Raw genomic sequence first — 72,089 nt, 5'->3', positions numbered from 1 at the left:
CTATTACCAGCGGGAGAGCGGGGAGGGGGGAAACATTTTGTAGTGATAATCAAGGTGGGCCATTTCCAGCCGTTGACAAGAACATTTGAGGAACAGAGGGGACTGGAGGGGGGGAATAAACATGGGGAAAGAGTTTTACTTTGTGTAATGATATATCCACTCCCAGTCTCTATTCAAGCCTAAGCCCTGGTCTACACTAGGACTTTAGGTCGAATTTAGCAGCATTAAATCGATTTAAACCTGCACCCGTCCACACAGTGAAGCCCTTTATTTCGACTTAAAGGGCTCTTAAAATCGATTTCCTTACTCCACCCCTGACAAGTGGATTAGCGCTTAAATCAACGTTCCCGGCTCAAATTTGGGGTACTGTGGACACAATTTGATGGTATTGGCCTCCGGGAGCTATCCCAGAGTGCTCCATTCTGACCGCTCTGGACAGCACTCTCAACTCAGATGCACTGGCCAGGTAGACAGGAAAAGGCCCGCGAACTTCTGAATCTCATTTCCTGTTTGGCCAGTGTGGCAAGCTGCAGGTGACTATGCAGAGCTCATCAGCACAGGTGACCATGATGGAGTCCCAGAATCGCAAAAGAGCTCCAGCATGGACCGAACGGGAGGTACGGGATCTGACCGCTGTTTGGGGAGAGGAATCCGTGCTATCAGAACTCCGTTCCAGTTTTCAAAATGCCAAAACCTTTGTGAAAATCTCCCAGGGCATGAAGGACAGAGGCCATAACAGGGACCCGAAGCAGTGCCGCGTGAAACTGAAGGAGCTGAGGCAAGCCTACCAGAAAACCAGAGAGGCGAACGGCCGCGCCGGGTCAGAGCCCCAAACATGCCACTTCTATGATGAGCTGCATGCCATTTTAGGGGGTTCAGCCACCACTACCCCAGCCGTGTTGTTTGACTCCTTCAATGGAGATGGAGGCAATACAGAAGTAGGTTTTGGGGACGAAGAAGATGATGATGAGGAGGAGGTTGTAGATAGCTCACAGCAAGCAAGCGGAGAAACCGGTTTTCCCGACAGCCAGGAACTGTTTCTCACCCTAGACCTGGAGCCAGTACCCCCCGAACCCACCCAAGGCTGCCTCCTGGACCCAGCAGGCGGAGAAGGGACCTCTGGTGAGTGTACCTTTTAAAATGCTATACATGGTTTAAAAGCAAGCATGTGAAAGGATTACTTTGCCCTGGCATTTGCGGTTCTCCTAGATGTAGTCCTAAAGCCTTTGCAAAAGGTTTCTGGGGAGGGCAGCCTTATTTCGTCCTTCATGGTAGGACACTTTTATCACTCCAGGCCAGTAACACGTACTCGGGAATCACTGTAGAACAAAGCATTGCAGTGTATGTTTGCTGGCATTCAACCAAAATCCGTTCTTTATCTCTCTGTGTTATCCTCAGGAGAGTGAGATATAATTCATGGTCACCTGGTTGAAATGGAGTGCTTTTCTTCAGGGGACACTCAGAGGAGCCCATTCCTGCTGGGCTGTTTGCCTGTGGCTAAACAGAAATGTTCCCCGCTGTTAGCCACAGGGAGGGGGGAAGGTTGAGGGGGTAGTCACGCGGTGGGAGGAGGCAAAATGCGACCTTGTAACGAAAGCATATGTGCTATGTATGTAATGTTAACAGCAAGGTTTACCCTGAAAGAGTGTAGCGACTGTTTTATAAAATGTGTCTTTTTAAATACCGCTGTCCCTTTTTTTTTCTCCACCAGCTGCATGTGTTTCAATGATCACAGGATCTTCTCCTTCCCAGAGGCTAGTGAAGCTTAGAAAGAAAAAAAAACGCACTCGCGATGAAATGTTCTCCGAGCTCATGCTGTCCTCCCACACTGACAGAGCACAGACGAATGCGTGGAGGCAAATAATGTCAGAGTGCAGGAAAGCACAAAATGACCGGGAGGAGAGGTGGAGGGCTGAAGACAGGGCAGAAGCTCAAATGTGGTGGCAGCGTGATGAGAGGAGGCAGGATTCAATGCTGAGGCTGCTGCAGGACCAAAACCAGTATGCTCCAGTGTATGGTTGAGCTGCAGCAAAGGCAGCTGGAGCACAGACTGCCACTGCTGCCCCTCTGTAACCAACCGCCCTCCTCCCCAAGTTCCATAGCCTCCACACCCAGACGCCCAAGAACGCGGTGGGGGGGCCTCCGGCCAACCAGCCACTCCACCACAGAGGATTGCCCCAAAAAAAGAAGGCTGTCATTCAATAAATTTTAAAGTTGTAAACTTTTAAAGTGCTGTGCTTAAAGTGCTGTGTGGCATTTTCCTTCCCTCCTCCACCACCCCTCCTGGGATACCTTGGTAGTCATCTCCCTATTTGTGTGATGAATGAATAACGAATGCATGACTGTGAAGCAGCAATGACTTTATTGCCTCTGCAAGCAATGATTAAAGGGAGGAGGGGAGGGTGGTTAGCTTACAGGGAAGTAGAGTGAACCAAGGGGTGGGGGGTTTCATCAAGGAGAGAGAAACAGAACTTTCACACCATAGCCTGGCCAGTCATGAAACTGGTTTTCAAAGCTTCTCTGATGCGTACCGCGCCCTCCTGTGCTCTTCTAACCGCCCTGGTGTCTGGCTGCGCGTAACCAGCAGCTAGGCGATTTGCCTCAGCCTCCCACCCCGCCATAAACATCTCCCCCTTACTCTCACAGATATTGTGGAGCACACAGCAAGCAGTAATAACAGTGGGAATATTGGTTTCGCTGAGGTCTAAGCGAGTCAGTAAACTGCACCAGCGCACCTTTAAACGTCCAAATGCACATTCTACCACCATTCTGCACTTGCTCAGCCTGTAGTTGAACAGCTCCTGACTACTGTGCAGGCTGCCTGTGTACGGCTTCATGAGCCATGGCATTAAGGGGTAGGTCCCCAAGGATACATATAGGCATTTCAACATCCCCAACAGTTATTTTCTGGTCTGGGAATAAAGTCCCTTCCTGCAGCTTTTGAAACAGACCAGAGTTCCTGAAGATGGGAGCATCATGCACCTTTCCCGGCCATCCCACGTTGATGTTGGTGAAACGTCCCTTGTGATCCACCAGAGCTTGCAGCACTATCGAAAAGTACCCCTTGCGGTTTATGTACTCGCCGGCTTGGTGCTCCGGTGCCAAGATAGGGATATGGGTTCCGTCTATAGCCCCACCACAGTTAGGGAATCCCATTGCAGCAAAGCCATCCACTATGACCTGCACATTTCCCAGGGTCACTACCCTTGATATCAGCAGATCTTTGATTGCGTGAGCTACTTGCATCACAGCAGCCCCCACAGTAGATTTGCCCACTCCAAATTGATTCCCAACTGACCGGTAGCTGTCTGGCGTTGCAAGCTTCCACAGGGCTATCGCCACTCGCTTCTCAACTGTGAGGGCTGCTCTCATCTTGGTATTCATGCTCTTCAGGGTAGGGGAAAGCAAGTCACAAAGTTCCATGAAAGTGCTCTTACGCATGCGAAAGTTTCGCAGCCACTGGGAATCGTCCCAGACCTGCAACACTATGCGGTCCCACCAGTCTGTGCTTGTTTCCCGAGCCCAGAATAGGCGTTCCACAGCATGAACCTGCCCCATTAGCACCATGATGCATGCATTGTCAGGGCCCATGCTTTCAGAGAAATCTGTGTCCATGTCCTGATCACTCACGGGACCGCGCTGACGTCGCCTCCTCGCCCGGTATCGCGTTGCCATATTCTGGTGCTGCATATACTGCTGGATAATGTGTGTGGTGTTTAATGTGCTCCTAATTGCCAAAATGAGCTCAGCGGCCTCCATGCTTGCCTTGGTATAGCGTCCGCACAGAAAAAAGGCGCTGAACGATTGTCTGCCGTTGCTCTGACGGAGGGAGGGGCGACTGACGACACGGCTTACAGGGTTGGCTTCAGGGAGCTAAAATCAACAAAGGGTGTGCCTGTACATCAAGGAGTATTTCAGGCAGGACTGCACGGAGGGTTCCAATAAGAAATGGTGCACCTAAGTTATCGTTGTTATTGGAACAAGGAGGTTAGCCTGGCCTCTGATTGATACATGGCTAGATTTACCTCGCTGCACCTTCTCTGTAAGTGACTGCAATGTGATCTAGAAGAATGAGTCCCCTAGACAGCGGAGGGGGAGAAGCAAATGAGTACAAAACAAATCTGGTCTATTTCTTGTTTTGATCCACTCCATCTATCTTTTACATCTTTGGCTGGCAGCAGACGGTGCAGAAGGACTGCATGCCATCCACATCTCATGGCTGCTCGGCAGAAGATGGTACAGTACGACTGCTAGCAGTCCATATCGCCTGCCCGCTCACCATAAGACGGTTCAATAGGACTGACTGCAGGACTAAAGAGAATGACCTGCTCAAGTCACTCCAAATTTAGTCCCTGCGCCCATGTCTGCCCAGGCGCTCCCAGCCGACGTGGCCAGGAGCACCTCGGACACGACGAGGACGACTACCAATCGTATTGCACCGTCTGCTGCCAGAAGGCAATGGGTTGCTGCTACTGTGCAGCAAAGCCGTACCGCGTCTGCCAGCACCCAGGAGACATAGGGTGACGGTTACCTGAGCTGGCTCCATGCTTGCCGTGGTATGGTGTCTGCACAGGTAACTCATGAAAAAAGGCGCGAAACGATTGTCTGCCCTTGCTTTCACGGAGGGAGGGAGGGAATGGGGGCCTGACGACACGTACCCAGAACCACCCGCGACAATGTTTTAGCCCCATCAGAGTGCTCCATTGTGAGTGCTCTGGACAGCACTCTCAGATGCCCGATTGTTTGCCATTGCTCTGACGCTGGGAGGGGCGCTTACAGGGTTGGCTTCAGGGAGCTAAAATCAACAAAGGGGGTGGCTTTACATCAAGGAGTATTTCAGGCAGGACTTCACGGAGGGTTCCAATAAGAAATGGTGCACCTAAGTTATTGTCCTTATTGGAACAAGAAGGTTAGCCTGGCCTCTGATTGATACATGGCTAGATTTACCTCGCTGCACCTTCTCTGTAAGTGACTGCAGTGTGATCTAGAAGAATGAGTCCCCTAGACAGCGGAGGGGGAGAAGCAAATGAGTACAAAACAAATCTGGTCTATTTCTTGTTTTGATCCACTCCATCTATCTTTTACATCTTTGGCTGGCAGCAGACGGTGCAGAAGGACTGCATGCCATCCACATCTCATGGCTGCTCGGCAGAAGATGGTACAGTACGACTGCTAGCAGTCCATATCGCCTGCCCGCTCACCATAAGACGGTTCAATAGGACTGACTGCAGGACTAAAGAGAATGACCTGCTCAAGTCACTCCAAATTTAGTCCCTGCGCCCATGTCTGCCCAGGCGCTCCTGATCGACCTCACAGAGGCGACCAGGAGCACCTCAGACATGACGATGACGGCTACCAGTCGTACTGTACCGTCTGCTGCCACAAGGCAAGGGGTTGCTGCTACTGTGTAGCAATGCCGTACCGCATTTGCCAGCACCCAGGAGACATAGGGTGACGGTTACCTGAGCGGGCTCCATGCTTGCCGTGGTATGGCGTCTGCACAGGTAACTCAGGAAAAAAGGCGCGAAATGATTGTCTGCCCTTGCTTTCACGGGGGGAGGGAGGGAACAGGGGCCTGACGATATGTACCCAGAACCACCCGCGACAATGTTTTAGCCCCATCAGGCATTGGGATATCAACCCAGAATTCCAATGGGCAGTGGAGACTGCGGGAACTGTGGGATAGCTACCCACAGTGCAACGCTCCGGAAGTCGACGCTTGCCTCGGTACTGTGGAAGCACTCCGCCGAGTTAATGCACTTAATGCACATAGAGCATTTTCTGTGGGGACACACACACTCGAATATATAAAACCAATTTCTAAAAAAACGACTTCTATAAATTCGACCTAATTTCGTAGTGTAGACATACCCTAAGTTAATTGTATCCAGTTTGCAAATTAATTCCAATTCAACAGTCTCTTGTTGGAGTCTGTTTTTGAAGTTTTTTTGTTGACAAATTGCAACTTTTAGGTCTGTAATCGAGTGACCAAAGAGATTGAAGTGTTCTCCGACTGGTTTTGGAATGTTATAATTCTTGACGTCTGATTTATGTCCATTTATTCTTTTACGTAGAGACTGTCCAGTTTGACCAATGTACATGATGGCATATATCACACTGGTAGATGTGCAGGTGAACAGGCCTCTGATAGTGTGGCTGATGTGATTAGGTCCTATGATGGCATCCCCTGAATAGATATGTGGACACAGTTGGCAATGGGCTTTATTGCAAGGATAGGTTCCTGGGTTAGTGGTTCTGTTGTATGGTTGCTGGTGAGTATTTGCTTCAGGTTGGGGGGCTGTCTGTAGGCAAGGACTGGCCTTTCTCCCAAGATCTATGAGAGTGATGGATCGTCCTTCAGGATAGGTTGTAGATCCTTGATGATGCGTTGGAGAGGTTTTAGTTGGGGGCTGAAGGTGATGGCTAGTGGCGTTCTGTTATTTTCTTTGTTGGGCCTGTCCTGTAGTAGGTGACTTCTGGGTACTCTTCTGGCTCTGTCAATCTGTTTCTTCACTTCAGCAGGTGGGTATTATAGTTGTAAGAATGCTTGACAGAGATCTTATAGGTGTTTGTCTGCTCAATCAGAGCTGAACTCAGTTGTGGTGGGACTGTGTTTCTGTCCTACCTTCTAAGAGCTAAAAATCACCGAGAGATGAAGTCACTTGAGATGAGGCTGTGTTACTGCCCAGCCCACAAAGAGCTGAAAATTACTAAGAGGCTGATGTGCAGAGGTCACAGCAGAGAGGCAGGTGACAGCAGAAGGTGACTGACAGTTGGCTGCTAATGAGTGGCTGGTGAGGCGGAGCGGGGCAGCAAGCGGCCAGCAGGGCAGCTGGCAGAGAGGGCCAGAGCAGGGCTCTGCAGAGAGGCGCGGCAATCAGGAAGCAGGGCGGCTGGCAGAGAAGCATGGTGAGAGCGGTGAGCAGGTGGCCGACAGGAATGGCCAGGCAGAGAGTGACAGCGAGAGAGTGCCCGAGCAGTGGAATGAGTAAGATGCCTCTTTACCCTCTCCCCTCCACCCAGGGTGGGAGGTGAACTCTGCAGATGCACCTCTGAACTCTGGGTCTGCACTGACCAAGAACAGCAACTGCTAGTGTGGTGCAGAGAAGGGTCGGGCACATGAAAGGGACTTTGGGGTTACTGGACTTAAGGACCTGAGGGGAAAAGGACACTGCCCAGCTTATATAGGGTTGGGTCTTTTGTTCATGGTTTATGTTTATGAACTCTGTTTGTGGTATTTTCCAAAATTAACGCCAAGTTTCTTCCCTCCTTTTATTAAAAAGTTTCTTTTCTATGACTGTGAGTGGGGAAGTATTGCCTCTCAGAGGCACCCAGGGGTGGTGTGTAATTTTCCCAGGTTTCTGAGTGGGGGCTAGAGCCGGTTCTGTGGGTATCAATGGAAAGAAACCCCTAGATATTGAACCCGGCCCTGATTGCTGCTGGCTTCACATGGCAGAAGGGTTACATTTATTTAACCATAGGAACAATGCACGATATAAGCAAAAAAAGGATTTTAAAACAACAAAAAGTCTACACACATGTCTGTTTTACCGAGGATCTCACCCTCTTCCTGATGGAGACCCCGCAGGTCTATCTTCCCCCAAACACACACACTGTAGGATCTGGGGTCTTAGCTCAAAACCTGTGTCCCCACTGCGATGGAGGGAATGTGTCTCTTTAAACCCTCCTGCAATCCACAGGATCTGAGTTATTTCTGAGGAAATCTGTCTGAGAGGCCCACCAGAGGACTGGGCCCAGGTATCAAAGTGAATGGCACTTGCATTGTCTCTCAAGTGGTTGCTGAGGTGTAGATCATCTCCCACCTTCCTGAGTGCATTTCCTGATGATTCTGCTATTGAATTCACTCAATATATGCATACCGAAAACATCACAATATCTTGGTCAAGCTACAGTATTCATAAATCACACAGGCAGCTCCAATGAGCTCAGAAGGCTATTGCCAGCCAAAATACAGGAGCATGTTAATCTTGATTTTCCTTTGGAAAAAATGGTTACTAATTCTTTGTAACTGTTGTTCTTCAAGATGTGTTGCACATGTCCGTTCCATTCTTGATGTGTGTGCCCTGCACACAGTTGTTGGAAATTCTTCCTGCAGTGGTACCCATCAGGACAGCTTGAGTGCCCATCAGGACAGCTTGTGCACCACTACGTGCCGGTATAAAGGGCCAATTTGCCCCTCAGTTCTTTCTTGCTGGACAATTCCAATGTAGAGAGGTAAGAGGACGGATCATGGAATGGACATGTGCAACACCTCTCAAAGACCAACATTGTTACAAAAGGTTAAGAACAGTTTATTCTTCTTTGAGTGATTGCACTTGTGCGATCCACTCTCGGTGAGTCACAAACTGTAAAGTCAAAGAAGCTATCAGAGTTCATGTACATATAGACTGGAGTACAACTTGTCCAAATGCAGCATTGTCTCTGGAATACTGAGTAATGGCATAATGGGATGCAAAGGTGTGAACCGAAGATCAGTCTGCTACTCTACAAATCTCCTGGAGAGGGACACACGGAGGCCACTTGTGATCTTGTGGAACGTGCCTCACTGCTTGTCTGGAAACTGTCTGCCAGATCATATCAAACATGAATCCAGGAAGTTATCCAAGACCAAATTCTTTGCAAAAAGACCAGGAAACCCTTCATTCCATCTGCTATGGCTACAAATAGTTGGGTTGACAAACAAAACTGTTAAACCTGTCTATGTAGAATGCCTATGCCCTTCTAAGATGTGCAGATGTTGCTCCTCTCTTTTGGCCTGTAGTGTTGGGTGAAATGTAGTTAAGTAAATTGACTTGTTAACATGAAAAGTACATACTACTTTAGAGAGAAATCTTGGATGAGGATGCAAGTACATTTCATCCTTAAAAGGATTGTATACAGTGGTTTGGGTGTCAGAGAACGCAGCTCAGCCACACTCCCAGCCAGTGATAGGTATCAGGAAAGCCACCTTCAGAGATAGGTGCACTAGAGAGCATGTTGTCAGAGGCTTAAGCGGTGGCCCCATGAGCTTTGACAAAACTAGGTTCAAGCCCCAGGGCTGGATAGGTTTCCTTATTTGAGGGTACAACCATTCCAGGCTCTTCACAAATCTCATTGTCATATCACTAGATAATATAGAACAGTAACCCACATGAAGTTAGGAAATGTGATATTGCTACTAGGTGGACCTTGATAGAAGAAATTGCTAAACCTTGCCATTTTAGGTGCAATAGATAATCCAGGATATGCTGGATAAGAGGACTGCATTGGCGAGACACTGGATTGTCGAGACCAAATGGAAAAATGCCTCCATTTTGACATATATGCAGCTCTGGTAGAGGGCTTTCTACTATTTTACAAGACATGGAAAACTTGCTCCAAGCAAGACTCCTCTTCAGCCATGGAACCTCCAGGCCATTAAAAGAAAGGCCTGCAGCTTTGGTTGGAGCAATCATGATCTTGGGAGATCAATTTCACTCCCATTGCACCTGGACTTGGAGACTCCACTGACAGATCCAGTAGAGTGGAGAACCATTGCTGTTGCGGTCACGCTGGTGCTATTAATATAACTGAGGCCTGATCCCGCTTGATCTTTAGCAGCATTCAGTGTCAGAATGGGATTAAGAGAAAAGCATAGTATAGCTTGTTTGTCAGGATAGCAGGAAAGTGTCTGTGATTGAACTGGGACTGTGACTTTGTAGAGACAAAATTATAAGTATTTTCTGTCTGGCCTTGGTTGTCAAAAGGTCTACCTGGGGAGTCTTCCACTGCTGGAAAATGCATCTGGCTACATTCAGGAGGAGAGACCACTGGTATATGACCTGCTTAAGCAGCCTGCCAGTTTATTCCACACTCCTGGAAGGTAAGAGGCTTTGAGATTGATTGAACTGGCAATGCAAAAATTCCATAGGTGAATTGCTTCCTGACAAAAGCAGAGAAGAGCAAGCTCCTCCCTGCCTGCTGAGGCAAAACATCTCCACACTGTCATCTGTGAGAACAAACAGGGTTTTCCCCTTGACATGAGGTAGCAATGCCTGACAGGTGAGGTGGACAGCCCTTAGCTCTCTGATGTTGACATGAAGAGACAAATCCCTTGAGGATCACAGACCTTGAGTTCCGAGGGGGCCCAGATGAACTCCCCTCCCCCGCCAATCCCATGGCAAACTTGTCCATCACCACTGTCAGCAAAGGCTGAGGATGGGCAAAAGGAAAGCCCCTCCCCAAAATTGAGTGGCTCTGTCCACCAATCTCGTGAAGTCAGATCCCAGGAGGGCACAGTGTTCAGACAGTGATGGCTTGGCAAATAACGGAGGCCAGCCAACTTTGAAGAGGCCTGAGGCACAGCCTGACATGCTGGACTATATACATGTGCAAGACAATATGCTTGAGGAGCCTTGTACAATTTTGAGCTGTTGTGATTGGGTGAACCTTGAGATCCGGCACAAAAGATTGAATTGTTTAGAATCTTGTGTCTGGAAGGAAAGCTTTGGCCTGCGTAGAGTCCAGCACTGATCCTATAAACTCTATCTGTTGAAGTGGACAAAGGGCATAGTTATCTGAGCTGATCAGTAGACCTAGAGCTTTGAAGGTTGACTGGATGAGTTGAACATTGGAGAGAACCTGAGCCAGGGACCTGCTCTTGACTAGCCAGTTATCCAGGCAAGGGTAGACCTGTACTCCTCAATTCCTCAGGAAAGCAGCTACCATAGACATACATTTTCTGAAAACCCAAGGAGCTGCTGACAGGACGAAAGGCAGCTTGGTGAACTGATAATGAGAGTGCTTTACTATGAACCTGAGAAACTTTCCATGACTATGATAAATTGCCATATGAAAGTAGATCTCTCTTAAATCGAAGGCAGCATACCAGTCTCCAGGAAGGGAGCAATGTAAGACAGGGTGACCATGCAAAACTTTATCTTTTTGAGATACTCGTTGAGCTGACACAGGTCTAAAGTTGGTCTGAGACCTCTGTTCACTTTTGGGATTAGGAGATAACAAGAATAGAACCCCTTCTCTCTGTGACACTGCAGAATTTCCTCTGTGGCTCCTACCTGAAGGAGAGACTGAACCTCCTGGATTAGGAGCTCCTTGTGAGAGTGGCCCCAGAAAAGGGATGGGGAGGTGTCAAGGTTCCTTCCCCACTCTGAACTCTAGGGTACAGATGTGGGGACCTGCATGAAAACCTCCTAAACTTATTTTTACCAGCTTAGGTTAAACTTTCCTAAGGTACAAACTATTTTCCTTTTTCCCTTGGACTTTATTGCTGCCACCACCAAGCGTCTAACAGATATATAACCGGGAAAGAGCCTGCTTGGAAACGTCTTTCCCCGCAAAATCCTCCCCAAACCCTACACCCCCTTTCCTGGGGAAGGCTTGATAAAAATCCTCACCAATTTGCATAGGTGAACACAGACCCAAACACTTGGATCTTAAGAACAATGAAAAAGCAATCAGGTTCTTAAAAGAAGAATTGTAATAGAAGAAAAAGTAAAAGAATCACCTCTGTAAAATCAGGATGGTAAATACCTTACAGGGTAATTAGATTCGAAACATAGAGAATCGTTCTAGGCAAAACCTTAAGTTACAAAAAGACACAAAACCAGGAATCTACATTCCATTCAGCACAGCTTATTTTCTCAGCCATTTAAAGGAATCAGAATCTAACGCATTTCTAGCTAGATTACTTACTAAGTTCTAAGACTCCATTCCTGTTCTGTCCCCGGCAAAAGCATCAAACAGACAGACAGAGAGAGTTTTTTTCTCTCTCCCTCCCTCCCTCTAGCTTTTGAAAGTATCTTGTCTCCTCATTGGTCATTTTGGTCAGGTGCCAGTGAGGTTATCCTAGATTCTTAACCCTTTACAGGTGAAAGGGTTTTTCCTCTGGCCAGGGGAGATTTTAAAGGGGTTTACCCTTCCCTTTATACTTATGACAGGAGGGAAGGGTAGAATCAAATTGGAGGGTATATCCCATTTCTGCAGTGTCCTGTCAAAATGCCAGTTTAGCACCCCTGGCTGTGTAGATGGAGCAGGCATTGATGCAGAGACAGGAGGAGGAGGTTCTTTATGTCTATAACCCCTACTCTTCTTTCTCTGCAGAGTAAAGTTGGGTCTGCTGTGTGCGGAAGTGCTTTCTGGATGGGGCTGAAGTGTACAATCCAAAGACTTTAAAGTTGCCTGAGAGTCCTTCAAGCCATGGAGTTTAGACAGTTTGCTCTGAGAACAGCGAAGACCCTTCGAAGGGCAGGTTGTGTAAAGTTTGTTGGACCTCTTATGGAAGTCCCAAGGATTGTAGTCAGGAGCTCCTGTGCATGGCCACTGCAGAAGCCATGAACCTAGCCATCAAGTATACTGCATCCAGTGCACCTTGCAGCTAAGGTCTTGCTACAGATTTACCCTCATCAGCTAATAACGTGAACTTCTGCCTACCATTCTGTGGCAGCATGTCTCTAAACTTTAAAATGGAGTCCCACCCATTAAAATCAGACTGACCCAAAATCACTTACTGGTTGGCAATCCTGCATTGCAACCCCCTACTAGAATAAACTTTTCTACCAAACAGCTCTAGGTTATTTTGCGCCTTTCAATTTGGGGGGTCTCCCCTTGTTGCCCTTGTCATTCCCTTTCATTGGCTGCTGACACCACCAGAGAGCCTAGGGGCAGGGGTGATGAGAATATAAGTATTCAAACCCCTGGGATGGAACACAATATTTACATTTGGCCCTTCTTGAGAAAGGAGGAAGGGATAAAGGGGTCTACCAGAGACCCTTAATTAGGATTCTTTAACTTGCTCCACCTGGATCCCCAGGCTAAAGGCCACTAACAGCTGCTAAGGCTGTGGCCTTATAGTCATCCGAGGGAGGCTAAATGCAGAAGGAGACTCCCTCATCAGGAGAGAAAGAAGAGGCCAGCACAGGCTGAGGCTACTACTCTCTCCTCCACTAGCTGTCCAGCAGGGTCCTCCCGAACCAATGACCATCATAGGCAGTAAAAAGGAATTGAGGAGGTTCGAGCTCCTTTGTACTAGCCTGCAGGGCATGCAGCAGCAGAGAATTCTTGAGCTGCTCCTATGGTACCTATGAGGGAAAAGTTTCTGATGAGCGTGCATGGGGTACACATACACCAAGAGTGGAATGGCCATGTGCAGTCACTCGAAGAACTTAAACTGCCTGTCTAGAGTCGGAGGAACAAAAATAAACAATTTTAGTCTCATTTGTGCATTTGCATATAAATCTGAAAATAAGTATCAGCCTCCATACCTACAAATAGAGCTGCAATGGGGAGATCCAGCGAGTAAATCAGAAAACCTTTATTATGTGCACCATGCATTGTCAATGAAGTTCAGGCTCCAGAGTATATCGTGTGTTAAAATATGCTTTGTCACTGTAGAGTAAGGCAGAGTGCACCATTTGCTAAATTTTGTCTTCATGAAAGAACCTTATTGGCAATCCATAAACACTGCGTAAAATTTACTCGGCTCTGATAACTGTTATCACTTTCAACGAACAATTAATAAAAATGAGCTAACTTCAGCACTGATTGGCTGTTTTTAATGACTAATATTTGCAGAGGTGACTAGGTTGAGAATTCTTTGTATAGCCAATTTGCATGCAGGTACATTTATGTTGGATTATTTTTATTTTTTTTAAAACACACCCCCTTCAAAGGCATTAAGATTGTCTGTGCAATTACACAGATGTCAGTGGTCAGAGACTGACAGACAGCTCCCAATATCTGTGTCCTGCTCCAATTCACACCAGAGAGCAGACTGTCACACTTAAACTGGGACTGTTTCTGACAGATGTGGAGATATAATTTAGCAAAAAGAGCACTTGAGACCTTCTGCACTTATTTCAGGCTTGATAAACCATCAAGAAAACCTGCAGATTCTCTCATTAAATAGTTTCCACCAGAAGCAAGTCTTAGACTTTTCTAGTTGAAAACACTTCGAAACCTCATTGCTGCCTCCCTCAGCTTCCTCATAAGCCAGCTGTAAGTTTACATTTCCAAGTCACTTATAAAAAATTTGTATTTTTTATTTGTAGGGTCATTCTCAGCTAGTTAACCAGACAGGATGGCATTCTATGTGGAAATGTTGATACATTTGATTGTCTATGAATCTGAACATTGCATATTTATCATAACCCACGCACATTCTTTGCATATCTTTCTCTGGACTGTTACGCTTTCACAAAATATAATGGCTACTTGTGTCTTGGAGATTAGAATCTTAGAAGGCACAGAGTTGAGAAGCAGTTTGAGATTGTGGAGTAAGAGTTGGCTGGACCCTTCTGTTAAAATGGTCCGCAGTGCAATAGGAGAGAGTGCCGAAAACCCCCCCACAAAAAATGATGAGAGGATTGGAGACACTGAAAGAGCTCAATTTATTGATCAAAAAGTAGGCCGAGAGGTGATTTGATTACAGTATATTAGTACCTTCACAGAGAGAATACAGGATACTAACGGGCTTTTTAGTTGAGAATGAACCAATGACTGGAAGCAGAAGCCAAACAAATTCAAACTATAAAATAAGACAACTTTAACAGCAAGTGATTAACCACTGGAACAAGTTTTCACGCAAAGTGGATTCTCCATTTATTGCTACCTTCAAATGAAGAATGCATGACATTCTGGAAGAATGCTTTAGTCCAGCGGTTCTCAAACCCTGGGTCAGAACCCCAAAAGTGGGTCACGACCCTGTTTTAATGGGGTCGCCAGTGCTGGCATTAACTTGCTGGGGTTTGGGCTGAAGCCTGAGCCCCCACCACGCAGGGCTGAAATCCAAGAACTTCAGCCCTGGGCGGCATGGCTCAGGCTTTGGCTTCAGCTCTGGCCCCCCCTGCCCGGGGCGGCAGGGCTCAAGCTTAGACTCCCCCCTCGAGCTGGCTTAGGCTTCGCCACCCCACTCCCCTTTTGGGGTCATGTAGTAATTTTTGATGTCAAAAGGGGTGCAATGAAGTTTGAGACTCCCTGCTTTAGTCAAATACAATTTATTCACTCTGGGTAACTGACTGAATTGTGCATGTACTTCGTAACGGATTAGATTATCTAGCCAACCTCCACAAGAGTCGTTTAAGAGAGATCTCATGTTTTCTTTGCAGGAGCAAAATACTGATACCAAGGTCAAATTCTACCTTTGGATATGCATGTACATCTCCAGTTGAAGTCAGTGGCAGCAGCATGTACATATTAAGAGGGCTGAAGAGTTGTCTTACCGCAGTGAAGGGTTAAGTTTAAAATAAGCAAAAGCATTGGTATAAGGCAGGCTAAGTTTAGAGTTGGTTTTGGGAATCCAACCAGTATACAGTAAATGATTATCAGCTGTCGTATCTCGCTTACCACCATAGGACTTTGGAAATAAAATATTTCAGTGGTAGAATAAAGTTTCCACAACAAATGTCAAAAGCCAGTAGTATTGTGGTTCCAGACCATGCCGCTCACTTTTACTAGAAGCCACTACTTGATGATTGACTTCTTAGTGGATGTCCCCAAGAGCACATCTGACATGCTCAGTAGCATGAACGTCAGAAGCAGTTGTCACACTCAACTGAGACAGACTAAAGAGGGACAGGATAGAAGGCACAAAAAATTGGCAATGGACCCTACATGATCAACAATAAGCACAGTGAAAGAGACTGGATTGTAACATGCCTTAAAAGCAGCCACTGAGGGACACCGGCAGAAGTACTCTAAGACAGAATCCTGCCCCTGACCAGAAGCAGACGAGGAGGAAGAACATGGAAAGCAAAAGGTGACCTCTTAAGTGTGGAGGGATGTAAGATGTAATGAAAGAATTACGGTCATAAAATCTATTTTGTTTTTAAATGCCTTCATTCAATTGGTTTAATTCATTCTTTGCTTTGGAATTCTCCAAATCCCTCATCCCACCCTAGGAGATGGAGACAAAACCAATACATACAGTATTTATTTTTAGTCAGCCTGCACTCCACCAAAGTGTTCATTTCTTAGGCTGGTAAATAGCAATTCAATTTTTCTATTGTGTTCTGCAACATCATTTGTCACATAGCAAGTAGTTCACATGCCCCTGAGGTGAATGGAGGGAAGAATTCAGAGTTTGGCTACTGCACTACCCTGAAACATCTTAGCAGTGGGCATAGCATAGGTGTATCAGAAGAAAGAGAAAATAATGCTGGCGTGCGTTAACAGCCTATCCCATTGCATCTCCACATCTCTCAGATGATCGCACGCAGTTAATGAGCAGAAAGGCATGATAAATCCCGACTGTGAAATTGAAGGACTTTGGGACAAACAGCATTTGCTCATTCCACTTGCTGGACACTATCCCTTGTGGTCGACAGTCAAAACATTGACTTGGGACATATTTACTGCCATTAAGACACTATCCAAGCTGCGTTTGTGCCTGAAGTCAAGTTTTCAAGCACCTAGGGCGCTAAAAGAGGATTATGAAGGTCGGTTGTCATTACTTTCTCAGTGATTTTGCCTAAAATGGAAATTTGGAGCCAGGACAGCATTTAGAGGTTTTCTGCATCCATTGTTAGCTCTTTGAATGTCAGGGGACTACTACGTTTTTCAGAACAGAAAGGAAAGGAAAGGTTGATGATTTGTTAGCTGTGGACATTCAGTTTCACCAGGGAAGATGGCATGGATTCCACTTCCTGTTTGCTAGGAACCACTTCCTTCCAGAAATAGTCTAACTGCAGTGGTCCATGTTTTCTGATCAGCAACTGGTGGCTCAAGTGCTCCCAAGGCCTGCTAGATTTTCCATCTTGTGTAGTACAGACCCATCACCACTGACAGAATTGAGGCTTCTGGCTATGCAATAGTGCAAGATGCAGAAAAATAAGTTATACTGTAAACTCAAGAATGCTGCTCAAGAAGATTAAATTGTTCAGGTACAGAGTTAAGTCCCTCCATTGCACAGCTAATTACAGAAATGAAGTAAATGAGATGAATGGAGCTGTAATGTTCTTCACAGGCTCGGATCAAAGTGTTCAGACCTGCCAGGGGCATTCATACTACCCCAGTAATACCAGAATATTCACGTTCAGAAGCAATTTTTGAAGCAAAGTAAGTTGCAGTGCTAAAAAAAGGAATATGAATTTGTTTTTGGGGTAGGGAGGGATGGGAACCAAGACAAAATGCATTTTACAGACAGCCTCCTTGTTTAATTTCCTAATTCTGGACTATACACAGGCAGCCATTCTTAGCATGAGCACTTAAATGAGAGAGTAATACAGCATCATTAACACAATCTAAAGTGTTCCTTCCTAATGGCAAAAAGTATTTACATGTTTGAGGGAGTTTTTAAGAACCTTTTTAAAGAACTAACGTCTCCTCCTAATACCAAAATAAGCAACATGTCACTGAAAGGTATTCAAACAAGAAACAGCTTATAACAATTTTTATTAGAAAAGTTATACATACAGCATCACCTATTTTCAAGAATATCAACCTTGAAAAGCAACAAAAAACAGACTAACAAAATGTGTAACAAGAAACTAAATGACCTTTCTATAATTAAACACTCAAGTTATCTACAATGTCTTTTTACAAAGGGGAAAATCATGGTTTTACAGGCACATTATGTTGAAAATAAAGCTGCAGTAACTATTTTATACAATTAACTTTTTCAACAATTATTAAAACACGGTCATTATGTAGTCTCAAATTTTTAAAACATTCACATAATTTTACACTTGAGTATACACTGAAATTTCAGAGTCCCAAAAGAGAATCATTTCACAAAAGTGCCAACATTAAAACCAGAACTTTCAGTGTGAATAATTTTGCCCTAAAAAAGTTAAGACGTTTCCATAATCAACATATTCACATAATTTCTGATACTATCTGGTCCTAACAGTAAAGCTTTTATTCTTTATAGTAAAACCAATAGGACTTATTTTGCAAAGCTGTTAAAATGTTCTGAACAAAGGAGTGTGCATTATTGGAAAATAGATACTAAAACTATAAATATATCTGAAGAGCCATTAATACACTTTACACAGCAACATTTGCTTTAAGTGTAACTATGTCTGCTTGTACTATATATTTAGTTTGCTGTCCTTTCAGTACAGGTTGTGTCTTGATTTAATTCAATATTTTACAAATGCAATCTGTTCAACTTCTCTTAAGCTCATCTTCATTGGCCTGCTTAATGTCAGAAAATATACAATCCAGAAGTCTGTTCTTTAAAAAAGTTTGGGGTTTATGTACAGCTCTATCAAACCTAAAGCATATTGATATTTTAAGCTTTATTTGCTGAAATTACTAGAATTTTTATTTGCTGTCTATTAACAGTAGCTAGCCATCATCAGTAGTGGACTGCAATGAGGTGATAAATGAAAAGGAATGTTTTATCTAAGATGTTTTACACATGCTCTGTCCTCCTGCACAAGTAGGATCAGTTATAGGAAGTGCTTTCCATAGAAATCTATTTTCCTTTAGCATCAAGGGCTACAAAATCCTACTGCAAAAATGACAAAGCAAAGTTCACATGCCGGGCACTACCATTCACAATGGCAGCTGCAAGAGACCCATGGTACCCAGGAAGAAAACAGACACAGAAATCTAGGGAAGGAAAAATTCATTACTATGAGAAGCAGACAGAACATATTAGAAAAGTTTGGCAAAGTTTTTAATCAGACAATAGGTTGGCCTTTCAGGTTTACTTGTGTAGATTAAAAATATCATCACTGAGTTAAGCTAATCCAATTATAGTAAGACATTTTCATTGTCACTCAACATTACATGCACCAATATTGCACACAACTGCTCTGAATAAAACAATCTTTATCTGGGTCCTTGAATTGCTTGTCTTGTTTTTGCAGTTGGAACTCAAGCCATCCACCCCAGCAGTGTCACTAAAAATGAAAGTGGTAAATTTAAAATACAAGAACCAAAACCAAAAGAAAACCAAGGACTTTGTACAGACAATTAAAATCTAAATTTTCTTCAATGGTCTTGTGGGCCCTACACATGGGGCAATACATATGCACTAGTGAAATTAACACTAGCCATGATGTATCTAACCATTCAAATAATATGGAATCTGGGACCAGGTGTTGCAATGATGTCGCTGTATGGCTCTTCTTGTGTCAGCTCGATAGCTTGCTGCTTTTTGAGTACCAAGAAACTGTAGAATTTTGCTGCCGCTTGTTTTCTGTTTGTGTTTCTGCACAGCTCAAGCAAACTGATAGATTCTGCTCCAGTCTTAGCAAGAGCCCTCTGGAAAAAAACACACACACGCACACACATAAAAGTTGGTTGATACCATAAATAAGCCCCCCCAAAATTCTACATACCCAATTATGATCAACACTGTAAGTACAAAAGTCAAGTATTTTGGCAGCTGTGGGTTTGGAGCCAAGGCAATCACCACTAATGGGTGCAGGATGTTTTAATCAACAGGGAGGGGCAACTGTATTCAGGATTTGAGGTTCCACTTAATGTCATCCACAGCTGCTGGCGCAGGTGACTATTACCTCTCCCCCAACTCAAGATACACTGGCTGTCAAAGTAATCCCCATTTGAGCTGGGAGCACACCTGTGATAGATACGCCACTTGTTCTCCCAGAAACAACAACTAGAGACAGATATAAACAATACACGTGAGATCAAGTAATTTCAATCCCTTGGTAGATCCCAAACCACCTAAAGCCGTATGCTTGCCTGTGATTGGGTAAGTATTTTGGAGAAGACACACATTACAGTAATCAAGTAAAGGACAAGATTTCCAAAAATGACTAGAGATTATGGGTGCCTGTATTTTTGAATGCTCAATTTGAGATTTTTTTTTAAAGGGGGCTTGATTTTCCAACAGTGGGTACTTTTGAAAAATCAGATGTTAGGATATAGATATTCAGGCCTGTCTGTAAAGGCCTATACTCTAAGAATTTAGGTGTATTCTTATCACTTAGCTAGTTATAGAGGTATAAAAGAAAGAATTAAAATCACTGTCTGCCAGTGTAAGGGCCTTCTCTTACTGTGACAGTCTGAAGCCCTGTTCTTAGGCTAAGGCCTCTGGCTAAGCAGCAGAGGCAGCCTTAAGCTGGGAAGCGAATGGTCACATCTTTATATTCCAAACTAGTGTCACTGAAAGAAGGTGCTATTGCACTGTTAGGAATACAATCGTGTCCTGATAATGCCCATCACCTCCAGAGAAAGGGAAGTGCCTAGAAAATGTAAAAGGAAACTTAGTTTGATAGCATCCTGCCTGGCAAGAACTCACTTATCAATAGACACAACTGGGAAACACTTATGTCTTTATAGACGTAGTTGTGAAATCCTCATTTCTGTGTTGTTCTATCACTGTAGTCCCCATTTCCCTGTTTGTCTGTATAATCTGTCTGGTTCTGTGATTGTTTCTGTCTGCTGTATAATTAATTTTGCTGGGTGTAAACTAATTAAGGTGGTGGGATATAACTGGAATCATGTTTTGCTAAGGGGGGGAATGGGAACAGGGACACAGATAAGGCTCTGTGGTGTCAGAGCTGGGAAGGGGGACACTAAGGAAGGAAACTGGAATCATGCTTGTTGGAAGTTCACCCCAATAAACATCGAATTGTTTGCACCTTTGGACTTCAGGTATTGTTGCTCTCTGTTCATGTGAGAAGCACCAGGGAAGTAAGTGGGTGAAGGAATAAGCCCCTAACATCAGACACCTTTCAGGTGAGAGCATCCCAAATCACTCCTTTTTTCAAAATTGCTAGGGTTCCGGAGAATTGAGATTCTCCTAGCCAACAATGCTTTTGTAATGACAGACCAAAGTGACAGCTTCTAGCTGAACATAAATTACAGTCAGTAGATGTAAGTGTAGAGAACGGTCTGTCTTTCAAAGTCTATTGGTTGGGAAAAGATCCATGGATAGTCAAACCAAAACACAAATATCCACAAAGGGGTTTGCAGGAGTTTAACTAAATTAATTTTATTCCTTCAGTTAAACTTATTCAACTTATAACAGATAAGGCCTAAGGTGGAACTCTGACACTGTATTCAGAAAGAAGTTGGGATGCTTCTGAGCACCAGCTTCATCTGTGAAGAATTTAGTCAGGACAGATCACTGACGTTCAATTTGCAGAATGAGAAATCAGTGATTTCAACTACAACTTCCATGTATGAAGTGAGCTCATATGTTCAATGTGACACTAAAAGGAGCTTTTATCAGCAGCTAAAGCCACATTACTATTGCACAGGACAGGCAGGCTTTTAAATGGGGTATTATAAATGCTCCAGTCCCCTCTCCCTAAACCAGATATTGAGAAAGTGGGTTATCTTCAGTGTCTGTAGAAATTAAAGAGCTGTCACATGAATTGAGGGAAAAAGGAATCCAGATTGACAGGTCAAGGAGATCAAGTAATGTGTGTGGGGGGCCTTTTTTGCACCAGATCACAACAATTTTCTGCTCAAATTTGTGCACTTTTATGCCCAAATGCAAACTAGTGCTCATTAACACAAACTAGTACCAAAAGCAGCTGGGGTTCAGACAACTGATCAGAAAAAATATTTCTTCAAGAATTATGCCTACAAAGAGATGGCTTCTAGACTGAGATGTAGCAAGGTGATTGGATTCCTGGAATTCAGTTCAAACTTATCTGCTGACCTCCCCCAACAATGTTGGGGATCCTATTTATTTCAAGCAGGACTGAGAATGTATGCTTCTCATGAACTTGCTCAGCGAGATTTTCCTATGAGAAAGTAGCAAAGTCATATGTGAATTTCTTCCATAGCTTTTACGAGACTCTTCAGCAGAGTCTTTTCATGGTGCCTTGTATGGAACCAGTATTTTGCTGTTCACAGACAGGAACAGAACTCTTAGTCCTACTCAACATCAATCTGATCCATGTGCTCCAGATTCAGCTAGAACTCATACAAATTAACTGTCAACTATAACACAACACCTGGAGATATGGCTTTATCCTACACTTGTAGGGTTTCCTGAGACAGTAGGAATGATTTTGTTGGTCTGCAAACTGATATAGTATACAGTGACGTGACTCTCTAAATTAAGACCAACTTCAGGGATACAAGTTCTTCGAAAGGTTCCCTCAGACAGTTGCTCAAGCTCCTGCTCAACAGCAGGATGAAGGTCAGGATCTCAGCCATGTGTGTGTCTGAAGTATGTGATAATGGTAGGAAGTACAGCTGTTTCTAGTACATATGATTGGAAAGACCATTCACACCCAATGCTGAGCTGCGTTCATATGGTTCTTGGCCAATTTTACCGAGTACTGCTTCTCTTTGTGGAAGTGGTCAAGAGTGGTTCCATAACTTGAGATATCTGCTAATGAAGGTTAGGAGTTCCAAATGCAGTCTGCAGGCAGCTGAAAGAACTGGAGGTGCCTAGGTTCCATTGCAGGAGCTGGTGAGGTGCCTAGATTTCACTGCAGGAGCTGGTATGTGTTACTTGGAAAACAATTAGGAATTTGAGTTTTTGGAGTTCCTGCCTTTGCTGCAAGCCAAAGTACAGACCCAAAAGTAGGACCTGTCATTAGAGTTCTACAAGTATCTGGCTCAACTGTCCCTCTATTGCACAATGTATGAATACAGAGGTTTACTTTTAGAGAGTGCTTTCAATGATTTACCTAATCACAACCTACACTTTTTCCATGCTCATTTCAAAAATCAAACCTTTAAAGTATCAGTCAGGTATGTGGTGTCCACTGTCAGCCTAGCTTTTAGATGACCTCTTCATTGGTCAAAACACACTAAACTGGTTCAAGAAGTAATTGTAAAGACAAGTGCTATATGTACCTGAAGGCCATGAAGCATCTGCTGAGTTCTCTTATTCCATCTTCTTTCTTCTTGATCCTGATCACCCCCGGTACCATCTTCTTCCTGCAACCAACAATAAATTCACACTTAAAGAACACTTGTAGGCTTAGGTTAATATTCACACACTTAAATTGTGAAATGAAATCTATGCTTCTAGATCTGTTTTCAGCACTCTTCTCCTCAAGCCAATCAAGAATTAGCTGGAAGGTCAAGATGGCCTGACTTACAAGGGATGAAGAAGAATGGCAACAAAAAGGAAACTGGATATCCTGGTGGGACTAAAAGTAATTGACAAAAGGCTACTTGCCTGTCCTTATAATTGTATGTTAAAGGTACGTTTACACAGCAATTAAAACACCTGAGGCAGACCTGTGTCCAGTGATGTGGGCTTTGGCTGCAGAACTGTCATGCAGATGTTCGGATTCTTCGAGTCCCATGAAACAGGCACAGAAAAGTGATTTGCTCAAAGCTACAGAGGAAATCTGTGGCACCGAGACTAGAACTTATGTCTCTCAATGCCCATTCCTGCACTTCATCTACAAGAGCATCCTGCCTCTCCTTATGGAGAGTAAACTCAACTTTTAAAGGAAATGCTCTACATTCCAAAAAGAAGCACTTTCTGAAACACTGAAAATGCTAGGTAAGATTGCAAGCCAAATCTCATCTCATCTGCTTCAGTAATCTTCAAATATTTAATTTCCTTTTGCTTCAATTAATACTGTTCAAAGCAGTATGAAAACTAATTTACAGGTTGATTTGTGGCTTTCCTACTGTCCCACCATCACTGTGTTTAAGCAAAAAAAGCCACTGCCAACTGGCAAACTCAGGAATTGCAAGCTTAAGGAGACATCCTTATTTCTAGAACTCTGATGCGATAGTTGTGGGTTTTGAAAACTATGTTTTGGTGCCTGTCTGATCCTTTGCATGGTACCGCACTAAGTTATATGTACATTATTCTTTTGTGTATGCACGCGGCTTTTTACATGACCACAGTGCTACGTACACAACATTGTCAGTTTAAAATCTAAACTGCAAAGTGTCTTCACCTAGGCCATTCATGCCTTATTTTTTAAAATCCATATTACGTTAACACTCAAGAGACCACATCAAGATCAGGGCTCCTTTTCAACACATAAGAAGTTACTATCTTTGTTCCAAAGAATGTACAGTTTAAATGAATTTAATTGGTCACTTATACTCTGTTTACTTTTAAATTTCTCTCAGCTTGTGCAGTGGAAATCATTTAAGTCAGCCTCATGATCATAATTCTGTAATGTTTATGTTTCAAACTCAACAGAATGCTTAAAGTTCTAGAGAAAAATTTTAGATTTGTGAAAACATTTCATTTGACCTTAAACTTTTTTCATAAAACTTGTTTTTTACAAAATTGATCAACATTTAAAATCTGATAACAGTTCAAAATGTAACATGTATAGCTGTTAACTGTATGTAAAGTATGGTCAATACCTCTCCAATCAGTTGAGCAGCTCATCAAGTCAAGCATGCAATCAAGAGTGTTCTCCATATCTCAAAGTTCTACCCTTTATCTGTCTCACTCCCCACGTAACCAGAAAATGCTTCCTTAGCTGAAACACTTAGTTTAAGGGATGTCACAAGTAAAGAGATGGCAGTAAAAATATATCTTCAGGAACCCCACCGAGTCCTTCCTGTGTCAAATCTATAGACTGATCCTTAAGAGCTCATGCCTACCTCCTCCTCTTCTTCCTCTTCCTTCTCTTTTTCCTTCTCCTTCTCTTTTTCTGGCAAAAGTTCCAGCTCTGGTATTAGTTGGCAGATATTTTGAGGCTCTTCTGGAGGCATTTCTACAGGTGGCATTTCCAACTGTTGTAATGGCTGAGGCTTTGAGAACACACGAGACAGTAATGTTACATGGGAGTTAACTTGAAGATTGCAGCTATTGGAACTTTTAGGTCTGAACATCTTAAATATACAATTTGGCATCTTTATAATACCACAAAACTGAATTTAATCCAAGTTTCTAATTTTCAAGGCACTTGCTACAAATAATCTGTGTTCTTTGCAAAGAAATACAACAACATATTTATTTCCCTTAGATTCCATTAAACCTAGAAATTCTAATAAAATATTAGTAACACAAGTCTGTTTCCCAAGAAGTTGGTTTAGGACATCACCCTGGGAACTGATCTTATTATAGAGTAATTATTATTATTTTATTATTATTATAGAGTAATATGATGTACTTTGGGTGAGACATAGTAGCTTTAAGACCTCCAGATAGCCAGATGTATTGCTGTATAAACCCCATTACCAACTGACTGGGGAAATGACTCTTCAATGCATTAAAAACCACGGTGGCATCCTCTGTGGAACAAGAGTGAGGACATTGGAATGAAGGTACTAGCTAATATTTTCAGAAGTGACTTACAAATAGGGTACTGAAGACACCATTCCCCACAGATCGTGGAGAACTGGAAATACACTGCTTGCTAAACACTGAAGCAGAGGTACCCAAGTGGCTAACTGTTCCTCATTTTATAAATGAAGGGTGAAGACAGGTAACTGAGGTTTTTCTTGCCAAAACAGACAGTCAACAAGCAATTCTTTACACCAAGATAGACAGGACCACAAACAATACTATAACTGTGTGTTGCATTGAATTATATCTTGGTGAAACTCGCATTAAATTACATCATATATTGAGTGGTTATAGAAGCAACTCTCATTGTAAGAGGTATTCCAAACATGTTAACAAATGCATTGGGACTCTTTCCTTTAAATGTAAGGGCTTAGCATAGCACTGCTTTTCCCTTATAGACCTTTTTACAATGACCTTACTGTGTGGGGGCTGGTTTTATTTTTACTCAAATTCTGTAGGACACCGTCCCACCTTGATATGATTCTGCAGGGTGGGGGTGGGGAGAATTACTTTCAGGATTTGTAGCAGAGACTAATACCACTTCCTTCCCACCACAGAATGTTATCTGTTTCTAGATAAGGGATGCTCTAGGCTTTCTTTGCAGAGCATATAGTCACCACTCCTGTGTAACTCACATCTTCACTGTAATCTTACTCACAGGTAATACAGGCTCTGGTTCCACTTGCTGAGCCTTGCGCTTTACGCCTGTTTGAGGTGGTGGGGGTGGCATGACAGATTCATCCAAATTGGTTCTGCTGCCTTCCATCATTGATTCCTGTAGACGGCTTGGCTCTTCCAAGATAGGTTCATCTATATTTTGTAATATTCAATATATTTTATAAATAGGTATTTTGATTTCATTGTATATAAAGCAGTTTATAAATCATGTCACTTTTTAAACTCACATCAATCAATTCACAGCACCTCCAGAGTTTACAACAGTTAGGTCCCTATTTTCACACTCACACAGTTTCTGCACGGATTTAATTAAATTGATGCAAAAGTCAATTTAGTTAAATCAGTGCAAGTGTGTGCACAGACCAGCCCTTAGTGCCCATTTAATCCACTGAACACAGCTGTCTCATGTAAATCTGCTATATTTAGAAAAGAGATCTACCAACAAAGGAGTTACTGACTATAACAAGCTATATACAATGAGCAATTACAAAGCCCTGTGCTTTATAACCTAGGTAAATATTTCCCCTCTAGTAATTTAATACAAAGGACGAGTCCAAGTGAAAATTAAGCTTTGAAAGGAAGTAGAACATGTTATTTAATGAGTTACAAACCAATAATATCTCGCTGTTGCTGCTGCTGCTGCTGCGGTTCCTCTCTGGGCACCTCTGGGTTTTCAAAGTCTTTAAGGAACTCATCCAAGTTATCAGCTTCTCCACCTTTCCTCCTCTTTCTGAGGTCTTCTGGTACAAGAGGCGTAAGACAGCGAGTAAAAAGCTGTAAGAAAAAACAAATCACTCCTGTAGACTAGTAGTTCTCTGATCTGCAGTTACCCCATAATTTTTCATATTCTATTTGTTTCAGAGATGGACTTCTCGTTATGTGCCCTTGTTTTAAAAAGCTTCTTTCTCTGAATGTTTAAGAATTGTTACATATCAGTAGGCTTGGCTGAATCCAATTTTTTTTTTTTAATAGCTTCGACTAAGACAGATGTTTCTTTTTAAGCATTTTAAAAATTTTATCGATTTACACTTTTCATAGTTGTGCAAAATTATAGGGATCAGACAATAACTATTTAATGAAAGTAGATGTTGAGAGTCAAAAAGGTAAAGATTCAAGTTAAATCAAATTGTCAACATATGTCAAAACAAAGTAAATAGCCTTAAATCAAAGTAAGTTGTCACACATTTTTCTTACTTTCATGACCTGTAAATTTCAAATCAGATGAAAATATTTTTTCCTTGGTGTGTGTGGGGTGAAAAACCACCACTGATCGACATTTACTGTTAAAAAGCTAATCCTTCCAAGCCTATCTATCAGTGACTGAACTACATGCAGACTCCAGAAGTTTGTTTTCAGTTGTAGGAAGTTTTCAAAAATGTACTATTTACCAGATGCTGCTAATGCACATTTCTGCTTGCTACATAAGCTTTCAGCCTCAACCACATGATCAGTCCTTAATATAATTCATTTAAAAATAAACCTTCAGAAATCTGTGTTACCTTCAATAGTCTGTTGTTCCACAAAGGCTGAGCAGGCAGAGAGAAAAGTTTTTCAACTCCCCCTGTCTCTTTCCACATCATCAATTTCTTAGTGGGAGGTGCTAAGTCCAAAGTAGTGACAATATCAGAGTAGTCACTTAATTGGGCTCTAATAGTCTTGCTATCCAGCTCTTTCACGCTGTCTACAATCAGCTTTCTCTTCCTCTTTGCTTTGGTTTCCTTGACTGTTGAAGACAAGAGAGGGGGAAACTGAGACTTGATACTACGTTACAGTAAAAATCCTACAGGCTCCAAGTAAATATACTGCCTAAGAATTCCCTAAATTTAAGAAATTTTACTATTTGGTGGCAGCACTAAATATTTGTACAGTGCTTTTAAGATGTGAACTGATATTAGCTTTTAATGTTACATGTATTGTAAACAAGTAAATACAGTACCAATCATTTTGCTAGTGACTCAACCATGCTACCATCCATTTTGACTAGAGAAACAGTATTTTAGTAATAACTGAACTAAAATGAGACTATTTATTTTCCTTCATGTCACCACGAGTTGCTTCTTATATGCTGCAGACAGCTATGTCCTAAATATATTTTTAGTATGCAGATTTTAATTTGTTTCAGTAAGAACATGTCTGATTTAACACGCAACAGTTATTAGATAACTGGACAAAAAACTTGAGGTTCTGCCTTAGCAAGGGACTAAGCATGGCCGATATTTCAGTATGTGTGACTGCACTGTATATGCTCTAAGAAAGCTGGAAGTGAATTTATTGGGAAAGCAACACAAAATTCCATGTTCTGAAAAGAAAATGGGACACATACCACTAAACCGAGTTAGCAATAATGCCAAGAGATTCATTTCTATTCCATTAACTCAAGGTTTTCCTAGATCAAAAGGTCTCAAATATTTCAATTAAAGTGTTCTCAAATGGCTTACTCACCAGTGATGTCAATAGGCTCCAAAGCAAAAGCTTCTTCTTCATTTGGAACCAGTGTTGTTTGATCAGTCATAGTTGGTAACGGTTCAACTGGATCTACTGAGTCTGGACTATCTGGTCCACCCACTACCAAACAAAACAAAAGTTGAACATCTTGGACTAAGTTGGAACACAAAGAAAACACCACAGTACATCAACAGGTTCAACACAAGCTTTTATAAACTTCAGTCCACAACAAGTTTTATTAGGAAACTAAAGAATTCCTAGTCATAGTTTAAAAGAAATGAAACCTAGTCCTAGATTAAATACTCACTTGATACGTTATCATCATCATCCATATCATCATGGGGAGGCTGTTCTGGCATCATTACCCCACCTTCTGAGAGAGCAGGTGGGTCATCAAAGATGCCTCCATCATTATTACTAAGAAGTTTGTCATCTGAAATAGTGACAAAAGAATCAGTTTTGGTATTGTGCATAAACCAACAAAAAAAACCAAAAAAAAAACACGTAATCAAAATGTTGTATACTTATAATAGCACAAGAAACTAAAATACTAAAGATACACAAACTATCTGAATTTTTTTTGTAGCAGTCATACTCCTTCAAAAGAAAAAAATGTAGAGTTTTTTAGGTGAACTCCAGCAAAACAATATTAAGTCAAGTTAGCTGTCACACTTGTGTCTGTTTTCTTAGTATGCTGGTATGTTCTGACTTCTCAATTGCATGCAAAGCTTAAGTGTAACATGCAAACATTAAGTCCATCATGCAAGAATTCCACAGGGTTTTTAAAGTTCAGGGGAAAAAAAGGATCCAACATTTAACCGTCTCATTGTATAAATTCAATCCCTCCCAAAGAAGTCAGAGGGGTTAAAATGAGCCAGAAGATTCACATACTAGTTTCTCTTCCAAGTCTCACACGTACAGTGGAGTGTCTTGAATTTGGAAAGTGATTTATTTTAAAGTATGCAGTTTGAGTTTACAGGAAAATGTTTACTGGGGTAATTATTATTAGGTACTGTACAAACAACAAAACATGGCCCCTGCCCCAGAGAGCTTACAATTTAGACAGAAGATAAGGCACAGTTAACAAAACCCAATTGCTACACTAATTTCTCAAACATACCCAATATTCCTCCATCATTTCCTTCTCCAAAATTGTCATCCTTGTATTGGTCTTCATATTCTAGGTGGTTAGCTTTCTCATTAAGATGACTGGTGCTCTGTTCAGGCTCCAGTAAAAGATTGGAAGCACTGGTACTCACTAGCATGTCATCCTCAAATGCACTGCCTTCTCTCATCATCTCACGATCATCCATTCCAAAATCACCTGTAAGAATATAATTTTAGCCAAACAGATAAAGAATTTAGGTTTAAGCAAATCAACAAGCAGAACATTAATCGCTTCACTTAATCTATGAAAAAATGACCCACTAGAAAAAAGAATTATTAATTTAGTTCTATAACTAATTTCTCAGTAAGTTTTACAGTTATTTCTGTTCACAAAAATGCAATTATGTTTCTATAGTTTTCAACTCTTACAATTTATCGATTAATTACTCTTTTAAATGTAGAATTAATGGTGGACACATTGAAGGCACTTTCTTCAGTGCTGTTTTAATTTCATACGTTTGTTCAAAACAACTTCCTCCCTTGTCCTCCACCTGAACAGTTATCTTTCTTATGTAGAAAATATATCCTAAGCATACTTATTGAGAATGGCTTCAGTACTGCACCAAAACATTTAAAATATTAATTTTAGAGTCCATTGTATCTATTCCAAGAAAGCTTCCTATGCACGAAGTTTGTGTTTAATGCACACCCAAAAACAGATTAATACCAGAGAGGTCTATTAATCCCGTGTGTAGTCTACTGATTAACAGATTCCTATTTTATGGATAATATTAAACAAGCATGGTGCACAGAAAACTTAAATTTTAGCATATTCATACACATTTTTATCAGTTCAAAGCACTCTTTGTACAACTACACACCAAGAGATATTGAAACAATAAATCTCAGAATACCACTTTCATCATTGCAATTGCTTTGTCACTAAGAGAAAGTTATAAGGGATCAAATAGTAAGAAAAGAGCTGAGCTGCTGGCTAATGAATTTAGACTGCCACGTTTAAAGAGAAAATTAACATTTCACACATTCACTTAAGCATTAATCTACCTGACAAATGGTTATTGTTGCTTCTTTACAAGCAGCAACAATTTTTTTGGCTATTAGATGACAGATTTTTGGAAAACTCATCCTATAATGAGGGTATTCACTCTTGTAAGAGCATCTAACACATTTAGTGATATTTCATGTAAAATTCTCAGAGCTAATTAACGCACTTTGTAGTATTTCCACATGATTTGTGAAACTTTCATTTCAGTCCAAGAGCTAGCAAAACCTAACTTAGTACATATATTAAAAATATAAAAGCATTTTACCAAAGTCATTATCCTGAAGAATACTGATGTTGCCCACTTCTTCTCTCATTGTAATTTCTTCCACTCTACTCTGGTTCAAACTGAATTGTTGAGCCACATCAATATCGCTTAAATAAAAAGAACACACAGTTTTAAAAGACTTTCCTTGATTATATTTCATCAATTTAAAACAATTTACAGGTTACTTAACAGACTATTGTTTTATTATGAAGCCAGTCTATAGAAATATATCATGCACTTGTATAAATATAGTCATGAAGACAAACCTAAAAAAAATGTGACGACATAAACAAATATGACTTCGGGATATACTTAGAGTGAGGCAATAGAAATTGTGATCAGCTTCTAGGGAGCTAGGAATAAAGAAAAGCTACAGATATACCGTGCCTCTTGTGGCACGAAGGTCGATTTTGGAATAACAAACTACATTCAGCAAGAGTTTAAATTTATATAATGCAAAGCAAAGAGCGTGAAGGTAAATGGTTAGGAAAACAAATAACTTGGAACATATTGTGACTTGTTTCTCAATTTACACAATACATTTTAAATTTAACTGTAAACCAAATAAATATTAGCATAGCAATTTGCATTCCAGGAGTTCCCACTATGGAATAACCCAGGCAAAAAGAAGTATTTCATTTTTAAAAAAGGCGAAGTATCCAATTTGAAATGGTGCTTATCTGCCATTATAAATTTAGATTTGAAATTGCTACTCCAGAAAAGCAAGCCTACTTTAGTAAGAGAAAGGAAGCTTACTCTAGATCAGGCAGTGGCTGGTCAAAATCATGAAATTCCTCAGGTAAAGTGATAGCATTGTAGGCAGCCTCTCGATTTTCCTCAGGCAAATCAACAACACCTGAAAAGGAGAACACTCAGACGTAAGTTTCTATATCTACACGAAAGATACGATTTTTCTCCTCCCAACACGTTTAGTGTTGGCCTCTCTGCTCCCTTAGGTACGACTCCCATTGTCTTTACTGACTTCAGTGGAAAAAGACCAAGCCAATGCTCAACAATTCTGAAAAATCCCACTCCAAACGCAGGTTATAGATGAAGTTAAATGCAATAAAGCAGGCAGTGAAATGCCACTGAAAACCATGGCCATATACTTGAGACTCTGGATCAGAAAGGGAGATCCAAAAAACAAAGAAAAATGCTGTATGCTTCAAGTCTCAACATCTTGTTAAAGCTGTTTTGTGCCAGTTTTAAAAAATATGCCACTGTAAAAAAACCTGGATTCCTAAAGTTAAGTCCCAGAGGCCACAATTCGGCACGTAAGTAGATTGGATTCAGAAGTACTGAGCACCCAGAAGCTTCCACTTAAGTCCCATCTGAACAACTTCAAATTGGCAAAAAATTTTACAATTCCCACACTAAAATCAGAAATAATCAACTAAGTTACTCAACTTAAAGTTGGGTTAAAAGCAGTTCCAGGTATTAACATTCGTTCCCTCCTTCCCAACCTCCAAGTCTCCCTGCCAATTCTTCTGCTTTTACGATCATGTTCTCCTACTTAAATTATTTTTGTTATTGTGTGAAACATCCACATAATAGAAGAAATTGACTATCCTAAGGAAAACAGTGATACTGAGTATACATCAAATATTGTAACACAAAATACACACACTGAAAAAAAATATTCTTTCAGTTACTGTAGCTTAGGTATTACTTTTACGATCGTAGACAAAATTGTTTAGGCACAAGGAATAGGATTATAAGATAGGATCCCTTTGAACAACTTGCTTCTATATTTCCCCTTTTCACCTCCTGCCTGCATGGTCTCTTGCTACTCCACTGGTTCTAAATCCCGCTCAGTGCTTCCCAATTGCACATGTAGCTATTTAACAACAAGCACATCCCCATATCACCAGCTGAATAGATCTTATTGACAAGAATGCTGAAACCTTAGTCCAGAACACTCAACTGAAGCAGTGCTGGGGAAGAAGCAGAATTTCAGCAGGCTTTTTGGTCAGCACAAACCTCAGCCAGTCAACTGAAAGATGGTACTTCCCTATGCAAAAGAACACAAACTTCTCCTGATTCCCCACTGGAATAAGAATGTAGAACGGCATACGTGCTTAAGTCTTACTACATATTGTAACTTAACTTGTGGGAGAAAGTGTTTAAGATATATGGACAAGTACCTGGACGAAAAGCCATCTTGATCTTAATGAAGGCTTCATTACAGTCCGCAAGAAGGTATTTAGCTTTCCTGTGGTAGATTCTAACAACTCCCAATAACAGATGTCCTGAGGTTCGAAGTGCCATCTTCACCTGAAAATATATTTACTGGATTGCAACAGGTATATCTTGTTTATAAAAAACAAAAAACTGTACTTTCACAGGAGAAAAAACCTCAGTGTAAGCCAATCTTGCTAGAGTTTTTCCTATGATACACACCTTTTACATCAATTTTAGGATAAGCAGTAAAGCACAGCATCTCAAATTATCTTTATACTGCCAGAGGCAATATTAATTAATGTGAAGTAGTTTGCAAAACCAATCCTTTCAACTAAATCTAAACAGCGATTTGTTCATTGTACTTTGTACTATTTCAAGACATATCACAAAAGTAATACTTAATATAGCATATGCTGTTCAAAAAGCTTTACAATCAGTTCCCGCAGTATGATGCTGCTAAGTATTCCAATGTTATGCATGGGGAAACTGTCCAACACCATAGAGGGAGACAGCATCAGAGCCAAGATCAGAATTCAGGGAATTCCTAGCTTTAAGCCCAATATTTTGACTACCATATCTAGTAGTATAGAGTTGCATGGAGGTGTAGTTTGTTATTTTTGCTTACTGGTAATGAAGAGAAGGCCTGTTACATTTGCAAACAAAAGGGTATTCACTGAGTCAGCATGCCTAGCGATTACAGCAAATAATTTTATTTATTAAAACTGAACGTTAAGGAAATAAAGTAAGTCGGAAGCATCCATCGCTTTGGAATAAATTAGCAAGCAGCACACAAAACCAAACCCATCTCACTGCATCCTGTATAGCTCCTTCATGCTTTTGTTTCTTTGGTTAACTTTCAATCCTGGTGATGTCCCCAAATTTGATCAGGATTTAATAGGTGGACAATGGGGTCCTCCTGGTCCACAACAGGGGCCCCATCTCTATGATAATACAAAAAATACAAAGAACAGAACTAAACTGCATACTGACCCAGAAATAAGGTTAAAGGTGACTGCAGGCAATGAGGGAAGATTTACTAATAGTAAATGGAGAGTTTCACATCAAAATAGGAAATAAAACAGCACAGTTAAAAATTTTGGGAAGGGCACAAAGAAGCAGCTGTACCCATCACATTAAAGCAAATTTGCAATCCTCTTGTCACCAAGTCTCCAACTGTTTCAGTGTTATTTTTCTACGTAACCAAGTATTGTATTTGCTGCAGGGAAGGACTGTGGTTGTCAAAAGATGTGGTCAGGAAATAACATCTTCAGTGGCTCATAATCTGAAGAAGTTTGAGAACTGTGTTGACGGATAAATGGAATAAGATTTCCCAGGATGATTAAGTCCTAAAACGTCTAACCTCAATTTAACTGAATTATTACTGATACTCAGGCTTTTATTACACACAATAAAAGCTCTTCTAAACCTCCAGAAATCAGATAAAAATCTTACAGAAAAAGAGAAAAAAACTCCAGAGATTAAGAATGCCTGGCTCTGAAAGTCTTACAAAAATCCTTGCAAGCCTCAAGGTACATGCATAATCCCTGTGAGTGAGCATTTCCACTGCCTTCGTTCTCATCCTACTTTCTCTGACTCCTCCCTGGATTATCTAATGAGGTTCTCGTCTTTAACTAAGGCCTTGTCTACACTGGCAAGTTTCTGCACAGTAAACAGCTTTCTGCAGTGTAACTCCCGAGGTGTACACATTACCAAACCACTTAGTGCGCAGAAACTGCACACTAAAAAAAAACCACCCCGATGAAAGGTGTACAGCTTTCTGTGTCAAGTCTATAGCGCCGCTGTGCCAATGTAGACACCCTGGTCGATTACAGCATTCCAGCTGGCCTCCGGGAGGTGTCCCACAATGCCTGTTCTTGCCTCTCTGGTCATCGGTTTGAACTCTACTGCCCTGCCCTTAGGTGACCAACAGTAAGCCCCACCCCTTACATTTGGGAATTTTGAAAGTCCCCGTCCTGTTTGCTAGGTGATGTGTGCAGTGGTCTCAGCGTATCTTTTCAGGTGACAACGCCTGCTCCAGAGATCAGGTGATCTCCCGCCTGGAGCAATGCCGAGCTGCTGGATCTCATCAGCATTTGGGGAGAGGAAGCTGTCCAGTCACAGCTGTGCTCCAGCCATAGGAATTACGATACCTAAGGACAGACTTCACAATGCATGACAGAAAGGGGCCATGACCACGACACACTGAAGTGAAGGAGCTGCGGAACGCCTACCACAAGGTGAGGGAGGCAAACCGCTGCTCTGGTGCTGTGCCCACAAGCTGCTGGTTCTACGAAGAGCTGGATGTGATACTTGCTGGCGACCCCACCTCCACTGCGAAGGCCACTGTGGATACTTCGGTGGCTCGTGTGCAGTAGAGAGTAGACTGAGCCAGGAGGAAGAAAACTTGGACAAGGATGTGGAGGGGGACCCAGAGGTCAGAAATGCATGCATCCAGGAGCTCTTCTCACATTGACCAGTCACATTGGTCGGAGTTTGGCAAAGTGCAAACAGGAGAGGAAGTGACTCTGATTTTGGGAACTGCTGAAGTGAGTTGTTCGGGGCAGCAGGGTTGCAGAAAGCAGGCTTGCGTCTCTATGATGCGCGTACCACCACATGCCTTGTCTGAGCGGCGGAACAGGGTGTTTATTCACTCCCCTCACTTCACGGGAATCTGCCCCAGAGCGCCACAAAATGCTCATGGACATACTGGGCAATCCGCTGCCACAGGTTCTTTGGCAGAGCTGCTTTGTTTCTTGCCCCATTAAGGGTAACTTTCCCATGCCACTCTGCTGTCACTGTGGGGGATGGGGAGGAACCATTGCTGCACACAGGCGAGCCACATAAGGTCCAGGGTGGAAGCTGCAGTTTCGGAGAAGACCCTCCCTTGATTCCCTTCTCACCCTCAGCATCGAGAAATCTTCCATAATGAACACAGCCTGTGGAAAATGTGGGGACAGTAATTATAAGGAGCCTCCCCCCACAGTGCTGGCTCTGCCCAAGAGCCACATGCCAGTGTACAGTACAGTCCTGGAACACTGATTTCCCCTGCAGTTACTCACCACTTTGGGGGCCTTGTGGCTCATGTGTGCTTGCCTGGGGTCAGCTAGTTAGTGACAGGTATGTGAATAGTGGCTGTGTTTTAAATCACTGAATCAGTGGTCTGAGTGCTGCAAACAATACTGCTGCTGTAAAATGTTGAATTTTGGCTTCACAGATATGACCATGGGAGCCCAGCCTCCCTCTTTGTTATTGCCGGCTGAACGGCTATGCAGAATTAGAAAGCGGTCACGACAAACTAGAGGACTTTCTGCGTGATGTTGTGATGCACTCCACGGCAAAAAAACAAGAATTGAAGGAGTGGCGGAACAGTGAGAAGAGGGACCGAAAGGAGAACGCGGCGTGCCAGAACGAAGCCATGGAGCGGCTCTTAAACGTTATGGAGCACTAAGTGGACATGCTCCGGGTGCTACTAGCACTACAAACCGAGCACCTCTGCGCCCACTCTCCCCTGCAGTGGCTGTCACAAAACTCTTTATCATGATTCCCCTCAGACACTGCCAACACACTTATCAACCTCCTGGCTCCACTCTGTACCTGCTGCATTCCACTCCTGCCCCAGCACAGTCCAGCCCTCCAGACTCCCAGTACCCACTGTACTCAACACCCATCCCTCTGCAGTTTAGCCTTGCTGAAGACCAGTACCCGCTGCACTATACTCCACAGGACAAGGCTGCATACGATATTTGGACATACACAAATATTTCACCGTCCTGGGACACCATCTCCTCCTGGGACCCTCCCTACCCCCATCCCCCACAGTGCTGATGTGTTGCTTTTTTGGCTCTCTCCTCCAGTTGTTTTTTTAATAAAATAATTTTTTTGGTTTGAAAGCAATCTTTATTCCATTAATTGAAAGCAAACAGAGCCCTGCAAAGAAACAGGCAATTTTCTTAAACCTTCACAGTGCATTGTCTGCACCAATCACAATCACCTCCTAGCATTACAAGCACTGCACTCCCGAGCATAGCAACAAATATTAGTGGCTTTCAGCTTCAAATTGCTGCCTCAAGGCATCCCTGATCCTTATGGCCCTGCGCTGCACTCCTCTAATAGCCCTGGTCTCTGGCTGTCCAAATTCAGCCTCCAGGCATTGAGCCTCAGCGGTACAGCCCTGAGTGAAGCTTTCATCCTTCCCTTCACAAATATTATGGAGTGTACAGCATGCGGCTATAAGCATAGGAATATTGTCATCGGCCATGTCCAGCCCCCCATATAGACAGCGCCAGCGGGCCTTTAAATAACCAAAAGCACACTCACCAGTCATTCTGCACTTGCTCAGCCTCTTATTGAGCCGCTCCTTGCTGCTGTCAAGGTTCCCCATGTATGGCTTCACAAACCATGGCATTAAGGGGTAGGCAGGGTCACCCAGGAGCACAATGGGCATTTTGACTTCCCCTACAGTGATTTTCTGGTCTGGGAAAAAAGTCCCTGCTTGTAGCTTCCTGAACAGGCCAGTGTTCCGAAAGATGCGTGTGTCATGCACCTTTCCAGACCAGCCTGTGTTAATGCCTGTGCAACACCCACAGTGATTCACAAGCACCTGGAGAACCATAGAGAAATATCCCTTCTAATGAACGTACTCAGTGACTAGATGGTTTGGTGCCAGAATTGGAATATGCAGGCTATATATCGCCCCTCCACAGTTAGGGAAGCCCATTTGTGCAAAGCCATCCACAATGTCACGCATGTTGCCCAGAGTCATGGTTTTTCGGAACAGGATGTGATTAATGGCCCTGCACACTTCCGTCAATACGAGTCCAACAATCAACTTTCCCACTCTGAACTGGTTAGTGACCAATTGGCAGCAGTCTGGAGTAGCCAGCTTCCACAGTGCAATCACCACGCACTTCTCCAACAACAGGGCAGCTCTCATTCTCGTGTCCTTGCACCGCAGGGCTGTGACAAGCTCATCACAGTCCCATGAATCTGGCTGTCCTCATCTGAAAGTTCTGTAGCCACTGCTGGTTAACACAGACGTGCATGACGATGTGATCCCACCACTCAGTACGTGTTTCCCGAGCCCAAAAGTGGCATTCCAGTGTGGTCAGCTCATCCGTGAATGCCACAAGCAATTCATGTCGTAGCTACTACGCTTGGTGAGATTACTGTCAAACTCCTCTTGCCTTTGTAGTTTAAGGAATAACTCCACTGCTACTCGTGACGTGTTAGTGAGAGCGAGCAGCATATTGGTCAACAGTGCGGGATCCATTCCTGAAGACTGAAGAGGAAGAGCACGCAGTACACAAACCATTGAAAGATGGTGCCAAATGTGGACGGAAGCGCAGGATTTGCTGGGATGCGAAGCAATGCATCATGGGGAATTGGGACAGGACCCAGGATGGCCCGCAACCCCCTCCGCCTTCCCACAATTCTTAGCAGCAGAAGAGATGCTCTGCGGGATAGCTGACCAGAGTCCACTGCTCCAAATACCGCTGCAAGTGCCGCAAGTGTGAACACGCTATTGCACAGGCAGCTGACAGTGTGAACACACAACAGTAGTTTCCCTTCAGTGCTCTCTTAGCGGTGATGTAATTCTGCCAGTGTAAACATACCTTTCCATTACAAACTCTTGTAGACAGGGAATCAGCCTGTTCTGTAAAGCACCATGCATATCTATAGTGCTCTGATAAAGAGAGAATTCAGCTATTTTATTTGTGTATATTTATAAGTCTTTTAAAGATCATATTAGCTGCACTGAATTGACAGCAAGACATCTGTTTAGCTGAAGAACATGTTTATGGATACTAGGAAACAGGCTTTAGGTTTAGGGAAAAAAGCTTTTCTCTAAGGCATCCAAATGTCTCTTGTCAAGTAAAATAGTTTATATTTGACTTGTGCCACATAACTAGTCCATTTTTAGAGGTGAGTTAAAAACGAAGACATCCACGAACGCACAAGACCTGAAAAACCTTCCCTCTGATTAGTAGGTATCTGGTAAGAAAAAAGCGTTCCATTCTCTCCCCTTAACTCTGAGGTTGTGTCCTTCAGCACCTTTCACAGTTGCTCTGTTGGCTGTAGCTAATACCAAGCAAAGCACCAAAGGCAACTTAGGGCATAGCCTGGGGAAAACTGTACTCAGCTACTCAATAACATTACTTGCTATCGACTACATTTTTCAACCCTTTGAACATTAAGGGCAAAAAAGAGTATTTAAATAATCATTCTTTATTTCAATAGCTCTCAATGACAAGTGTATTCAAATGTTACCGTAAGTCCTTTGAAAGCTACCCGCTGACAGGTACAAGATGTTTTTTCCCTTTCCCACTCCCACCATAAAAAATGTCCATGTGTACACATGGTACGTCAAGATAATTCAGATAAAGATACTCTGCATAAAACCTATTAACCAAAGGACCAAATCTGAAACCTGGTCACTTCTTGCAAAACTATAAAACAAGAATTGAGTGAAAAGCTCAGATTTCTTAGAATTCATGGATTATTTCATACTTCATGTAAAACAATAGTGAGCATACTTTTTTCATTAAAAGTTAACATTTTTAGAATTTTTCAGGTTAAGGCATCAGTATATTAGTTACTTCTTGTATATTGATCATGTGCTGTCATAATTTATCTCTGCTGAACCAGCAACATTAACATCAAGATCACTGTAAAATAAATACCTTAGGTGAGATGATACTCTCCACGCTGCTCTCTAGATTACACTCGAATACATGGGCTTTGGTTAGCTTCTTATCCCAGTGGGCCGCTAGCCAGATTTTGGCCAGCGGCCCACGCTTGCTCAGGACAAAATGGGCGTAGAACATTGTCCCAGCCGCCTATAAGGTGCAAACCTGTAAAGAAAAATGTAATTATTTTCTATTGAATTGGGTTACTGCAAACATTCATATGTATATGTGCGCCACTTGGAGGCTATCGACATGTTTTCTTTTCAACCAGTAAGATTCTAGAATGGTTTTATACAAGAAAAAAAGGACAGAAATTTTCAAGTAGATCAAAAATGCCCCTCATACCTTGAAACATGAAAGGATTTCGTTCAAGATTGAGAGAGTTTTGCTCTTTTTTCCCATTGGTGGCTATATGTTTATAAGTGTATAATTGTATTGCATTGGAAACTTGAGCAGGTAAACTAGAAAAAAGTCACCTACAGAAATGTGGGGCTGGAAGGGACCTCAAAAGGCCACTTAAGTCTATCTCCCAGCATTGAGGCAGGATTAAGTATACCTAGACAAACATCTGCCAGCAATGGTCTAAGTTTAGCATCATCCTTGACCATGAACTTTGGTCTCTTATTAGACCTATCTATGATTCTTCCCAGAGCTTATTTCCCGATGCTGGTCACTAGGACTCCTCCATTGTAAAAATCTTTATTCATGCTTCCATCTCCATTCACCACAGTCTTCTACACAGTCTTATCAAGTGCCAGCTATTCAGACTCCAGCACATGTGGAATACTATTGACCTAACTTTTCACACACACAAAAATTATAGTCTTTCCATCCTCAAACAGTTCTTGCATCTTTTCATTCCAGAACAAAAAGTTAAGAGTTCTACTCATTTTAAAAGCCTTCCATATGTTTATTCCAACCTTCCTAAAGAACTCTTCTTATCTACAGCCCTTTCCCTCTGAGTGTAGCATGGTTTTCCTATTGTCCTTTAGTCTTGCTGCTGGTGGTGCAAGAGCCCGCTCCTAACAGCTTTGAGAAGAGGAAATATACTGTTTTTATGAGGGATGGTCACCATACGAGATAGACATAAGACTACAATCCCATCACCAGATTATGGGGAAACCCATACGAACCTAATAATTAAGGTTAAAATTTTGTCACAGGTATTTTTAGCAAAAGTCATGAACAGGTCACGGGAAATAAACAAATATTCACAGAAGCCCGCAATCTGTGACTTACTAAAAAAGTCTGAGATTGAGATTAACAGTCCGAGTCCTGCTGAGGGCTGACTGTCAGCCGCTGCTCCAGCCCTGGTTGCTGCTACTGCAGCAGGCGCAGGTAGCTGCTCCTGATCTGCTGCTGTGGTGGGAGCTGATGCCAAAGAAGTCATGGAGGTCCACTAAAGTCATGGAATCCATGACCTCTGTGACAAAAATTGTATCCTTACCAGTAATTAAGTGTATGTATTCAGGAAGTAGAAAACCAAAACCACTAGTCATCTAATCAGAAATGAGCAAGTAAGGGGAGCATGCTACCATCCTCAGAGGATGGATCCAGCTCCTGGCAAGTCCAATCACCATCTGTCTTGCCTCTTCTATCCTTCTCTCGCTCTCATTGTACCTATAACGGAGGATCAAACTTATGCCTTTAAAGCTCCTATATAGAACACCTCCCCAGCAGGCACAGCATATGACACTAGGACCAGAACAGTTTAATTCGATGCATCAAGCAGAGGAGCATCAATTTCTAGCAAAACTGACAACTGTCTCCTGCTGGAAAGTTTCCAAAACGCAGGGTGGCATACAGAATGTAGGCTTCCTGTGATTCCAAGCCACGTTTAAACCTGTGGTCCCAAGGGTTTACAGAATTGCAATGTCTAAACTGCAAATAAACTGTGGCTGGCCTGTGCCAGCTGAATCAGGTTCACTGAATCAGGCTGCAGGACTGTTTCATTGCAGTGTAGACTTCCTGGTTAAGGCTGCATCCCAAGCTCTGGGAGCCTCCCACCATGCAAGGTCTTAGAGCCCAGGCTCCAGGCTGAGTCCAGAAGTCTACACTGCATTTAAACAGCCCCTAACAACATCCATGGGTGTTTAATTGCAGTGTAGACATACCCTTACATTGTTCCAGTTACTTCACAGTTGTGCAATATTCTGCAACCTGATCTCAGCATGCCCACTCATGTAATTTGGTTTATACTTATCGGAATTTGTGTTTTATTAGTGCTAGAGTATTACTATAGCACCAACAAGCTCCAGTCACAAACTGGGATCCCACTGTGCTAGACACTGTACAAACAGAACAACAACAACAAAAAACAGCTCTTGCCCCAAAGACCTTACAGCATAGGTATAAGGCATGAGAAAGATGGATACAGGCAGATAAATGGGGGAGTACAAGGAAACAATGCAACAATATAGGTCAGTATTACAGGTAGTGTCTCAGCACACTGGCAGCCTAACCATTGTTAATTTTTTTTGTAGGTATCATGGAAAAAGTTTTAAAGTAGTATAATGGTGTCATAAATATAAAGGGAAGGGTAAACCCCTTTGAAATCCCTCCTGGCCAGGGGAAAGCTCCTCTCACCTGTAAAGGGTTAAGAAGCTAAAGGTAACCTCGCTGGCACCTGACCAAAATGACCAATGAGGAGACAAGATACTTTCAAAAGCTGGGAGGAGGGAGAGGAACAAAGGGTCTGTCTGTAGTCGTCTTGGCCGGGGACAGAACAGGAATGGAGTCTTAGAACTTTTAGTAAGTAATCTAGCTAGGTATGTGTTAGATTATGATTTCTTTAAATGGCTGAGAAAAGAATTGTGCTGAATAGAATAACTATTTCTGTCTGTGTATCTTTTTGTAACTTAAGGTTTTGCCTAGAGGGGTTCTCTATGTTTTTGAATCTAATTACTCTGTAAGATATATACCATCCTGATTTTACAGGGGGGATTTCTTTATTTCTATTTACTTCTATTTTTTATTAAAAGTCTTCTTGTAAAACACTGAATGCTTCTTCATTGTTCTCAGATCCAAGGGTCTGGGTCTGTAGTCACCTAGGCAAATTGGTGAGGCTTTTTACCAAACCTTGTCCAGGAAGTGGGGTGCAAGGTTTTGGGAAGTATTTTGGGGGGAAGGACGCGTCCAAACAGCTCTTCCCCAGTAACCAGTATTAGTTTGGTGGTGGTAGCGGCCATTCCAAGGATAACGGGGGTAATATTTTGTACCTTGGGGAAGTTTTAACCTAAGCTGGTAAGGATAAGCTTAGGAGGTTTTTCATGCAGGTCCCCACATCTGTACCCTAGAGTTCAGAGTGGGGGAGGAACCTTGACATGGTGGCACAGTGGTGGGATTAACCTGAAATCATTTTGAGATCCAGTTGAGATTTTTTGAACTAGAAATACAGATTTTAAAAAGGAATTTTTAGGAAGTCCAGAAGCAGCTTTGAAACTGAAAGCAGCTTGGTTTCTCTCTGCTTTGTGGCCAAGCAGAGACAAAAGGGGATTATCTTGTGAATTGCAGGTTTTCTTTGCCTGGGTACTTAACTCCTGCAGGGAAATTCACAGTCTTCCAACCCAGAGGTTTTTTTTTCTTTTCTTCCTAAAAGTAAATAGGGGGTGTGTGCTCTACCCATTTGCCTGGAGACAAAAGTGGCAGGGTTTTTTTAGGATTTTGATTTTTTTTTTGTTTTACAAGGAGCACAGGTTTGAAAAGAAATTTTTTTTTTCTTTGGGCTGGGTAAGCAGTTTTCCAAGTAGTTGGAGGTTTTTTGCTTTAATTTGGGCCCAGAGCAGAGACAAGGGAATTGTCTTTTTCTGTAGGCTGACAATCACTATCAGAGAATAGGTATTCTATTCCAGCACAGCAAAATTTTACAGCCAAGTTTTGTTTGTTTATTTCTAAACCTCGGGTGTAAAGTTAGTTAAAAACAGAGAGGTTAGAATGGCCAAATCCTCAGCTCGACTACAGCTGGAATTAGCCAAATTTCAGGCTGAGGAAAAACAAAGGGAACATGAAAGACAGATAGAACTCATGCGGCTGAAGGAGGAGGAGAAGGAAAAAGAGAGGAAGCATGTGGAGGAGATGGAGAGGATAAAGGCCCAGCAGAATATACCAACAAACCCTAGCAATCCTTCTCCAGGTACCACTTCCCATCCCAGAAGGTTCCCCACCTACAAGGCAGGTGATGATACTGAGGCCTTCTTAGAAAACTTCGAAAGGGCCTGCCTTGGGTACAACATCTCTACTGACCAATACATGGTAGAGCTGAGGCCGCAGCTCAGTGGACCCTTAGCTGAGGTGGCAGCTGAAATGCCTAAAGAACACATGAACAAGTATGAACTGTTTAACTCCAAGGCGAGAGTCAGAATGGGGATAACACCCGAGCAGTCTCGTCGGAGGTTCAGAGCCCTAAGGTGGAAACCAGACATGTCATTTACCCGACATGCCTACCACATTGTAAAACATTGGGATGCCTGGATATCAGGAGCAAGTGTTGAATCTCCAGTAAATTTGCCCTTCCTAATGCAAATGGAACAATTCTTAGAGGGTGTTCCTGAGGAAATAGAAAGATACATCCTAGATGGGAAACCCGAAACTGTAATCGAGGCAGGAGAGATTGGAGCCAGATGGGTGGAGGTGGCAGAGAAGAAGAAAACTGGTCGCAGTTGGAGCGGAGACCAGAAGGGACCACCCCAGACCACACCCTATTACCGGGGGCCGCCCAAAGCCCCACCTACCTCCCAAAGAACCTTCCAGACCCCTTATCGTCCCACCACCCCGTTCTCCAGCAACCCTCCTCGCCCCAGTGACCCGTCAGCTGGACGATGTTTTAAGTGTAACGAGCTGGGGCATGTAAAGGCCAACTGCCCCAAGAACCCCAACAGATTACAGTTCATTGCACCGGAATCACACCAGAGGTCCACAGGCCCAGATACCTCCCAGATACCCTTGGAGCGGAGGGAAACTGTGAGTGTGGGTGGGAAGAAGGTCACCGCGTGGAGGGACACCGGAGCACAAGTGTCAGCTATCCATGCTTCCTTAGTGGACCCCAATTTAATCAACCCAGAGATCCAAGTGACGATTCAACCCTTCAAGTCCAACTCTTTCAATTTGCCTACAGCCAAGTTGCCTGTCCAGTACAAGGGCTGGTCAGGAATGTGGACTTTTGCAGTCTATGATGATTATCCCATCCCCATGCTGTTGGGGGAAGACTTGGCCAATCATGTGAAGCAGGCCAAGAGGGTGGGAATGGTCACCCGCAACCAGGCTAAACAAGCCGTGAGGCCTAGCTCTGTTCCGGAAACTTCTATCAGGACCCAGTCAGAGGTGATGGACCTGGACCCCAGGCCAATGTCTGCAACAGCAGTAGTGGATCCAGTCCCAGAGACCCAGACGGAACCAGTCCCAGAACCGGAACCAGCCAAACAACCAACACCAGACCCCGTGTCAGCACTGAATCCAGTACTTGCAACCTCAACACCAGAGGGCCCCACCGAACCTGAACTGGCAGCAGCCGATAACCCTACACAAGAGGCTCAGCCGGAGCCTGAATCCCAACATAGTACACCAGCGGAGAGCGGTTCACAGTCAACAGAAACAGCTCCATCCCCTATATCGCTTCCAGAGGGACCAAGCCTAGGTCCACAATCCCATGAGGAACTGATGTCTCCAGCATCAAGGGAACAGTTCCAGACCGAACAGGAAGCAGATGAAAGCCTCCAGAGAGCTTGGACGGCGGCACGGAGCAACCCACCGCCTCTCAGCTCTTCTAATCGATCCAGGTTTGTTGTAGAAAGAGGACTTTTATACAAGGAAACTCTTTCTGCGGGACACCAGGAAGACTGGCATCCTCAGAGACAGTTGGTAGTTCCAACTAAATACCGGGCCAAGCTCTTGAGCTTAGCCCATGATCACCCTAGTGGCCATGCTGGGGTGAACAGGACCAAAGACCATTTGGGGGGGTCATTCCACTGGGAGGGAATGGGCAAGGATGTTTCTACCTATGTCCAGTCTTGTGAGGTGTGCCAAAGAGTGGGAAAACCCCAAGACCAGGTCAAAGCTCCTCTCCAGCCACTCCCCATCATTGAAGTTCCATTTCAGCGAGTAGCTGTGGATATTCTGGGTCCTTTTCCGAAAAAGACACCCAGAGGAAAGCAGTACATACTGACTTTCATGGATTTTGCCACCCGATGGCCGGAAGCAGTAGCTCTAATCAACACCAGGGCTAAAAGTGTGTGCCAGGCACTAGCAGACATTTTTGCCAGGGTAGGTTGGCCCTCCGACATCCTCACAGATGCAGGGACTAATTTCCTGGCAGGAACTATGAAAAACCTTTGGGAAGCTCATGGGGTAAATCACTTGGTTGCCACTCCTTACCATCATCAAACAAATGGCATGGTGGAGAAGTTTAATGGAACTTTGGGGGCCATGATACGTAAATTCGTAAATGAGCACTCCAATGATTGGGACCTAGTATTGCAGCAGTTGCTCTTTGCCTACAGAGCTGTACCACATCCCAGTTTAGGGTTTTCCCCATTTGAACTTGTATATGGCCGTGAGGTTAAGGGGCCATTGCAGTTGGTGAAGCAGCAATGGGAGGGATTTACACCTTCTCCAGGAACTAACATTCTGGACTTTGTAACCAACCTACAAAACACCCTCCGAACCTCTTTAGCCCTTGCTAGAGAAAACTTACAGGATGCTCAAAAAGAGCAAAAAGCCTGGTATGATAAACATGCCAGAGAGCGTTCCTTCAAAGTAGGAGACCAGGTCATGGTCTTAAAGGCGCTCCAGGCCCATAAAATGGAAGCATCGTGGGAAGGGCCATTCGTGGTCCAGGAGCGCCTGGGAGCTGTTAATTATCTCATAGCATTCCCCACCTCCAACCGAAAGCCTAAGGTGTACCATATTAATTCTCTAAAGCCCTTTTATTCCAGAGAATTAAAGGTTTGTCAGTTTACAGCCCAGGGAGGAGACGATGCTGAGTGGCCTGAAGGTGTCTACTACGAAGGGAAATGTGCTGGTGGTGTGGAAGAGGTGAACCTCTCCATGACCCTTGGGCGTATGCAGCGACAGCAGATCCAGGAGCTGTGCACTAGCTACGCGCCAACGTTCTCAGCCACCCCAGGACTGACTGAACGGGCATACCACTCCATTGACACAGGTAATGCTCACCCAATTAGGGTCCAACCTTACCGGGTGTCTCCTCAAGCTAAAACTGCTATAGAACGGGAGATCCAGGATATGTTACAGATGGGGGTAATCCGCCCCTCTGAAAGTGCATGGGCATCTCCAGTGGTTCTAGTTCCCAAACCAGATGGGGAAATACGTTTTTGCGTGGACTACCGTAAGCTAAATGCTGTAACTCGCCCAGACAACTATCCCATGCCACGCACAGATGAACTATTAGAGAAACTGGGAAGGGCCCAGTTCATCTCTACCTTGGACTTAACCAAGGGGTACTGGCAGGTACCGCTAGATGAATCTGCCAAGGAAAGGTCAGCCTTCATCACACATCTCGGGCTGTATGAATTTAATGTACTCCCTTTCAGGCTGCGAAATGCACCCGCCACTTTCCAAAGACTTGTAGATGGTCTCCTAGCGGGATTAGGAGAATATGCAGTCGCCTACCTTGACGATGTGGCCATATTTTCGGATTCCTGGGCAGACCACCTGGAACATCTACAAAAAGTCCTTGAGCGCATAAGGGAGGCAGGACTAACTGTTAAGGCTAAGAAGTGTCAAATAGGCCTAAACAGAGTGACTTACCTTGGACACCAGGTGGGTCAAGGAACTATCAGCCCCCTACAGGCCAAAGTGGATGCTATCCAAAAGTGGCCTGTCCCAAAGTCAAAGAAACAGGTTCAATCCTTCTTAGGCTTGGCTGGTTATTACAGACGATTTGTACCGCACTACAGCCAAATCGCTGCCCCACTGACAGACCTAACCAAAAAGAAACAGCCAAATGCTGTTCAGTGGACCGGAAAGTGTCAGAAGGCCTTTAACAAGCTTAAAGCGACACTCATGTCTGACCCTGTACTAAGGGCCCCAGACTTTGACAAACCGTTCCTAGTAACCACAGATGCATCCGAGCGTGGTGTGGGAGCAGTTTTAATGCAGAAAGGACCTGATCAAGAATTCCACCCTGTAGTGTTTCTCAGCAAAAAACTGTCTGAGAGGGAAAGCAACTGGTCAGTCACTGAAAAAGAATGTTATGCCATTGTCTACGCTCTGGAAAAGCTACGCCCATATGTTTGGGGACGGCGTTTCCACCTGCAAACCGACCATGCTGCACTAAAGTGGCTTCACACCGTCAAAGAAACTAACAAAAAACTTCTTCTGTGGAGTTTAGCTCTCCAAGATTTTGATTTCGACATCCAACACATCTCAGGAGCTTCTAACAAAGTGGCTGATGCACTCTCCCGTGAAAGTTTCCCAGAATCAACTGGTTAAAATCGTCCTTGAGATGTGGAAAATATTGTTAGTCTTTATGTACTTGGTAGTATATTTAGAGATGCATGTGTCTTATTAACTCTGTTTTCCTAGAGCTCCAGGAAGAAATCCCAGCCAGTGTTTCACCCTAGCTGAGATTTGGGGGGCGTGTCATAAATATAAAGGGAAGGGTAAACCCCTTTGAAATCCCTCCTGGCCAGGGGAAAGCTCCTCTCACCTGTAAAGGGTTAAGAAGCTAAAGGTAACCTCGCTGGCACCTGACCAAAATGACCAATGAGGAGACAAGATACTTTCAAAAGCTGGGAGGAGGGAGAGGAACAAAGGGTCTGTCTGTAGTCGTCTTGGCCGGGGACAGAACAGGAATGGAGTCTTAGAACTTTTAGTAAGTAATCTAGCTAGGTATGTGTTAGATTATGATTTCTTTAAATGGCTGAGAAAAGAATTGTGCTGAATAGAATAACTATTTCTGTCTGTGTATCTTTTTGTAACTTAAGGTTTTGCCTAGAGGGGTTCTCTATGTTTTTGAATCTAATTACTCTGTAAGATATATACCATCCTGATTTTACAGGGGGGATTTCTTTATTTCTATTTACTTCTATTTTTTATTAAAAGTCTTCTTGTAAAACACTGAATGCTTTTTCATTGTTCTCAGATCCAAGGGTCTGGGTCTGTAGTCACCTAGGCAAATTGGTGAGGCTTTTTACCAAACCTTGTCCAGGAAGTGGGGTGCAAGGTTTTGGGAAGTATTTTGGGGGGAAGGACGCGTCCAAACAGCTCTTCCCCAGTAACCAGTATTAGTTTGGTGGTGGTAGCGGCCATTCCAAGGATAACGGGGGTAATATTTTGTACCTTGGGGAAGTTTTAACCTAAGCTGGTAAGGATAAGCTTAGGAGGTTTTTCATGCAGGTCCCCACATCTGTACCCTAGAGTTCAGAGTGGGGGAGGAACCTTGACATGGGTTAAGTTTTACAGATGTTTATAGGGAGCTCCTCCAAAACATAAGGGGCTGCATTAAAAAAAGCACTCCTTTGAAGATTAAGAAGTGGGTGACGGAGCTTGGCATTACAAGCTCTTCAGGGGCAGGACTCAACTCTCATGAGTAAATGAGAGATTATAGATAGGGTGGGGATAGAACTCAAAGGGCCTTGAATGTAAAGACAAGTATCTTATGTTTGATGTGAAAGAGAAGGGAGAGCCCGTGAGGGATTCATAGAGAGGGATGATGTGATCAAAGCTATGTGCTATGAGAACAATTTTTGCAGTAGCAATCTGAATGGATATGAGCAGGGCAAATTTGCATTTGTTAAGGCTAGAGAAAAGGATGTTGCACTAATTGGGAAATGAGATGATGAGACCTTGGATGAGAGTTTTAGCAGTGTGGATGAAAGGAAAGGCCAAATCTTAGAGATTGTATGCAGAAAGAACTGCCAAGAGTCAGGCAGAGGACTGAGTTGAAGAGGACAGCCAGGCTACAGGCCTGAGTGACAGGAAAGATGGTAGTACTGCTCACAATGATAGAAAAGAGAGGTGAGGGGAAGGTGAAGAGCTCCCTTTCAGCCATGTTGAGCTTGGATTTATGGCTAGACATCCACATGGCAGGGAGACATGTTGAGATGATTGTTTGGCTAGAAAGACAGGCCTGGAGTAGAGAAAGATCTAAGAGTCACCAGAAATAGTTGAGGTAGTTGAATTTGTACCTGCAAATGAGATTACCCCCAGCTAACGTAAAGAGGGAGAAGAGAAAGGACCCAAGGACAGAAATCTGTTGCACCCCCACTGAAAGTTGGGGGGAGGAGGGGGAGGAGAAGGAGAGATGCAGAGGATCCTCCAAAAGACTTGCTGAAGGAGGAATTTTATGGGAATCACCCAGATTTTCAAATGAAGGGGGACATTATAAATCAAACTGTATTTCTCAGTGCAATGGGTTTAAAAAAGTATTCCACAAATATATGAGGTGGGTTTGTTGTACAATGCAATATTTCTCAAAAACATTAGGAATAAGAGAATGGAGAAGGAGTGAGGAGTTAAAGCCATCAGCATTACTCTGTCACAACCTTCCAACTCCAGTTATAAAAACTGTTCTCTGATTTTTGTGGATTGGCATAATTATTAGATTTGACATGTTCACAATCAGCTCAAAATATATAGCTTAAACTTCAGGAAAAGATCAAACATACTTGACTCAGGCCTGAAAATATAATGAAGGCTTCCCATTAAACATGAAAAGCATTATGTGGCCCAATAAGACACAAAAGCAACTGTGTTCACTCCAGTTCCCTGACAGCACAGATAGCCATGTTAGCAGCTGCTATTTTACCACTACTATCTTTCAGCAATATTGCTGCACTCAGTCTGCATGCTCCCCATATTAGAGCTACAAGAGGAAGTAACTTTCCTACAGTGCCAGGAACACACAAGCACTAATGCTAAGGGGGTAACAAGATTAGGTCCTTGTGAGGACAAATTGTTTTTTTCTTCTATTTAGGGAATATAGATGGGCATTTGGGGGGAGAAGGGGGAGCGAGGAAGTGCTCCCCAATGCAATAGGGAAAGGTTTAATCTTTCACACAAACAGGTCATTAATACAACAAACAGGGCTGGGAACCTATTACACTTTTGTTGTGGGGAAGATGGGGATAGGAAGTCCAAATGGTAAGTGGTCAGGATGCTGATGTTTCACAGGACTAGCACTGAGAATAGCTAAATCTATGCAAGGGTTATGGATAGCCTGAAACTTAAGTGTAATGTTAGAGAAGAATGAGAGTTACTTGTTTCAAGTATTGAAAATCTTGAAAAGAGGAAACAAAGTAGAAGTAAATTGCTTCTGGCAGAGATTAGCAATTTTCCTCCATATATTATGGACGTGCTGCCACAGAAGGTTATACATATAAATAGAGGAAAATTTAAGGAGTGACGTTATCAGACTAAAAATAATTTAACAAATGCATTTATAAGTTACAACACCTTACATTAAAACATTAATTTCCATTTGCAATGTCTACTTTATTCAATGTGGTCTGCTTGAAAAAAAATACACAAGTCAGCATCACTTCTAAGTTCTAATGCACTATCCCAAAATTGCAATGAGAATACATTCTCATGCAGTTTGTACAAATTTTAAAATACATTTCCAGTGGAATTATTACTGAAGTGCTTACCAACTTTCTCTTCTTGGAATCCCCACCTGGGGTGCACTGGTGCATAGGCACCACCCACGATCCTTTGCAGCATGGCATCAACTGTTGCTGCCTTTTTCTGATGCTTCTGTCGTAAAATCATAGACATCTGGGTTGGAAGGGACCTCAGGAGGTCATCTAGTCCAATCCCCTGCTCAAAGCAGGACCAATCCAGTATATTTTCTTTTCCTTGTTTCTTTCTTTTCTCTCCTTTACTTTTTTTGGTCTGACTCTTTTCTCCAGAAAAGTGCAGACAGATGGGGGGGGGGGGGGGGGGAGAGAATAGGACATCTGATACAACCCAATGCTGAACTAACTGCTAGATGTGCAAAGAGAAGCTTGGGTTGGCCTGGTACTCCTTGACTATACACCTGTGCATGTGAGCTGCTCCTACAACCAACAACATTAGGGCTCACAACAAATGCAGGAAGGGTAATTAATTACTTTCAGAGCAGTAGCCGTGTTAGTCTGCATCAGACAGGCCAGTCCTCGCTTACAGACAGCCCCCCAACCTGAAGCAAATACTCACCAGCAACTAACCACCACACAACAAAAACACCAACCAAGAAACCAAACCCTGCCACAAACCTCGGTGCCAGCTCTGTCCACATATCTATTCAAAGGACACCATCATAGGACCTAACCACATCAGCCACACCATCAGGGATGCGTTTCAGAGTAACAGCCATGTTAGTCTATATTCGCAAAAAGAAAAGGAGTACTTGTGGCACCTTAGAGACTAACCAATTTATTTGAGCATAAGCTTTCGTAAGCTACAGCTCACTTCATCGGATGCATACTGTGGAAAATGTAGAAGTTCTTTTTATACACACAAAGCATGAAAAAATACCTCCTCCCACCCCACTCTCCTGCTGGTAATAGCTTATCTAAAGTGATCACTCTCCTTACAATGTGTATGATAATCAAGTTGGGCCATTTCCAGCACAAATCCAGGTTTTTTCAACCCCGCCCCACGCGCACACGCAAACCCACTTTCCTGCTGGTAATAGCTTATCTAAAGTGACCACTCTCCTTACATCAGGGACGCGTTCACCTGCACATCTACCAATGTGATATATGCCATCATGTGCCAGCAATGTCTGCCATGTACATTGGCCAAACCAGACAGTCTCTACAAAAAAGAATAAATGGACACAAATCAGATGTCAAGAATTAGAACATTCAAAAACCAGTCAGAGAACACTAATCGAGTGACCAGAGAGATTGAAGAGACCTAAAAGTGGCAATTCTTCAACAAAAAAACTTCAAAAACAGACTCCAACATGAAACTGCAGAACTGGAATTAATTTGCAAACTGGACACCATCAAATTAGGACTGAATAAAGACGGAGTGGTTGGGTCATTACAAAACCTAATTTCCCCCAACAGTCACTCACACTTTCTTGTCAATTGTTTGAAATGGGCCACTCTCATTACCACTACAAAAGTGATTTTTCCTCCCTTGGTATCCTACTGTTAACTGAATTGCCTCGTTAGACTGACCTCCCACTTGGTAAAGCTACTCCCATCTTTTCGTGTGCTGTGTATTTATACCTGCTACTGTATTTTCCACTCCATGCATCTGATGAAGTGGGTTCTAGCCCACGAGAGCTTATGCCCAAATAAATTTGTTGGTCTCTAAGGTGCCACAAGGACTCCTCTTTGTAATTACTTTCAAGTAGCCACCTGCCATTTTAACTAGAGAAGCAATGGATCAGATCTGGGATCCTACAACTTTCCTCTACACCAGGGGTTCTCAACCTTTTTCTTTCTGAGTCCCTCTGATGCTAGAAAAACTCCACAGCCCAACTGTGCTACAACAATTGTTTTTCTGCATATAAAAGCCAGGGCTGATGTTAGGGGGGTAGCAAGCAGGACCCACGTGAAGCTAAGTTGCTCAGGCTTTGGCTTTAGCCCCGGGTGGGGATGCTTGGGGCACCAGGCTGTAGTCCTGCATGGTAGGGCTTTGGCTTTTCTGCCCTGGGTCCTAGCAAGCCTAATGCTGGCCATCCTTGGCAGCCCCCCTGAAACCTGCTCATGGCCCCCGACCACTGGCTGAGAACCACTGTTCTACACAGTGATCTATTCTTCTGCCCAGCAAACCTATTGGGCACCTCATGTGCAGCCCCACTCATCTCAGACTGGGAAACTTTCTGCTATGATCAAATTTTGGCCCTGTCAAACATGTGTCCTTTTAAAAAGTGACACCAAACTGAAGTCTAATCAAGTTAAAATTATTTCAAATCCTACAGTTGTCCCTGAACCTTCCTGCCTATTTGTGTTTTGATAATAAAATATTCCTATTTTGTTTAAAGCGTGTCTCTACGTTGCTGTAGAAAGACCAAAACAATCACGGGAAAATTGACTATACTGTGTCTCTACATTTGACCACACCGTGTATATAAAGTAAAACTGAAAAAAAAAGAATGTTGAAATTGCCACACTGAATTAGACCGCTGGTCCATCTACCTCAACATCCTGTCTTGGACAACGGCCAGCACCAGATGCGTCTTAGGAAGGTGCAAAAAACCTCAGAATGGGCAGATGTGATATAATCTGCCCCCCAGAAAGGCTCATCCTAATTTCCAGTCATTAGAGATTGGGTTAAATCTAAAGCATTAGGTTTTATATCCCTTCTGAAATGTATTAGCATTAAACTATTGTAATTCTGGAAATACTCGTTAGCCCTGTAAGTGTCCAACAGCTCTTTGAATCTAGGTAAAATCTTGGGCTTTTCCACATTTTAATTATACACTGCATGAAAAATTCTTTTTATCAGTTTGAATCTGCCATCATGTTCCTTTGTTCTTGGTTAAGAGAAAGGGAGAACAGAAGTTCCTGATCTACCTTCTCTCTATCATTATTTTATATACTTTTTATCATGTTACATCGCATTTGCCTCTTAAGGTAAAAAATCCCCATCTTTTCAATCACTTCTCATACCAGAGTTTTTCCATACCCCACATTATTGCTGCCCTTCCCTTAGCCCCTTTATATTTTGCTATATCCTTTTTGAGTCAGATAAACTGCACATAATATTCCAGATGAGGGTATTCAATTGATTTACATAATAGCATAGTTTTAATATTATTCTCCATCCTGTTACTTATGCATCTTAATGTCTTCCTTGCTTTTTTGACCACAGCTTCACACTGAGTAGGTCTTGACTCCCACAATGAGCGCCAGGCCCCTTTCCTGAGTTAAGTTAATGGTCAGACTAGTTCAAATTTTTCCCTTCAATGGACACTATTTTGCTTTTACCAACACTGAACTTAGTCTACCACAATATCTGTCAATTTATCTAGCTTGGTTAGGTCCCTGAAGTTCCTCACAATCTTCTCTATAATTGATTAACTTAAATAACTTATATGCCAATTTTCCCACCTTACCCACTTTCTCAGATTGTCAATATACTGGGTTCATTTTGTTTTAATTACTATTTAGAAATTCACAGCATGCCACATGCTTACAAGTCTTTAGAAAGTAAATTAAGGCCCCGATCCTACAAAGACAGGTCAAGAAGACTACTCACATTTGTGAAAGAGCGCACGTGTTTGCTGAATCTTGGCCAAAGAAACTACTGTAGAAATTCTGAAATATTCTTGCCCAAAGTATTCAAATTCAACGAACAAGGTAAATTAATTTAAATAAGACAGCAACAAAAAAAACATTTTAAAAAAAGGAAAACGTGACTGTTACAGCTGAACTTTGGCAAGCAGGGTGATACTGAGGCAGATTTCAGAAAAGCTAAAAGGAATCACAAGATCATCTATTCTGACCTCCTACACATCACAAGTCATTAAGTTTTTCACCCATATACCCCAATGTTGAGTCCAATGACTTCAGTTAAAAAAGATAATTTTAGTCCTCAGAAGGCTAAACTGTTGTGCACCACCACTTGAGAACAGCAGGGATCCCAAGATCCCTGTGATGGCAGAGAATCACTTAGTTGAGATATATCCAGCACACAATCCATGCTTCCTCTCATGCTGCAGAGGAAGGTGAAAAAAAATCCCAAGGACCCTGCCAATCTGATCTTGGGGAAAACTCCTCCCAAACACCAAATCTAGTGATCAGCTAGAGCATAAGCATGTGAGCAAAATTCTCTGTGCCACTTCCGAGCACTAGTCCACCCCAGCTAGTATCCCATCTCTAGGTGTGGTGAGTGGTATGCTTCAGAGGAAGGTGAGCCCAACCACCCCCCCCCCGCTCCAGAATACAGTTGTACATCAGGAGTGTATGTGTGTGTGAGAGAAAGATCCTTCCTGACTTCTGCAGGAGACCAGATGAAACCATGAAGACAGGATTAGATTACAGTCATTATAGTATAGAGCTACAAATATTATAAACATGTAGAGGGCAATACAGGCAATCCTATTGTCCCAAAAACCTCAACTCTAAAAATCGAAAAGGAGGACTTGTGGCACCTTAGAGACTAACCAATTTATTAGAGCATAAGCTTTCGTGAGCTACAGCTCACTTCCTCAGATGCATATCGTGGAAACTGCAGCAGGCTTTATATATACACAGAGAATATGAAACAATACCTATTCCCACCCCACTGTCCTGCTGGTAATAGCTTATCTAAAGTGATTTCCAGCACAAATCCAGGTTTTCTCACCCTCCACCCCCCCACACAAATTCACTCTCCTGCTGGTGATAGCCCATCCAAAGTGACAACTCTTTACACAATGTGCATGACAATCAAGCTGGGCTATTTCCTGCATAAATCCAGGTTCTCACATCCCCCCACCCCCATACACACAGAAACTCACTCTCCTGCTGGTAATAGCTCATCCAAACTGACCACTCTTCAAGTTAAAATCCAAGTTAAACCAGAACATCTGGGGGGGGGGGGTAGGAAAAAACAAGAGGAAACAGGCTACCTTGCATAATGACTTAGCCACTCCAAGTCTCTATTTAAGCCTAAATTAATAGTATCCAATTTGCAAATGAATTCCAATTCAGCAGTTTCTCGCTGGAGTCTGGATTTGAAGTTTTTTTGTTTTAAGATAGCGACCTTCATGTCTGTGATCGCGTGACCAGAGAGATTGAAGTGTTCTCCGACTGGTTTATGAATGTTACAATTCTTGACATCTGATTTGTGACATTCATAAACCAGTCGGAGAACACTTCAATCTCTCTGGTCACGCGATCACAGACATGAAGGTCGCTATCTTAAAACAAAAAAACTTCAAATCCAGACTCCAGCGAGAAACTGCTGAATTGGAATTCATTTGCAAATTGGATACTATTAATTTAGGCTTAAATAGAGACTTGGAGTGGCTAAGTCATTATGCAAGGTAGCCTGTTTCCTCTTGTTTTTTCCTACCCCCCCCCCCAGATGTTCTGGTTTAACTTGGATTTTAACTTGAAGAGTGGTCAGTTTGGATGAGCTATTACCAGCAGGAGAGTGAGTTTCTGTGTGTATGGGGGTGGGGGGATGTGAGAACCTGGATTTATGCAGGAAATAGCCCAGCTTGATTGTCATGCACATTGTGTAAAGAGTTGTCACTTTGGATGGGCTATCACCAGCAGGAGAGTGAATTTGTGTGGGGGGGTGGAGGGTGAGAAAACCTGGATTTGTGCTGGAAATCACTTTAGATAAGCTATTACCAGCAGGACAGTGGGGTGGGAATAGGTATTGTTTCATATTCTCTGTGTATATATAAAGCCTGCTGCAGTTTCCACGATATGCATCTGAGGAAGTGAGCTGTAGCTCACGAAAGCTTATGCTCTAATAAATTGGTTAGTCTCTAAGGTGCCACAAGTCCTCCTTTTCTTTTTGCGAATACAGACTAACACGGCTGATACTCTGAAATCTAAAAATCGAGCAAAGGTAACAGGGATAGCTCTTTGATGTACCACTTAAACTAATCACTAGTTATTGCATTAATTACTGCTAGTAGAAAAGCCTTAGATTATCCACCTCTGCTAATACAGGACTGACCCATCCCTCCAAAAACATATTTTCTAGTGTAAGGGGGTTCTCAAACTTTTCCCTTTCAGGTCCCCCCCTTCTAAACCTTCACTTCCCACAACCCCAAAAGCAATCCCCCATAAACCCAATCCCAGAGTTTACAGTTTCAGGAAAAGGTTCGCAAAATAGTGTCCCACATAATAGTCTATATGAATATAAATTAGTTGCCCCGTACAGAGGGAAGCAAAGATTTCTACTGAGGGCCTCTGATCGCTTCACATTTAAAAGCGCACCGCCGCCAGACACGCACTGAACCCCCCGCCCCCAATCACCTGCCCGGTGCCCCGGGCTGGACACGGATCCAATGCCGGCAGCAGCCCCTCACATCCAGCAGCTCAGGGCCGCACCCGAGGGGCTAGGAAGCGGGGATTTGGGGGCACGTCACCTTCGCTTATGGAGAAATTTTGCAGCAGCTCCCCCACCCCAGGCTCACGCCGAACTGCTCCGAGCTGCCTGCCCGGGGCTCCCTCACGGGCCTCACCCACCTCCGCTCGGCAGCTGGGCAGGCTCCAGGGGGCAGCGGACTACGGAGCTGCCCTCCCGGCTCCCGCAGGCACTGGCCGCAACCCCCGCGCGCCTCTGGGGAAGCGGCCCCAGAAGAGACATTAATGCCCCGCGTCTCCCCGCCTCCCGGACTCGGCTGGAGGGGCCCCGGGAGCAGCGGGCCACGGGTGCCCAGCCGCAGCACGGGGCGGCGAGGACTAGGCCTCTCCGCGTCCCGGAGGAAGCGCAGCGCCCTGAGCCCGGCCGCCCCCGCCCTTCGGACGGCGGCGGATCCCCCCGCGAGACGCGCTGCCTGCTCCGCCGCGGCGGGCGCAGCGAGGCCGGCTCCTTACCCCGAGTCTTGCGTGGCGGCAGGGGAGGCCAATGCAGCGGCTGGCGGGGCTGGGCTCGGTAACTACACCGCTCCGCCTCCTCCCCGATCCGAGCCACTCAAACAAACAAGATGGCGGCCGCAGCCCTTCCTGCCGCCCAAACCCGCCGTTCAAATCGGCAGGATGTTTACTGTTAAAATGCCCCCCTCCCGGCACGGAGACCAAACACGCATGCGCGGAACTGCAACCACTATGACGATCAGGATTCCGGGAGGGAAGGCAAGAAGATACCAAATGCGCGTGCGCCCCAGCCCCGACCTCCCAGTAGCAGAACGACGGAAAAGGGCGGAGCGTTGAAAAGTGCTGAAAAGGCGCATGCGCAACCGCTGAGACTGACAAGGCCCAAGGAAAGGGGGCGGGGCTAGGGCCCGGGCCGTGGAGAACGAGCTGAGGAAGAAGAATTGCGCGTGGTCGCTGAGCCGGTGCGGTTGAAATAGCCCGCCCGGAAAGGAAGAGGGCAGTGGTAGCGCCCCCTCTGGGGCGGGAGTGGCTAGCGCAGTTGCTAGGGTACATGGCATCAGGTCTGTGGCGAGGCAGCTGTATAGTTACAGCCCTGGGCATCAGGCTTATGAAATACTGTCAGCCCCAGCACAGCATGCAGGGATCAGCCTCAGGGCAGGGGATCAAAAATCATGAGTCAGATGGCAGCCCCCTTTTAAAGCCTGTTTCCCCACTGGAGGCCCAGCTGTCAGGTCTTCCCTCCAACCTTCACAGCTCACTCCTGCCCTCTAGAGTACTATGGATACTTCTTCTCCCTTTCCTCAACAATGTTCAGTAACCACTTCCTCCTGTGCCTGGACATGGCACCTATGCACCCCCTATCTTTCTCCTTGCTTGAAGTAATTTGGTTTCAGCACCACATGTTTTGGGAGTTTGAAAATAGCAAGCATTTCCCCAGCAACCAACTGTATTATCTCACAGAAAGGATTATGACTGCATGTGAAAAATAAGCAGCAGGAGTAGATGATTAGTAAACAAAGAATGTATTTTTATTGGAGGGAAGAAACAATATAGAAAACCAGGAAACCTTTTTTTCTGAATAGAATGTTTTTCAGTCATCTCTATGAGGCATCAGCGAGTCTCTGAAACCATGGCTACAAAGTCAAACAACATATTGGCTCAACTATAAAATGAAGTGCCATAAATCATCCTCGTCCCAAAGAGACCTTAAATATATAAGCATAATGAAAACTTTCTTATAAAACAATATTGTACATTTTTTTAAGTAGACTATCAGCACATAAACAAAATGGAACACGGAAATACCAGGAAACTCCGCTTTCCCTCCAAGGATTTAAACAATATTACTGTAATTGAGCAAATCTATCATATCAGACAACAATATATCTTAGCAGATGACAGCATATCAAACAAACAGTGTAAAAATATGCAGTCTAGTCTCCTGATCCCTCTTCTTCTGACTCAGTTTTGAAGTTTTCAGCATTCATTTTCCTTAGTGTCTCATTAGAATCTTTATCCAAAGCAAATACTGATTCTCCTTATGCCCCACATGGAACTTTGCTGGGGTAAAGTAATGCTGCCAGGATGCCTGCTGTCAGAAAATGCCTTCTGTAACACTACTAACCCCTTTCTTTTTTTCTCAGTATAGTGGCTTAGTGGTTGAAGCACCAGGTTGAAAACACTTAAACTCCCCGGAACCACAAATTTTTAGTCTCAGCAAGACTGACTTGTTATTTCAGCGGTACATATATTGAGTTCCATGCATTTTAATCAGAAGTCCTTCCGCTCTCAATAGGACATTAAATATAACATGGCACTTTTAATAAAAGGAAGGGTTTGCCCCACAGCTACAATTATTTTCTCCCCACTACTGGGTGGTATGCCAGCTGTTTACCTACTTGTCACAGTCCACATTATTCTTGATTAGTGGCAGAGCTTAACTTTAGGGAAGAGTATGATTCATTCCTAAAACGTTCTTTCATATCTCCTGAATATCATTCAGTTCTTTTTCTCACCCATGTACTTAAAAATCATTGTACTGCTTGTCTCACCTAATTTTGGTATTCTGGTACTTGGGCTGAATTTTGATATTTGTGGTCTAGCACTTCCTATTACGGAAGGGATCCTTTCTTGCAAATCAGATCTAAAATACTTGAAATTAGCTTGTCCATAAAACCTATTGACCTATAAGAATCATGAGGCTATTAAGGAATAGTTTTGATCCTTTCTTGATGCATAGCCCAATTTTTTGCAGTTCTTTCAGCATTTTAGTGTCTGATCCTCCTATAATTATTGTTATTGAGCTACCAAAGTGTGCCTAAGCATTTCACAGAAGTACGTACAGACATGCAGCCTGAGCCCCAAAGAGCTTCCAATCTAAATGTAGCCTAATTTAAATCTAAATTATCTGAATGATAATTTCTTTGGCTTTACTCTGTCCACTGTTTTCACATGACTATCAAGTACAATTCACTCTGTAAGCTTGTTCTCCAACTGGGTCTTGTCCATCACTGTAGAAGACTTCAGTCTAATTTAATGTTACATAGTTTGTCCAAGAGATTTCTGATTGTCATCTCATGAGACCGTTTCTCTCCCACAGAGAATTAAGATGTCTCTTGACATGGCCTGAAGCTGAGCTTAATCACACGATGTAAAAATGTTTGGTTTAAAATGCTATGGAGATTTTAAAATACGATGACTGTATACAATGATCAAGCCAATCATTTAAGCTTCCACATAATTGTGGGAAGCTCTTCTAAAGATTACTAAAAATATAATACAACAAACAAAAAGATTCCCTAGAGGGCCTAGATAGAAGCTCAGCACAATATATTGTTTCCTTATGGATAAAGCTCCAGCTCCAACCACTAAACAACCATTTTTAAAGAATATAAATTAACTGTCTTCATTTTTAACCAAAGAATAAATTATTGTATGAGTGTTTCAAAGGGCCACTTCCATGTTCAAAAGATTTATTTTTAATACAAATTTTCTTCAGTTGCCATAAATACCCTAAAGCATTAAAGCAAAGGATTTTAAAAATCTAATTTAATTTTTCAGCACTCATGTTGCTTGTGTAGCATTTCTATTTCACTCAACTTGGACAGTGATCTGTAGAAGTGACCTGATGCTCGAAATGTAAATTGACCTGCTGACTCAGTTGCCCTATAACTGCCATTGCACAGCAAAAGAAACATATCGTATGATTTGAAGGCTGCTCCCAGTATTTCGCTGAATTTCTCATCTGGCTCTGCTCAGTTAATTGCATTCCATACTGTACTCCAGGTAGAGAGGTTGTAGTTGATTATATGCTCTTTCACCAACATATGGGGAATAGGACTATTCAGTGACATTTAAAAGGAAATTCAGGCCTATTTTCATTTCCAGCCTCTGGTCAAATGCACCAGCCAGTCAGTGCATCCAGAAGTTTTAACAGGAAGTTAGCTTACACCAGCTAAACAACTTTCTTAAGAGATGGACAGCTTTTTCTAGAGAGCTGTATTCACTTTGAATAAATGTTTTTGAAGTAACCATGTTTCCCCATTGGACATTCAAATTTGAGATACAGGTTGTCCTGTGGATCCACTGTTCCACACGCCATCTTCCTCGAGTTTAAGCTGCTTTGATTTGCACAGAAACATGTAAAGAATCTATGGCTGCAAACTGTGGACAACATAGCTACCAGCTAAACTGCACACGAGTCAACCTCCACTGCAAACCCCGCTTTGACTCCAGCATTTATAATGGTGTTAAATATACTAAAAGGTGTTGTTAATTTATAAGGGGGGGTCACACTCAGAGGCTTGCTATGTGAAAGGGGTCACCAGTACCAAAGTTTGAGAACCACTGGAGTAGATGATCATGATGGTCCCTTCTGATCTTAAAGTCTATGAGTTTAAGTCCATCACTGTTCAGAAAAGCATGGAAGCACACTCTTGAATGCTTTCCTGAGTAGTGCTGCTTGCCTGAATCAGGGCTAGCAAATCCAATGACCCTTTCTTGCTTCATTATGTTCATGTCACATGTCTCTACTGACTGTATATTGTTGGATTTTTTGTGCATGTTTGAAACAAATGTCCCAATAAACTTAGTTCCACGTGGAAGGATCTCCCTCCCCTTCGATTTCAATAGGGCTCTGTGCATGTCCTGGCTGAGTTCTCTGAAATGAATGAAGAGCCAATTTTATAAAATGCATTAAAACAGGAACAAGTTTTTTTATTTTTTTACAGAATACACTTTGTCTGATTAGAACCAGCAGCATAAAAATAGCACAGGAAATTAATGTACAATGCACAATAATATAGTATTCAGTTAAATGAATTGTTTTCACTTTCTAGGTTTTGCATCTTTGACTACGTGCTGCAAACCCATCTCTCTCACTACTGAAGGCCTTAGAAATGTAAACTACTTAATTTCTTATATGCCAGTTCCATTCTAAATGGTCCTCTGATAATTAACAAACAAGATGTTTCTCACCGACACACATAGCAGATACTAACTGAAAATATATGCTTGAGACTACAGTGAGCCTTGAGGCGCTGATAAAAAGGCAGCATACCTCTGAGTCACTCAAGAAAGAGCTCTTGCAAAGTACTCTGATTGTCAGGCAGGTTAGTGCAGCAGTGCCCCAAAACTCATTTTTCAGAACAATATAGATTGGTTTAAACTAGTGTAAATGATGAATTCTCTGTAACTTGAAGTCTTTAAACCAGGATTTGAGGACTTCAGTAAAGCAGCCAGAGGTTAGGGGTCTATTACAGGAGTGGGTGGGTGAAGTTCTGTGGCCTGCAATGTGTAGGTCAGACTAGATCAGGGGTTCTCAGACAGGGGGTCACAAGGTTATTACATGGGGGGTCGTGAGCTGTCAGCCTCCACTTCAAACCCTGCTTTGCCTCCAGCATTTAGAATGGTGTTAAATATATTAAAAGGTGTTTTTAATTTATAAAGGGGGTCGCACTCACAAGCTTGCTATGTGAAAGGGGTCACCAGTACAAAAGTTTGAGAACCACTGAAGTAGATGATCATGATGGTCCCTTCTGATCTTAAAGTCTAAGAGTTTAAGTCTATTGAGATGATGCAAGAGATAAACGAGTTCTTGGCTCTGAGACTATTGCAATCAGTAAAAAAGTTAAAGAGCAATTTCAAATCTAAAAAACACTACAACCCAAAACTTCAGCATGTTTAGGAAGAGAAAAGTTTCACTTTTTACTGCTACTCACTCCCTTTAACTAAAATGTTCTTATAACAGTAGAATCAGCTCTAGATTTTCATGGTTAAAATGTAGCAGATAAATCTTAAACAGATTTTAAAAACCTTAAGAGATGTGTAAAGGTATATATGATTTTTGAGTATTTGACTTCTTCAGAGGGCTTCTTGCTAAACATCAGCTTAGAATAAGGCTGGGGAGGGGAAAAAGGGAGGTAGCAATTATGTTTAACAAAAAACTAGAAACAGCACTTACCAGATAAGTTTATTCATATATTTTTTTAAATCTTCTGGAGCCTCTGCTTTTGAGCTTTAAGTTTGTCATTGTCTTTAAGGGAATAATTTGACTGTGTAATATTTTTTCACAATGTCTTTTTTTATGTAAAAAGAAAAGGAGTACTTGTGGCACCTTAGAGACTAACAGATTTGAGCATAAGCTTTCGTGAGCTACAGCTCACTTCATTGTTGCTAGTACCATTGTAACAGTTCCAACCTGGTCATCTTTATATACATGCTTGAAATTTCCAGGTACATACATAAAAGGTGAAACTTCATAGAATTGTACGACAGGAAGGGATCTCGAGAGATCTTCTAGTTCAGTTTCCTGCACTCATGGTAGGACTAAGTATTATCTAAACCGTTCCCGACAGGCGTTTGTCTAACCTACTCCTAAAAATCTTCAGTGATGGAGATTCCACAACATGCCTGGCCAATTTATTCCAGTGCTTAACCACCCTGACAGTTAAGAAGTTTTTCCTAATGCCCAACCTAAATCTCCCTGGCTGTAATTTTAAGCCCATTGTTTTTTGTCATATCTTAAGAGGTTAACGAAATTTTTTTGTCCTCCTTGTAACAACCTTTTATGTACTTGAAAACTGTTATGTTCCCTCTCAGTCTTCTCTTCTCCAGACTAAACAAACCTAATTTTTTCAATCTTCCTTCAAAGGTCATGTTTTCCAGACCTTTGTTCATTTTTGTTTCTCTTCTCTGGACTTTCTCCAGTTTGTCCACATCTTTCCTGAAAAGTGGCACCCAGAACTGGACACAATACTCCAGTTGAGGCCTAATCAGCACAGAGTAGAGTGGAAGAATTACTTCTCGTGTCTTGCTTACAACACTCCTGCTAGTATATCACAGAACTATGTTAGCTTTTTTTGCAACAGTTTTGCACTGTCAACTCAGTCATAGAATATCAGGGTTGGAAGGGACCTCAGGAGGTCATCTAGTCCAATCCCCAATTAAATCATCCCAGCCAGGGCTTTGTCAAGCCTGACCTTAAAAACTTCTAAGGAAGGAGATTCTACCACCTCCCTAGGTAACGCATTCCAGTGGTTCACCACCCTCCTAGTGAAAAAGTTTCTCCTAATATCCAACCTAAACCTCCCCCACTGCAACTTGAGACCATTACTCCTTGTCCTGTCCTCTTCTACCACTGAGACTAGTCTACAACCATCCTCTCTGGAACCACCTCTCAGGTAGTTGAAAGCAGCTATCAAATCCCCCCTCATTCTTCTCTTCTGCAGACTAAACAATCCCAGTTCCCTCAGCCTCTTGTGAGGGAACTCACATACTCATAACTCATGTGTTCCAGTCCCCTAATCATTTTTGTTGCCCTTCGCTGGACTCTCTCCAATTTATCCACATCCTTCTTGTAGTGTGGGGCCCAAAACTGGGCACAGTACTCCAGATGAGGCCTCACCAATGCCAAATAGAGGGGGACGATCACGTCCCTCGATCTGCTGGCTATGCCCCTACTTATACATCCCAAAATGCCATTGGCCTTCTTGGCAACAAGGGCACACTGCTGACTCATATCCAGCTTCTCGTCCACTGTCACCCCTAGGTCCTTTTCTGCAGAACTGCTGCCTAGCCATTCGGTCCCTAGTATGTAGCAGTGCATTGGGTTCCTCCGTCCTAAGTGCAGGACCCTGCACTTATCCTTATTGAACCTCATGAGATTTCTTTTGGCCCAATCCTCCAATTTGTCTAGGTCCCTCTGTATCCTATCCCTGCCCTCCAGCGTATCTACCACTCCTCCTAGTTTAGTATCATCCGCAAATTTGCTGAGAGTGCAATCCACACAATCCTCCAGATCATTTATGAAGATATTGAACAAAACCAGCCCCAGGACCGACCCCTGGGGCACTCCACTTGACACAAGCTGCCAACTAGACATATTTAGCTTGTGATGCACTATGACCCCCTGTCATGTGGTATGCACACCCCAGCCTCCTTTGGGGCGGGACAGGGTGTGATCTCACTGGGGTTACAGTCTACAAGACTGTCCTTCAGCTGAAAACATCATGGCCTAGTGGCCAGAGTCAATATGACTGCCCTTAGCGTCACAGGCACCGACTCCCCCTCTTTCCTATGGGTGCTTGACCCCGCCTCTGCCCCCACACCCACTCAGCTGGGCAGGAAACACTGGGAGGTAGGCAGAGGAGCAGGGACGCTGTGAGCTCAGGGGAGGAGCGGGGGCTGGAGGTGCTCCAGACCTAGAGCACCCAGGGAGTCAGCACCTATGCTTAGTCTCAGGGTTGTGTGGCCTAATGGGCAGTGCCAGTATAACTGTCTTTGGGGTCAGGGCTGTGTGGCCTAGTGGCCAGAGTCAATATAACAGCACTTGGGGTCAGAGCTGGGTGGCCTAGTGGCTGGAGTCAGGGAAGTAGGCTGCCCCCTAGGGGCAGGTGGTGGCCACAGTGGTGGACCCAGGCCCTCCCTCTCCACCAGGTCCCAGTTCAGGGCCCTGTCAGTGGTCATCACCCAGTCAGCGGGGAATCCTACCACAACATGCTGACCTACTCAGGTGGTAGATACCACTCACCCTGCCTCCCTGAGCCACTTCCATAGCAGCCACTATGCCCTCAGGACCTTCAGGCTTTGTGGCAGGGTTTACTCCTTGGAACTCTGGCTCCTGGCCACTCACTGAGGGTCGGAGGTCATCAGTCTGGTCTCCAGGTCCTCAGGCTCCTGCAGTCTGCAGCTGTAGCAGCTCCTGGCCTGAAGCATCCACCAACCATCCTCTCTCCTCAGCAATCAGCCTAGAATGAGCGGGGCTGCTCCCTTTTATACTGTGGAAGCAGTTGGAGCATGCCCAGCATGGTCTTGTTGGATCATATTAAAGAAGTTCTGAATTAAAAACACAAATGAGTTTGATTCCCCATAGTTCAAATTCCAGGGTATTACTAATTAAGAGGTCTCTTGGTTTTGGGTACTGTTTCTCTCCCTCTATGTGTGAAACTTGCAAGCTGCTAATTGTGTTAGTACATTCTAAGACAGAGTCTGTTCTCAAAGCAGTTCACAGAGAGAGAGACTCAAAACAATACTCTAACAACAGAAACAGCACCCAGAGACTCCCCGCCCTTTCGTTGTATTAACAATTGTCATTAAAATAGAGATAGAGGATGTATGTGGATGGATGCTTGGTGTGGATAATAACTGAATGATCAGGGAGGTGCCAGCCTAAGAATCCAGTGTCCATCGGCTGAAGAAGGCGTCAAGTGGAAATAATCAGAGGACCCCCCCCGGTGGGCAGACTGGAATCCACCCAACAGCCTCAAGAATGGGAGAACCAAAGAACAAGATAACATCTTGGAGCCGTCAGGAATGTGCTATCTGCTGATTGATTCAGCAACAGCATGATGAAGCAATTCCCAGAGACTGGCATAGGAAGAAATTCCTATAAAAATAGACTCTAAAAAGTGAGAACTTTGGGGTCTGATTCTGCAAACCAACTTCCAGGAGCATCAGATGAGCATCTGACAAGGCCCTGCTCCCTCCTCATGTCCAGGCCACCTGGCCAGTGGCTTGGCATGAGCAACTCTAAGGCTGGTAACTATGATAACAACCTTGCAGAACCTGTGTGTGTGGGTGTGTGTGTGTGTGTGTTTGTATGAATGAATGTGAGAATAAATATGAGATTGAATGAAATGTTATAGCTATAACTAACTGCTTACTATGATTCTTTCTGTATTCACAATAAATGTGGTATTTTGCCTTTTTCCCTTTAATAAGATCCTGCTGGTTTTTATTTTATTGGTACAACAGTCTGAGGGGCGGGACTTCTGCCGCCCATAATGTGGAGTTAACCCTATCTTGCCAGTGGGGGCTATCCACACCCCGTCATACCCCCAGTTCCCCTTTTTGCCTCTTTTTGGGACAGAACAACAAGTCCATTAGATTACTGATTCATGTGGCCTTTGGTCCTCCAGTAGAAACCAGAAGAAATCAACTGGAGTATTCTAATGGGGTCTAGTGGAATTTCCATTAGGGATTTTGTAAGGTATGTTTTAGGTATTAGGACTGAGGATATGAGACAGTTCCTCTTTCCTTCTTTTTGCTGATTCAGGATTGTATGTTGATGATACAGATGCCCCATCTACACTGGGGCTCAGTGTTTGCTGAGTACTGTAAAACAGCATTTTAAACAAATTCAGATTGTTTAGTTCTGTTTAGTTTTTGTGAACCATGTCAAATCATATTTAAACTGAGTTTGGAAAGTGTCCTGTCATAAATTGGGTCCCTACCACCTCTGTCCATCCTAGCCAGCCAAACTAGGCTTTAATTTAGGCTCAGCAAACACAATTCTTGGCCTGGTGTACATGGGGCAAGATAGATGCTGCTTACCTCTAAGGGGTATAGATTTTGATTACACTGGGCAAGGCATACCAAACAGTAGAAGTTATCAGGAATGGAACTGTGTGTGAAGCTTAAGAATCTTTTATACCACATGATGCAAGATGTAAAAAAAACAAAAACCAACCCCCCTGTATTTAAAGAACTTACCATGTCAGCATCTAGATGTCAGTATTAGGCTTTTAAGATCAAATTTTCTGCTAGGATACTCGTTCAAGTCCATTATATCACAGGTGAATTTGGCCCTAACTATCTAATAAAGTTGGGTTTGCATTTAAGACAGGTGGCTGAAAGGCACAGGACCTGCGTGTTATTCCTGGATCTGCCACAGACTTATTTAATCATGAGAGAGTCACTTCTTTTAGGGCAGATTCTGTTCCCATTGAAGTAAATGGCAAAACTCCCACTCCCATCAGTGGTTCAAGTTCAGGCCCATCCTTTCTTGATGCCTCAGTTTCCTCACCTGTAAAATTGACGATAAAGCCCTAGGTCACAGGGCTATTGTAAGACTAAAGTAAAGCTCTTTGAGCTTCTTGATTGGAATGAGCTATTTAACTGCAAAGTATTTTATTTCTTCCATCGTCTCTCATGACAAGTTCCTCTTTTGGTATATCCCAAAAGGGACACTAACTGAAGTACTACATTCTGTTACATAATATAGTGCACAGAAAAAAACTACATTAAAAGAACATCATTAAGGTTGCAAAGTCAAGCGCTCAAAAGTTAGGAAATGCGAGAATTAAGGTTGCCTGTGCAACATTAACTCAGACCCCTTTGTGTATGCCTTATGCTACAGTCTTCAATTCTGGAATCTCATACTATTTATTTTCCTACAAGACCCTGCCTCTTTCAGTGCAAAGAGTGGATGGTGCTCACTTAGTGAGCAGCTCAGCTCTTACAACATTTTGTTTTCTCCTTGTTGTTCAGTGTGTGGTCCCATGCCTTGCTTATTGTGCACTATTCAGACCCAGTAAATAAGGCATATGGACATACATGTTCAATGTGGATAAAACAAAAGATTGAATATTTCCAATCTCCATGCCCAGTCTTCCTCCTGGCTCCTCGTCTTATCTCAGTCTCCCGCACAACACTGGTTCTCATTCCCCTCCCAACCACATTTGTCCTGGCTCCCAGGCTCCTTGCCCTGCCAGTTCCAGTCTCCCTCACCTCTGAGTTCCAGTCTCCCCCTCCATCCCCTGGCCCAGCCAGTCTCAGACTCCACCTCACCCCAATCCCCATTCTCAGTTTCCTTCCTTCCTTGACAGTAGAATGTAGTCCCAGTGTCCACACCCCAGGCTAATTGTCTCAATCAATTCCCCTCCATACAGCTCATGTTCCCTCTGTGTACAAATCAGGCAGCTTATTCTTTCAGGCTGCCAGGGTCTAGCAGGGGGGACAGGGGGCATTGAGAGCACAAGAGAGACAGGCTCTCTGCTCTCAGTTCCGGTGCTTACCCCTGGATCAGCTTGCAGCAGTCCAGAGATGCAACTGCAAGAAAAGTTCTGCTTAACCCCAGTCTGGGGCATGTCCACTGCAGATGAAATTCCTGAGGAATTTAGCTATGAAGCACAAATAAATCTCTACCAAGTATATGCAAGCTGTGATTTTTTAAAAGGCTTTTATAACTGTCACATTTGGGGAGTTTTTCATGGGGATGGCAAAAGTCACATCCCCGACACAAAGGCCACCCCAGGCCAAATTTGAAATACCTACTACAAAGTGTGGGGGTGCTAGAACTTCTCAAGGAAAAGGTCAGCAGAATTTTTTAATATGTACTAAACAGTGATTTTCCTCTAGCTTCATTCTCAAAACCAGCTGAAATGTTTTGGCTGAAGTTATAAGAATCAGCCTGAAGCAGACACCCAGCCTGGAAAAATGTCAGGTCAAATGGTGAAGTCTGGCAAAGTTACAAGCAACTGAAAGCAGGGCCTTTTAATGGGAAGTGTCAGGCAACTAATAGGCAGTGCTACCCTCCTCACCTGTGCTTTAAGGGTGAAATTCATCTGTACCCACAGTCATATTTTGAGAGTTTATATAGGTCTTAAGTGGTGTATAGGCTTCGTGAAGGCTCTCTGCACAGGTTTGAATAAGCACATTATTCACAAGAGTACAATAAATAGTTTGTTACTATTTAGACTATTTTAAAAAAAAACATGTTTAGTATTTGTCAGACGGATTGTAATGTGACTTTCAGAGAAATACTGCTGTCACTGAAGCCCCACCTAAATCATGGTTAAAAATCTAAACATTCACATTGCTGTCAGGGGAAAAAAGAGAGAAATCCATCTGGCGCCGAACTTGCCAATGAGCCCTATGTCATGCAATACAGCCCCCCAACTCCCAGCTGCTGGCCACCACACCCTGCTTTAGATTTGCTCTTGAAACAACTGCCAGATCTCCCAGCTGTTAAGGGCACCTACACAATTATCTCTCTAACATTGAAAAAGTCACAGAGAAATAGGAGAAAAGTGTCAAAATCACAGCAGATGGGGAAATTGAAGATGGGGGTAACTTCTGTAGTGACTCAGGGAGGCCTTAGATGTCATTTAAGTGTGAAACAATATGTAAGCCACAGAACCAGAAGATTTATGGAATAGCTACACTGCAACCAGAGATGTGATTGCAGTTTGTGTAGGCATATATACATTAGCTTTAATCTAGCTAGTGCAGCTGAAAATAGAAATGAAGTTGCAGCGGCAAGTTCCTAGCCCATGCCACCATGTCTTCACTGCTATTTTTAGCTGTGCTTGCTACAGTAAAGCTAGATGTCCCGATTTTATAGGGACAGTCCCGATATTTGGGGCTTTTTCTAACATAGGCACCTATTACCCCCCCACCCCCGGTCCCAATTTTTCACATTTGCTATCTGGTCACACTAAGTAAAGCTAGCACAGGAATATCTTCAGTACCTCAGTCACACCTCTGAGTGTGTAGTGTAGACTCTCCCTTAGAGGGATAGAACTCTACTCCCTCTATGGGACGGAAGAGGGAAAGCCAGCTCTAGTCAGCTTCAGTTATACGAATTATAATGTTGCTTACACATTTCAATGTACTGAGTTTCTTTAGTTGGAATTTGTTTTGATTGTATAAATAGCAATAGATAATTATTACTGTATTCATTAAAGACCAAAGGATTTGTGCAACACATGCCTTGGAGTAAGTGGGTCGGCCTGAGTTTATCGGTAGTCAACTTGGTTTGGTAATGAAATCCAAGCTCAACAGGGGATGAGGGGGAAAGGCTTCTGTTCTAGAGACTAGGAGCTCTAGGCCAGGGTGTAAGGACCCTTTCCGTATGCTTTGTGTTTTGCTTTGGGTTCCCCACCTGGAGATTCTGTGCCTTGCGTGGACTGAATCTGCAGGACTGGACTGGACCAGCCCAGCGGCAGAACAGAGCTGAACTTGCAATGAGATCAGACCAGACCATCAGTGGCACAAATCAGACTATTCAGCAACTCAACAGATGGCAGCAGTGCTGAGATGACCACCAGGTTAGTGGAAGTAGAACTGGTGTCACAGAACTGGACCAGATAGCTGCGTACTAGGTTGTGAGCTGGCAGAGTAGTTCTCTCAGCATTGGAGCAGGCTGGTGGAACAGAGATGTCCCTTGACTACCACTGGGTCTAATTGGAACCATGAGTGGGGTTTTAGGTTGTAGGGTTTGTGGTGAGATTAAGAGTTCTGGACCTCAATAAGGCAGATAATTACTATTTTGGAACTCTGGGCCTGACCAAATTCCTGATGCATTGATTTTGGTTGCTCATTTTCTTATATGGAAATGCATATATTGAGTTTTCATGTTTATTTTGGTTGTGTTTCCTTTTTCCCCAAATAAAAAGATGTGTATGGTTCCATGTTCCCAGAGGACTCTTTGTGCTTGAGTGAAGGAAAAAACAACCTAGGTGACCAGGAGGTATGGCTCCAAAGGGGAGGGCTGCTCAAGCCATAGTTTTGTTTATTTTAGAAAAAGGGCCCCTAAACAGCTTTAACCCAGCCTTTGTTTCTGCATTGGCTACCTGCAAAAGGGTTGTACTTGCAAATATGCCAAATTTCCCCATCAAAGGCAGAGGAAGCTTAAGCACTTTAACAGTTTAACAACACCAAGACACTAGAAAAAAAAATGAATTACAGCAAATTAACACTTTAAAAAATCTTCAGTTGTTTCCAATATTAAAGACAAATTCTCTCCTTGGAATCATGCAGCCAACTATCATTCCCTTTAGTAAAATTAGTGCAT

At 43.2% G+C, this 72,089-nt stretch overlaps 1 protein-coding gene across 1 annotated transcript; it reads right to left on the bottom strand.

Annotated features, from left to right (window-relative positions):
- Window positions 1–17,368: 17,368 nt before the first annotated feature.
- RAD21 (RAD21 cohesin complex component) lies at window positions 17,369–58,179 on the bottom strand. The gene is made up of 14 exons (XM_084619774.1): window positions 58,016–58,179; window positions 39,573–39,743; window positions 32,856–32,985; window positions 31,468–31,567; window positions 30,712–30,818; window positions 29,394–29,597; window positions 28,581–28,706; window positions 28,271–28,393; window positions 27,328–27,551; window positions 26,440–26,602; window positions 25,809–25,960; window positions 24,463–24,612; window positions 22,732–22,815; window positions 17,369–19,206 (listed from the first exon to the last, which is right to left on the bottom strand). The coding sequence occupies exons 2-14, from the start codon at window positions 39,714–39,716 to the stop codon at window positions 19,015–19,017; spliced, it is 1,899 nt and encodes a 632-aa protein (XP_084475900.1). The 5' UTR covers window positions 39,717–39,743; window positions 58,016–58,179; the 3' UTR covers window positions 17,369–19,014.
- Between the last annotated feature and the right edge of the window lie 13,910 nt (window positions 58,180–72,089).

The sequence above is a fragment of the Lepidochelys olivacea genome, assembly GCF_965140295.1.
Source record: "Lepidochelys olivacea isolate rLepOli2 genome assembly, chromosome: 2".
In the NCBI taxonomy this organism is placed as follows: Eukaryota; Metazoa; Chordata; order Testudines; family Cheloniidae; genus Lepidochelys; species Lepidochelys olivacea.
Note: the sequence above shows the minus strand (reverse complement) of the source record. Positions and strands in the feature narration are given on the sequence as shown.

Coding starts and splice junctions, on each gene's coding strand:
- RAD21 (XM_084619774.1), bottom strand. CDS start 39,716: ATGTTCTACGCCCATTTTGTCCTGAGCAAGCGTGGGCCGCTGGCCAAA. Junction 32,986..39,572: donor AGAGTATCATCTCACCTAAG/GTATTTATTTTA, acceptor ATATATTTTCAG/GTGAAGATGGCACTTCGAAC. Junction 31,568..32,855: donor CAAGATGGCTTTTCGTCCAG/GTACTTGTCCAT, acceptor TCTCCTTTTCAG/GTGTTGTTGATTTGCCTGAG.